The sequence below is a fragment of the Cupressus sempervirens genome, chromosome 5 (assembly GCF_028749045.1).
Source record: "Cupressus sempervirens isolate cs-2001-9-10 chromosome 5, ASM2874904v1, whole genome shotgun sequence".
Taxonomy (NCBI): domain Eukaryota; kingdom Viridiplantae; phylum Streptophyta; class Pinopsida; order Cupressales; family Cupressaceae; genus Cupressus; species Cupressus sempervirens.
In genome coordinates this window covers 443,697,384-443,769,472 of record NC_143122.1, presented here as the reverse complement: position 1 = coordinate 443,769,472, position 72,089 = coordinate 443,697,384, and positions in this window count along the sequence as shown.

The following is a 72,089-nucleotide window of genomic DNA, read 5'->3' as shown; positions in this document are numbered from 1 at the left end:
ATCTTTATAAGGGAGTCCTAATGCCATTGAACAAGAAGTTGGAGAGAAGAAGGAAAAGTAGAGCCTTTTATTGAGGTTGTTGCAGAGCACTGGTGTCAAAGATTTAGTGGAAAGGACAACATTTACACATCTAGTTGACCAGAACAGAACAAGGAACACAATCAGTAGATCAGATCTAGCAGAGATCAGGGATAGATGAGTAGATCAAGAGCTTGAGATCAACATTAGAGATTGCATTAGTTCAAGTGTATTATTCTAATACTCTCTTACAATTGTATTAGGAATTTGGAAATCTTATTGAGCTAGGTAGGTTTAACAGCCTTATGTAAATCCTTTCACAGGGTGGCATTCTAAGTTGAATGTTCTTAAGTCCTCTAACAAGGCACACTCTTAACAGGGTGTAGAAATCCTTTAACAGGGTCACATATTAACAGTGTGTTGTAGCCTTTAACAGGGAAAACCATCAGAAGTGGTTGAAATCAATTGCTACAGTAATTTCGTGGGTATCATCCCCACCCCAGTTTTACCTTCTTATTCCTAGAGGGTTTATGGGTCACCAAAATCTCAAGTGTTATGTGGTGATGCATATTTTTTTTTCATGATTGTTTAATGTTTATATGCATGCACGTTAATTTTAGTTATATGTTATTAAGGGTTTAAAAGTGGTTAAAAGGCCAGTACTTCTAATTCACCCCCCCTCTCAGAAGATCTCTTCCCATTAAGACATTCCAACATATTTATCTCTACATCTTTGTATTTTGTTGCCATGCCCTTGTGATCTCTGCATCTCATTGTCGTGTCCTTGTGATATCTATATATGTATGTATGTATGTATGTATATACATATATAAATATGTATATGTATATATATGTGTTTATATACATACACACACACATATGTGTATCTATGTATGTATGTATGTATATAAATAGAGAGATCTCTATATATATACAAAAATACATACATAGACACACACATATGTGTGTGTATGTATGTATATATAGACATACATATACATAAAGAGAAGCTTATCTAATCACCTATTGGGGGAATATAAAGAGATACATGTTTAGAAGGAGAAGAAAAGAACATTTACATAGGTACCTCTTCTCCCCTTGAAGAAAATCGTAGAGCAATACTACATTTGGGCCCGAATTACACCACAAATTACATTGTTGTTGCAAATTACAAAAAAATAAATTAAAATCACCACAAATTACACCGTTGCTACAAATTATCATCACAATTTGACCCCAAATGTTGTACTACAACGGGCACGAAGATCACAAGGGCACGACACAAAAATGAAATCACAAAGCAAGGGCATGGAGATCACAAGGGCATGACAATGAAATGCAGAGATCACAAGGGTATGACAATGAAATGCAACAATCACAAGGGCATGACAATGAAATTGTAGATCTCCATTGATCTCCACCAAGGGTATGATAATGAAATGTAGAGATCATAATGGCACAAAAATGAAATCCAATGATCAGAAGGGCATGACAATGAAATCTCCACCAACATTCAAAGCTCTCTAGCCTCATTTGGAGCTCTCCACCCTCTTTCGCACACAACTCTCCACAATCAAAACAAATGCAGAATGATTTATGTCATGTTTTTTATTTTTTATTTTTTGTTTATATCTAAAATCAACTTCACACTGTGTTGTAACTCTAGCATAGGTGTTTGATCTGCGATAACTTTCATTTCAACATTTTAGCATTCAAGTTTTCAAGTTTTCTCTTCATTATATGTTTCATTTATCAATGATTTCCTCTAGTTTGATTACAATGCATCTCAACTAGTTTCTCCAATGATGCAATCACCCATCTATCTCTAGATTATGCAAGCACTTGTTATTTTATAGAATCTAGATAGATATTGAGAGTTCCAAAGCCATAAACCTAAAGATCATCATGTGTGCATTCCACTTTAGGGTGAAACTAGATGTCTTGTTCTTGTGCATATATTTCAATCACTTCCTTCAAACTCAACTCAGGTGCACGCATGAAATTATTCAAGTGAATCACACTACCCATGGAAGTTGAGGCTTGTTGTTGAGCATATGCTAGTGCTATTGAAGTGCCTCAAATCAGCATTGCTCCATCACCTTAAGATAGCATACATTCTCTCTAGCCTTAGGTTGTTCCACAGTTGTACCCTCTATAGATTGATTTATCATTTCAAGGGCTACATTTAGCTAACTTCTTATCCCATCATTAGCAAGAATCTTAGGGAAAAATAGTCCTTTCCACCCTAAAAACCACTTTGTTATTTCATTAAAATTAGGACTTGAATAAAGCCAATGATACAAAACCTATTTGCCACTTTGGAAAAAATGATGCCTCCAACATTGCAACCATATGATAAATGGGAATAGCACATGCCCAAGCCATAACCAAATTAAATTGGTCTAGTTGTTGATTAGCTAGATTGATTGCAAATTCTTATAGAACTATCATCAGATTAGGTATGATAAAAAAAACAATTAGCTATTCCCAGCTAGTAGGATCAAATACAATTTTCCAAGGTGATAAAATTGCATATGAAGATGCATCACTTGCATGCTAGGCATGAAGTGTATTCCCTAATTTATAATGAATGGTTGGATATAAAGGCTCCATACATTGGCCCAGCAATGGAAGCCAAGGATGTAACCATGCATGTATTGGCACACCTCCCTATGAGGATCCCAAGTATCTACAGTTGTTGTTAATTTGGGCATCACTATATGATTGAGAATGTTATGAAGTACTAAAGCCGATAGTAGCTTCTCTCATGTCTCCAAAAAATGTAGCATAGGTTTAGGGTACCTTGGATCCTAGGAATTTGTAGCATAGGTTCAAGGTAGTAACTCATTACACTCAACTCTTCACTAAAGTTATTCTCACTGCCATGATGACATTACCTCTAAACCATTCAAAGGATGTTGAAGTGGTTCCCAACCTTGAAACACACTTGGAAGTAATGACAAAGCAAATGCAGATGCAATACATGAAAAATTGCACAACTTGTAGTCTTTATATATATAGATAGATAGATAGATGGAGAGAGAGAGAGAGAGAGAGAGAGAGAGAGAGAGAGAGAGAGAGAGAGAGAGAGAGGTGCTTATTACATATTAACACAATAAGAAAATTGATCCAGTTACATACATATTCCAAAATCCAAATAATAAAACAATAAAACTAACTCAACCCATACTAAGTGACTTGCACAAAAATAATGCAGACCATAAAAATGGGCTGAGTTCGCAAGAAATTTTAGAAAAACATATCATAGTAGATATTTTTAGAAAGAAACAAGTCATAACCTAGTTAAATTGGTTTAGTTGTTGATTAGTTGGATTGATTGCAAATTCATGTAGAACTATCATTAGATTAGGTACAATAAAATGAACAATCAGTTGTTCCCAGCTAGTAGGATCAAATACAATTTTCCAAGGTGGCAAAATTGCATATGCAAATGTATGTATGTATGTATGTGTATATGTATGTATGTATGTATATGTATATATATGTATGTATATATATATATATACATATTTATATGTATATATATGTCTATGTATATATACATACATACACAGACATGTGTGTTTCTATGTATGTATGTATGCATGTATGTATATATATAGAGAGTTTTTGTGGATTATGGAGATAAGTGGAGATCTATGATTTCATTGTCATGCCCTTCTGATCGTTGCATTTCATTATCGTTCCCTTGTGATCTCTACATCTCATTTTCATGCCCTTGTGACCTTTGTATATGTGTGTGTGTGTGTGTGTGTGTGTGTGTGTGTGTGTGTGTGTGTGTGTGTATACACACACACATATGTGAGTATATACATACATACACACATATGTGTGTGTCTATGTATGTATGTAGATAAACAATTTTGATTGAATTCATCTAAGGAGAGTGAATCTACTCATGATGATAATTGCTCCATGTATTGGGTCTTTAGAGGAGAGAGACTTATAGAAGATTAGATGTTTCTAGTTCAAATGTTCCCAATTTTATGTTCACAACTCAAATTCTCTCCCATGGCATGAGCTAAAACCCTCATTACTACATCCAAAATTAAGGAATAAAATACAATTATGTCCCCAATGAAGAATTGAAATGCAATTTTTTTGGATTCCACTTAGCACTATGTTGATAAATTCAAGAAATTATACTACCATACAAATTAACTTACATTGATTTCAAAGCTTAGGCCCTAACAATAGTTGAAAGGTAAATTATTGTCAAAGAATGTGCTAAAAAAAAGCAAGAGTACATATTTAGAATGAATATAGATATTGGAAACAATGAAGAAACATATAATCATCTTATACATAATCATAATTATGTTAGAGATGAACTCAAGAAATTGAGAAATTGAGTAATCCAAATCTGACCCTTCAATTACCACACTATGACCATCATTATCATTTTATCAAACTACATAGCACTTCCAGATATTTCTCCAAATAATAAATTACACTCATACAAAAAGATCATATTGTGAGAGATATTCAAACTTGTGGACTATTTGGAATTAATACTACTTTACCAGTAACTGAGTTGATACAAATAAAACCCAATATCACAATAGATGGAAATGATAGATGGTAATATCTAGAAACAAATTTAGGAAATTCTATTCAATCACTATTCATATCTTTGAAGAAAAATGCAAATAATTGTACACCTAAGTTTTACTAACATAGAATGTGCTCCATGTCCCAAAAATGTAAAGGGCTTTTATAGATGGTGTATAGTTTCTCACTCAAGGGAAAATACTTGCTCCAATGGTAGAAGAAACATATGTAACTAGGGTTTTTTCATGAAAATTTTATGATACACATGAATACCTTTGGCCTATGATCATTAGATATGAATCCATATAAGTTGTTTGCAAAACAACATCGCAATAATTTTATTCAAATCTCATCTCAGGATTTTATCTTCTAAGCCAGTAGGGATTTTGAGTGAGTAGGGATATTCTAATTTTGATAGTGGAGATATAGTTTGTCTTCAAGAATGACATACAATCTAGAAATACATCTTTCTGGCTCCATTATAGTGTCATCTTACTATTAAAGTAGTATTAATTCCAAATAGTCCACAAGTTTGAATATCTCTCACAGTATGAGCTTTATGTATGAGTGTAATTTATTATTTGGATAAATCTCTAGAAGTGCTATGTAATTTGATAAAATGATGATGATGGTCAGAGTGAGGTAATTGAAAGGTTAGATTTAGATTACTCAATTTCTTGAGTTCATCTCTGACATAATTCTAATTATGTATAAGAGGATTATATGTTTCTTCATTTTTGCCCAATATCTATGTTCATTCTAAATATGTACTCTTTCTTGTTTTTAGCACATTCTTTGACAATAATTTACCTTTCGACCGTTGTTAGGGCCTAAGCTTCAGAGTCAATGTAAGCTAATTTGCATGGTAGTAGAATTTCTATAATTTATCAACATAATGCTAAGTGGAATTCAAAAAATTTGTATTTCAATTCTTCATTGGGGATATAAATGTATTTTATTCCTTAGCTTTGGATGTAGTAATGATGGTTTTAGCTCAAGCTATTTGAGAGCATTTGAGTTGTGAGCATAAAATTGGGAACATTTGAACTAGAAACAACAAAAGATTAGATTAGGTTTTTTTCCTTCCAAGAGTGTGAAGGAAAAGAAAAATGAGAAATTAGAGCTTGTGTATATAGATGTATGGGGACCATCTCAAGTATCTTCCCTTGGTTGATCTCATTATTATGTTGCATTTATTGATGATGTGACTAGAAAAGTATGGGTTTATTTCCTTAGACAGAAATATGATGTATTTCATACTTTTAAGAAATGGAAATGCTTGGTTAAAAATGAGACTGGTAAGAAATTAAAATGTCTTAGATCTGATAATGGTGGTGAGTATTGCAGTCATGAACTTTAAAATTATTTCTCTACTAATGGTATTCATAGACATAAATTTTTTCCAAGGACTCCACAAAAAAATGGATTGGTTGAACGCATGAACAACATAATAATGGAACATGCAAGGAGCATGAGGCTAGATGTTGGATTGCCCTTAAACATGTGGGTGGAGGCTATCAATATTGCTATATATTTGATTAATAAAGGTCCCTCTACTACTTTGGGTTGTGATATTCTAGAGGAAACATGGATTGGTAAGAAGATAAGTTATTATTTTCTTAGAACCTTTGGTTATGAATTATTTGCACACATTGATTCTAAAAATAGAACTAAGATGGAAGCTACGTCAAAGAAATGTATGTTTGTTGGACATGGAATTGATGAATTAGGTTGATTTTGAAAATCATAAAATTGTAAGAAGAAGGGATGTCATATTCAATTAGAAGGTGTTGTACAAAGATCTATTGTAGAAGCATGAGAAGAAAGATGATTATTATGTAGTGCTAGATGATACTCCAAAAGATGATGTTCCAAAAACTCCTCATGATATGTAACAATGGCAACAAAAAATACCACACACCCCAATTAATTTTAGATAGTCTTCTCCCTTTTTGTACTCTATTTTACTAATAGATGCTAGTAAACCTGAATGTTATGATGAAGCTATGCAGGTGGATACTAAGATTCAGTGGGAGTCTGCAATGAAAGAAGAAATGAGCTCCTTGTTGAAAAACAAGACTTGGGATTTATATAAGTTACCTATAGGTTGAAAGAAGAGGATGGAGGTAAGAAAATATTTAAAGCCAAGTTAGTTGTAAAAGGATTTGCATAGAAAATGGCCATTGATTTTGATGAGATATTCTGTCCTATTGTCAAAATGACTTCTATTCACATTGTTTTAAGTATTGTGGCTACTAAAGATTTTTATTTGGAGCAACTTGATGTTAAAAATATTAGAATAATAAAGTATTTACTTATTAATTAAATCATATTAATTTAATTATTAAGTCACTTATTATCTCTAGTTTACTTAAGCAAAACTTTGAGCATATAATAATTAATTCTTTTATTAATTATTATCATGCAACCTAGGTTTTATTTGTTAGGGATTTGATCTCCATTTATAAGGATGATCTCTCTTTGTAATTTATTTCATTCTTTTTGATTAAAACAATTTCTCTTTTCTCTCATCAAGAATGTCATATCTATGGATCTGGGAATTCCAAGCTCTATAACTTTTTTCTTCTCTCTTTCTCATACCATGTTGAAACACCGAAGCTTGAAGAGATGATCAATCAAACATGGAAAGCTACATCCAAAGTAGGAATAAAAATAAGAGTATCTATATGGTAAATGATTCACCTCACCCTTGTCTGCATTAGGGGGAGTTCTTCTATTGTTTCTCATGTTTACTTGGTTTGATGGAGTGAGTTATGTATTTAGTAAGTGTTCCTATGTACTAGGCAGATGTAGTGGCTGGGTACCTATGCATTTTGGTGAGATGGATCATTTACCATATAGACACTCTTATTTTTGTTACTACTTTGGATGAAGCCTTCTATGTTTGATTGATCAACTCTTAAGGCTTTGGTGTTTCATGTCATCTGTATCTTCGAGTTCAGCTGTTTGCCTTTGTGTGCCTCCTAATTCGATGCAAATTATAGTCTTCTCTACCTAGTCAGGTTCTATTCTACTGGAGGTTCTTTAGATCAGCAGTCACTTTTGATAGAGCTTTGCAACTTCTAAATGCTTTAGTGATGTTCTTCATGATCATCTTCTTTTCCTATCTTCTGAAACATTCCCTAGTTTGGAGGCTTCTTCAATCTTTTACTAGTTCCTTTTAGCATTTTTTTCCATCTCTTTTGAAGCAAGGTTTTTTCCATGTGGTTTTATCTATTTCTCCTCTTTTCAGAGATTTGGTTGTGCTTGTGTACCTCATCAGGCCTCTTTGCCAGGACCCAAATTTACTTTCAATAGTAGTTTCTATATTTTTAGCTACTTCCTAAGTTTATCTTAAGGGGGGGTGTTAAAGTAATAAAGTATTTAATTATTAATTAAATCATATTGCTTTAATTAGTAAGCCACTTATTATCTCTAATTTACTTAAGCTAAACTTTAGGCATATAATAATTAATTCTTTTATTAATTATTATCACACAACCTAGGTTTTATCTGTTAGGGTTCTGATCTCCTTTTATAAGGATGATCTCTCTTCATAATTTATTTCATTCACTTTTGATTATAGAAATTTATCTTTTTTCTCATCAAATAAATCAAATTTATGGATCTGGGAATTCTAGCCTCTGTAGCTTTTGCTTCTCTCTTTCTATGACAGGTGTTTGCATGCAGGTGATTTTTGGGAGTTGTGGGGTTGATCTTTCACCAAATTCAACAAAAATTACCTTTCTTCATGGTGATTTGGATGAAGAGATATAAAATGGCACAACCAAAGGGATTTGAGGTCAAAGGTAAGGAGAGCTTAGTGTGCAGATTGAATAAAAGTCTATATGGCTTGAAGCAAGCACCTGGGCAATGGTATCTAAAATTTGAAAGTTTTATGCAAGAACATGGATATAGTAGGTGTCATTCAGATCATTGTATTTATTTTAAGAGGTTGGATGATGACAACTACATTATTTTATGTTTATATGTTGATGATATACTTGTAGTTGGGTCCAACATGGATCACATTAAGGGGCTAAAATGACAACTAGCACATTCATTTGTTATGAAGGATTTGGGGGTAGAAAAATAAATCCTTAGTATGAAAATTTGTAGAGATAGGAAGAATATGAAATTGCCTTTATCTTAGGCTAATTATATTATGAAGGTGTTGCAATGTTTCTCTATAAAGAATGCTAAAGCTATTCACATACCTTTACTTGGTCATTTGAAGTTGACTAAAGAGATGTGTCCAATGATACACGAAGAGGAGGATAAGATGTCCAAGGTACCTTATGCCTCCGCTATAGGAAGCTTGATGTATGCTATGGTATGTATGAGGCTAAATATTGCACATGCAGTGGGAGTCATCAATAGGTATATGAGTCATCCAGGGCTTGAGCATTGGAATTTGTTTAAATGAATTCTCAAATATTTGAGAAGAACATCCAATAAGTGTTTACATTTTGGGGGCTCTACTACTGATTTACAGGGCTATGTTGACTTAGATTTGGCAAGGAATATTGATACCAGGAAGAGTACTATAGGTTATGTATGTATGATTCGTGGGGTAGCAGTGAGTTGGGTTTCTAGGTTACATAAGGTGAACAGTTTATCCACTACAAAGACAGAGTATGTTTCTACTACAGAGGCATACAAGGAGATGGTATGGCTTAAGTTCTTCTTGGAATAACTAAGACACCCAAGAATAATTATTTTTTTATAGATAGTCAAAGTGCCATTCAACTTGCAAAGAATTATGCTCTGCATTCAAAGAAAAAACACATACAATTGTAGCACCATTTTATTTGGTCAATTTTGGATGATGGATAGTTAAAGTTGGACAAGATATGTTCAGATGATAATCTAGCAAATATGTTTACAAAGGTAGTGACAAGGGAGAAGATGAACTCCTCTTCAACTTCAATTGGTCTTCTTGATTGAACAGAATAAAATAACATCCGAGTCTAGGGTGGTTTGATGTTCTAGTGGGAGCCTCATGGAATAGCAGATTTTTCTATAAGGTCAGTCTCTAAGTGGGAGATTGTTAGTTTTTGGTGACTAATCAGGGAAGTACTATACATACTCCATAATTCCTTTGCGAGGTTCAAGCTTAGGTTGGGCCCTGAGTGGGGGTTTGAGGGTGGCAGCCCCCAAGAATTTTTTTTGGGGTTATTTTATCAACATTTTTGGGCCAACATGTTGTAACTATTTTTAATCCTAAAGCAAAAAAATACTTGTATAAAAAGGGCTTAGGGTTAGGGATTTTCATAAGGTGTGATGCAATAATTGCTTCTTGTGGTGGTATTGAGATGTAAAGGATTACAGATTATAATCAAGTTGTAATCACTAGATAATAATAATATTGGAGTCACTGTTTGGCGGATGTAGCCCAGGGACTAGGTGAACCATGTTAAATATTGGCGTCTTGTGTTCTCTTATGTGCAATTTATTATTTTATGATATTAGTTATATTTGCATGTAATTGTTATTTCTTTTCATGGTTGATCCTAACAGTCCCTCTCCCAAAACATTTTTAAAAACAAGGGCGAATTGAGGCCATCCAAAAAGTTTCACTTGGGAAATCATAAGTGAATGTGTTTAATTTTTTGTGTGCAAAAAATATTTCTTATTGGCTATTTCATTTTGAAAGGAGATCCAATGGCATAAATCTTGTGGTGATGGGCTTGGGGGTTTGACTTATTTTTGGTAAACTTGGACTGACGTGTCATACCACATATGCAGAAAAAATGCACCAAATCACCATTGTCAAGGGAAAAATTTTCCAAATTATGAATATTTGCCACTAAAGTGATCCTTGGACAAAACAACATCATAAAACCATCACTTCCCAAGCCTATGCTAAACAATTCTATTTGGTTGAACTACTAGGTTTCTCGAAAAACCCATCACAAGATAAAACACAAAACCTCAAAAGGTATTTTAAAAAAATGTAGTTAATTAACCATTTTAGTTTTCATTGTAATTTCATAATAATCAATTCACAATAAAGTTTCAAGTGTTTATTTTTGAAAATATCCCAATTAATAAAGGTTTCCAAATTTAGATCAATCAAAATATTAGTTTCATGTTCATATCTTAATCATCTACAACTTCCCAATAAACTATGTGTTTATTTAAGTCCAATGATAATGCTCATGGAAAAATTATTCGATCTAAACTTTACCTACGATTCCCATATAATAATATTTCTAAAAGTCCAACTATAGAAACTAAATAATCATTACTTTTAATAAATATAATATTATTAAACTTATAACTAAAGTTTAATTCAATTAAACTTAATTTAAAAAAAAAAAAATGAAATTAAACTTATAATGTAAACTTATATATAAATAATTTTAAATAATCTAATTTTAAATTAAAAAAATATATATTTTATAAATTAAAAAATCAATTAAAAAAAATAAAAATTTACCTTTTTGTTTAAAGCCTACAAGCTATTGTTGTCACAACAACTTTGCTAACACATCAGTACAGTACTGGTCATGACAGTACTTGCTACGACAACAATAGAGGTTGTTGTGCAGTACTTAAAAAAGCTTGCCAACAACTCAAGGTCATCGTGAGGGAGAGAAGAATGAGGGGTGGGGATGGTGGCCCCGCCCACCATTAATTTATATACTTAAAAAAAAATGCCCCCTATTCTTAAAAAATTAATTCCATTTTTTGAACGTATTAAATTATCACATAAATGTATATATTACTATGGTAATTTTATATATATATATATATGGTAATTTTTTTTTAATATAGATATGATAAGAAAAATATTGTAACCAGTCAAATATAGAAGAATAATATTTTTTCAATCTCTAAACCCTACCTGTAAATCCAATTTCTAAAATCAAGCTTTTGATTAAGGGTTTTCAAATTCATTTCCACATATTTTTCATCATTGAAGAACGATCACTTTTCCAACAAGAGTTTCAATTCAAGATACATTTTTCATAATTTTTTATTTTAATATAACAAGCACAAAGAAGATTGAGTTTTTTCAAGAGATCTCCTACAATGAATTTCTACCAGATTCCTACCTTGATATGATGCTACCATCTGACAATAGCCTAATGATTGCAAAAATTCATGTCTCCTAGATCTATCAAAAATTTCTCATTCTTCAATCTCAGAAATTGCTCCTCCAAAACCTTTGTGTGTAGAAATGAGCTCCAATCTCTTAATAAAGAGTTTAACTCTAAGTAGGGTTTCCAGTTAACAAACATGCAAAGACCTCTCCTTAAAATAAACTTTAATTATTTTAATATATTTAATTCCCTTGTATATGCTTTTTGCCTTTAATTAGAATAAACTTTATTTAAAGTATTCCCACTTCATTTTTTAATAAGAAAGACATTTTTAGAAAACATATTTATTATTTTTTCTAATAATAATATTTAAAGTCCATTATATAAATGAAACTTCAAAATTTATTATTACTAAATAAAATAAATATAATTGCAAAAAAAATTGTTTTAATTAAATCTTTAAATATATTTCTTCCATTTAATTAATTTCTCAATTAATTAAATATAATTAAATTAATTTCTCAATTAATTAAATATAATTAAATTAATTTTTCTTTATAAAAAAAATTTGTTTAATTAAATCATTTAATAATCTCTTTGGTTGATTTAATTATATCTGAAAATCATAGTGGACCCTCAAACTCAATAAAAAAACTTGTTTAAAAGACAAAGTGCAAATCAAACTCAAAGGTTAAAAATCTTGAATTCATGTCACTTTGACAAATTCAGAAAGGTAAATAAATTAGATACTTGTCCTATACTTTTGGACAATTGGCTCAGGTTTAGGATTCAAACTTGAAAACTATCTCCCCTCTTTTACCATTGAGATATTGCAATAGGGCACGCTCATCCTCACAATTTAAAAAAGTCAATGCTTGATACTTGCAATCTGCATAAAAGTTGAACATGTACATATACATATATATATATATATATATATATGTATGTATGTATGTATGTATGTATGTATGTATGTATGTATGTATGTATGTATGTATTATACATACATACATATATGTATTATATGTATTATACATATGTATTATACATACATACATATATGTATTATATGTATTATACATATGTATTATACATACATACATATGTATGTATAATACATATATGTATGTATACATACATACATACATACATACATATGTATGTATAATACATACATATATGTATACATACATACATACACACACACACACACACACACACACACACACACACACACACACACACACACATATATATATATATGTATACATATATTGTAGGAGTTGAGAATTTGACTCCGATAATGCGCTAAAATCACTTGCAGTGCAAATAACTTGCTAAAGAGAAATTCAGAGAGCAAAGAGCTTGAAGCGAAAATCACACAAGAATGATTCACAATAGGAAATTAGAATTGCTATGTGAAAAATAGAATAATTTTACAATGAGTGAGAGACCGCTTATAAAGGCCTCATGGAAGCTTGTAGAACAAGTTGGAAGGAGGTAGAAGATAAGGATGACAATTCAACACATATCCACAAAAAGGTGGAACATGCTAGAATGAAACAAACTCCCGTGTTGTCAACAACTAACCTCAGCATGCATTAAATACAAAGTATTAAATAAATGCATGAACCTAAGTAAGCTTAAGTAAATAGAATAAATAATTAACAATTAATTAATTATTTACTCTAACACCCCCCCTTAAGTGCAACTTAGGGGAATGCCTTAAGCTCACAAACAAAGGAAAAAATGCAAAATGGATCCTGGCAACTAGGCCATTTTAGGTACCCAAGTACAATGCAACTAAATGCAACCTCTATAAAATGGAGAAAGAGGGACAACCCTATGGGAAAAACCCTCCTCCAAAAAGAGGTAAAAATAACATGCTGAAAAAAAACATGAAGTGAAGGAAGGAAGGCCTCAACCAATCCCCCCAAGGACAACTTCCGTAACCCCAAGCATTGACCATAGCTGAAGAAAGCATGGCGATGCAAAAGGCTTAGTGAAGATGTCTACAACCTGACCGATGGTAGGAATGTACTCCAATGCAATAACACCATCCTGGATCAACTGACGGATGAAATACATATGCAACTCAATGTGCTTGGTATGCTGATGTTCCACTGGGTTGCGAGAAATGTGGATGGCACTCTGATTATCTCACCACAAAATAGTAGGGCGATCAAGAGGAAATCCAAACTCAGTCATCAACTGACAAAGCCATAAAGCCTCCTAACTAGCAAGAACTGCGGCCCTGTACTCAGCCTCTGTAGATGAAAGTGCTCAAGCATGTTACTTCTTACACGACCATGTGATGGGACCAGAGCCAAGGCAAAACACAAAGCTAGAAGTAGACTTCCGATTATCAACATCACCAGCCCAGCTTGAGTTAGTGTAGCCAACAATGTGTGGAGTCCCCATAGTGTAGTGAATGCCATACATAAGGGTGCCCTGAATGTAGCGCAGAATATGCCTAGCAGCTTGCCAATGACTCTCATGAGGGTCCTGAGAAAATTGAGAGACTAGGCCAACCACAAAAGAAAGATCAGGGCGAGTGTGTGTCAGGTACAAAAGGCTGCCAACCAACTATCGATACAAAGTAGCATCCACTGTAGGTGAAGAGTAGGAGGTAGACAAAGTGACACCCGATTGAAATGGTGTAGGAGCAGCCTTACAATCAAGCATGTGAAAGCAACGAAGCATGTCAAGAGAATACTTCTGCTGATACACAAAAATGCCAGTAGGATACTAATGAATTTGAAGACCAAGAAAGTAGTGCAACAAACCAAGATCAGTCATCTCAAACTGGTCCATCAGGGCACGCTTAACATCCTGGAGCATGGATGATGAACTACCTGTAAGGATAAGATCATCAACATACAAAACAAGAATCAGAATCTCATCACCAAGATGCTGAATGTATACTGTGGGATCAAAATGGCAGCGAGTGAAGCCGGTAGACAGCAAAATGAGTCCATCTTCTCATACCAAACCCTAGGGGCTTTTTTGAGACCATACAATGAACGTCGAAGCTTGCAAACCAAGGTGGGATCCTACACAAAACCTGGAGGCTGCTCCATATAAATCTCCTCTGTGATATCACCATGCAGGAAGGCACTCATCACATCCATCTGATAAACTGACCATCCCTGTGAAGCTGCGAGGGATAAGACAAGGCGAATAGAATTCATCTTGGTGATAGGGGCAAATGTCTCAGAGTAACCAACACCCTCGACTTGCAAAAAACCCTTCGCAACAAGATGAGCCTTATGCTTATCAATGGAACCATCAGCAACGTACTTAGTGTGATAAATCCACTTACAATGCACTAGCTTTCTCCCCTTAGGAAGAGAACAAAGATCCCATGTGTGGTTCTTCATCAAAGAAGAATATTCCTCTTCCATTGCACTGTCCCATTCTGAATGTCCTGTCGCCTCCGCAAAAGTCTGAGGATCAGTACTAACAACATGACTGAGTAGACTAGAGCCTGCAGTGTGAGAACGAGTGTGACGAGATGTGGATGGGTCACTAGCTAGAGATCCTACAGCATCAACAGTAGCTCGAGCCCATTTAGGCATCTGGGGAGGATCCTGTGGTGGAGGTATATCGGGATCACCATGATCATCATCCTCATCATCTATGAAACAAATTAGAGATGAAGAGGGACTAGTGGGAGTTGGAGGAGGCGCTGGAGGTGAGGAATAAAATACAGGAGGGCTCTCATCAAACTGGACATCTCGTTGAAATAGGACCTCTCTGGAATCATGATCAAATAACCTGTAAGCCTTAACATCCTCACAGTAGCCAACAAAAATCAATGGCCGTCTCTTCGGTTCCATTGCTTTCCTCTGAGCAGTAGGTACAAATGCATACGTTGTACTCCCAAAAACTCTAAATGATGACACATCAGGCTTGACACGGGACCAAGCCTCCTTAGGAGTCACATGTCGAAGTGCCCTGTGAGGCATCTGATTCTGAATGTAGTTGGCACAATTGACTGCCTCTGCCCAAAAACATGAATCCATGGACCTAGACTAGATCATACAATTTTCCATCTCTCGAAGGGTTCTATTCTTCCTCTCGGCCACACCATTCTGCTGAGGAGTGTAGGGCACTAAAAGTTGATGTTGAAGACCATGCTCAGAACAGAAATCTCTAAAAGCCTAGTTCATATACTCCCCCCATTATCTGTGTGTATGCACCAAATAGAAAGTCCAGACTGCTTCTCTACAAATACCTTAAAAACTTGAAATGAGTCGAAGGCATCAGACTTGTACTTAAGAAAGTACACCCATGTGCATCTGGAGAAGTCATCAATGAATGTAAGCACATATCTAGCACCTGAAAAAGAAGTAGGAAATGAAATGAGGTCACTATGAATCAACTCCAAAGGTGCTAAAGCACAAGTGGCTCGTCCATGTGGAAAGGAATCCCTATGTTGCTTGCCAAGTGCACATCCCTGACAAACACCATCTGGACAGGAAATCTGGGGAAGCTCAAGAACAAGTGCCTGTGTGCTCATTTGTTGTAGATATCTGTAATTGACATGCCCAAAACATTCATGCCAAAGTTTGCTTACTAAATTTGCATGTGCAACTAAACATGAACCTGTGTCATCAGAAGACTCAAATCCATCAAATCTGTAGAGGCGTGATGCAGAGTCAACACTCCCAGTGGCCACAATCATCTCTGGATCATGCAAGTCCCGACTAACCACATCATGTGGTGAGAACTCGACTATCTTCCCAGAGCCAGAGTGGCAAATCTGATAGACAGATAGAAGGTTCATCAAAATATCAGGAACACAAAGTACATCCTGTAGAGAACCCCCGACCAAAGCAACAGTGCTAGAACCCAAAACTAAAAGTTGTGAAGAGTTCCCAACTGCAATCTATGTGGTGGCACAAGGAGCAAGTGAAGTAAGCAACTTAGGAGTGTTTGTTAAGTGGCGAGAAGCCCTGAAATCAAGAATCCATAAAGGGACTGAAGGTGTAGCTTGTGCAGAAAGAGCATGACCTTTCCCTACAGATGGAGATGAAGACTGAGGTGCAGAAATGTTATGCTCCTTCATGGCTTCCTCTAAAGCCTCTAATCATTTCCAACACCTAGAAACCAAATGTCCATCTTTCCCACAAAAGCTGCAGTTCTCACTCGATTTCTTCTTGGTCTTGGAGGTAGACTCACCCGACTTTGAAGAATCTTTACCCTTGGGAGGGTTTGCTGGAGGATTAGCTGGAGGATCAGATTTGGATGTGTCTTTCTTTGATTTTCCTTTCTTCTTGGATTTCCCCTTAGAATTTTGAGCAACCAATGCTTGGTTGGAAGAGCCAGAGCCATCCACCTGCTGGATCTTTGCCTGTTCCCTAGTCAACCTGTCACAAAATGTCTCAAATGTAGGTATCCTATGTCGGTCTCCAAGGGCATCCATGGTGGAGTAGAAAGTAGAAGAAAAGACCTGATACTGCCCCTTCAGCTTTGAGAGTATCAAAAATATGCACTCATTATCCGTTTTGTTCTTCCCACATCCTTGTAAAATTGCATGTAGGGATTTGAACTTCATCAGAAAGTCCTCAATGGTGGTAAAGTTGTTTGGTGACAAAGAAGTCGATTCTGCATCCAATTGAAGTGCTCAGAACTCATTCACCTGTCCAAAAAAAGTCTAAAATCTTTGCCAATAAGCCCGTGGAGTAGTCAAACCATCCAGGTGAAACAACAGACTTTCTGAAATGTTGAGTGCAATAAGCCCCATGGCTTCATCCATCTTGTTCCTATGCTGTAGAACCTCATAAGGTCATGTGAGATTAGGCTGATTCTCATCTAGACAAGACCATAGACCTCTTGACATGAGAAGCCTAGTCATTTGTTCCTTCCAAGTGTGGTACTTGTGTGGTGTGAGACGGGATATAGATGGATCCGCCATTGAGAGAAAGAAGAAGACAGAAGTAGAAGGGTCTTAACTGAAGTAAATTATAGAAAAGAAAGACACCCCCCCACAAACGTACAAGAATATCTCCCAAATACCACAAAAATAACTAAGGAAAGCAAAAAACTAGAAAAGAACCTGGATTTGTTGATGCAGAATAGGAGGAAACATAAGCCTCTACTTTGATGCCAAAAATGGAAACTCAAATGAACTTAGAATCTGAAAAAACCAGAACCAATGTCTTCATCTTTGAGTCAGCTTTTCGATGCTTTTTTTAGATCAGAAAAAGATCTCCGTATGCTCAAGTTATAGCCAAAAAACCAACTATTGCTCCAAAAATGCACTTGCTGGAAAATTACAAACACTGGCTTAAATTTGACAATCGTATACCCGTCACCGAAAAAAATATGTCACCGAAAAGATGATGTCAGCGATCGAGAAGTGACGCAAGCAAGGCCATGAAATGACGTCAGTGCACTTGCCAGGAATGACGACGTACATGGTCGAGAAGATGATGTCAGCCTTTCGGAGAATGACATCAGCTGTTAGAAAGCTAACGTCAGCAAGTCAAAAATGCCGCAGAGCAGTGGTGGAGCAATAACTGTCAGTGGCGATGGCGCTCGGGAGGAAAACTCGACGGTGCTACTACGCTGCACGGCGGGCAGTTGGCGGCGGCGGCGGAAGGCTCCGCTACGGTGGCGAGCTGTTGGCGGCGTAGGCGGACTTCGCTGCGATAGCGGCGGGCGAGCTAAATACACAGGCCGAGAGCAAGTGGATGGTGGTGGCGGGGTGGCCATTAGGTGGAGCTTTGGCGCTGTTATGGCGGTCGCCTTTTTAAAAATTGTTTTGGCCTTTTTCGTCCGTATAGTCCGTACGACAATGACCTGGAGGCTTCAAAAAATCTCCAAAAATGCCCTGTGTCCAAAATAAAAAAGTTTTACATGAATTTTGACTGTAAATGGTCTTTTGGATCCAATGGTGGTGTCCGTTTGGGCTGAAAATGCTCCAAAAAATTGCTCTACCCCTGATTTGAAGAAAAATTGCACAAACAAACTACGGTTTGTGACTTCAAATCACGGCTTCAAAAATCCTTCGAACAAGAAGCAGCAGGGAGGCTCTGATACCATGTAGGAGTTGAGAATCTAACTCCGATAATGCGCTAAGATCACCTGCAGTGCAAATAACTTGCTGAAGAGAAACCTAGGGAGCAAAGAGCTTGAAGCAAAAACCACACAAGAATGATTCACAATAGGAAATTAGAATTGCTATGTGAAAAATGGAATGATTTTACAATGAGTGAGTGACTGCTTATAAAGGCCTCATGGAAGCTTGTAGAACAAGCTGGAAGGAGGTAGAAGATAAGGATGACAACTCAGCACATATCCACAAAAAGGTGGAACATGCTAGAAGGGAACAAACTCTCGTGTTGTCAACAACTAACCTCAACATGCATTAAATACAAAGTATTAAATAAATGCATGAACCTAAATAAGCTTAAGTAAATAGAATAAATAATTAACAATTAATTAATTATTTACTCTAACATATATATGTATATATACATACACATATATGTATATATGTATGTATATATACATACATATATATGTATATATGTATGTATATATACATACATACATGTATATATATACACACATAGATATATGTACATATGTACATACATACATGTATGTATGCATGTATGTATGCACATGTGTACATACATGCATGCATGCATGTATACATATGCATGCATGCATGTACGTACACATGTCATACATACATGCATACATACATGTATATACATACATGTATATATGTACATACATACATGCATGCATGTATGTATGTACATACATACATATATACATACATGTATGTATGTACATATGTACATACATACATACATATATATAGGCAATGTCAGGGAGTGATACATCGTGTAAATCTCAACTAGTAGGTGACTACAACTCCCTTCTTCAACCACATTAGATACGTCAAATATAAAGTAAAACATACATGCACACCATACACATGCAAGTACGAGGCAAGTAACCATAAAACCACTTATAAATCATCCATATAATTGTCATTATGAAAGAAACTAAAATAACTGTATGAAGTATGCAAAATATCATCATCAAAAGAATAACCATGAACACATCAAATATTTGAGTATAATGTATCTCATTAAATATATAATCCCAATATGTAATTAGTATCAACTAAATCAGGTAACCAAGTACCACTAAATCACATCACATATCCATGAAAGATGACCTAAAAGAATTTGACAATATAACATAAAAGAAAACTAGGGGTAGGCACTACATCCTCCCTCCTAGACTTAGGTTGTCATGCCCAAAAATTACGGCAAACCACACCAACAATTTTTTTTAAAGGTAAAAACAACTATGTTAAACACATACTAACATGAAATACAATGCAAACATTTGACGACAAGATAAAGTGAGTTCAAGTCACAAGGTTTAGGTAACAATTTAATTCTAATTTCATTTCATAATGATGTAGAGTCGCTACCTAACAAACTATCTTGGTTTTAAAAAGAACATAAATCAATGTGCTACAGGAGCCCCTACTTTGGGTTGATTAAGTTTATTGATTAAACCATAGTTAAAGTATGACATCATGCTTGAGAAGCATTTAGGGTTTCTAAGACCTTAATTTGAATTTGAGTTAGATAGGTTTAGGTTCAGTAAGGTTGAATTCACATGTTTCACTTTTTGACATGAGGGCGGAAATACACCCTAAATTGACACATTCGAGTTGTAATCCTAATTAATCATTAAGTCAACCTTAGCTATATTACATTTCACATCATTATATTTGATCAATTATATAAGTTACATTACATTTGATTTGATACTATATACCTAATTCATTATACTAGTTCAATCTCCTAGGTGTACAAATCTACACGTGTAGGTTAACCTATCAATACCTTAATACTTGATCCCGATTATCAACATAACCCATTTGAACTAATTAAAAAAATTGGATATTTATCATAAATCTAATTACAACATACAATTGATCATCTAACTTAATCCAACTTATCTTAGCAAGTTATCTAATTGACTTTTATCTATAACACTTTTTAACATTAACAACCTCTAATAATCAAGTTACTAACTTAATCCGTACATAATTAATTATTATCATTTTTGATAAATGCCATCCTAAAATCATTAAAATATCAAGTCATCAATTAATAATTCAACATTATAGAAACTTGAAACCACAAATGCATTTATATAAGTATTTAAAATCCAAAACAACTACTAACCATTAAATTCCTAACTAAACCATTTTCTTTTCTACCCACTCTTATCTACTAGGATAATTCTATCCAATAATTATTATTATTATCCCCTAACATAAAATTTTAAATCCCTAAATATAATTATAAATCACACCTCACCCTAAACCTATTCCATTATATCTCATAGATATACCTTTCACTTACTAAATACTAACCAACCATTATTTCAAATAAAGCTTACTATTCATGATTTCCTAAATTAAGGCCATATACTAATCTTAATTATAACTACTAACTAGCTCCTAAAACACCTATGACATGCTATATAAAAATTTAATACTTATAAAAATTCTGAATATAAATTCCATTTTAACTCCTACCCTAAACCCAAATCTAAACACAAATAGTACTTAAAAAAAATATCTCTAACTACCCAAACCCCCACCACTTGACAAGTGGTCCCTAGCCCCTAAACACACTTCCCCATGATATTGCATGTCACCCAAGAGGCTTGGATGCTTCCCAAGCTGCAAGCTCATCCTTGGTATATGTTGGGTGCATAGGGGATAGTGATGGGTGATGTTGACAACTCACCCAATCACCAAACATAGTAAGGAAGTAAAGTGTGGATTAAAGCATAGACCCATAAAAATTACATCAAATATCAACTAAAAAAAGAGGCAACATGAGCTTCCCAAGCTGTTATGCATGGCAGAGAGGGGTGGAGTGTGGTGTGAAAAGGGAGTGGGTGTAGTTGAGTGTATAAGGACTTAAATAGGTAATTAATGTTTGCATTGCAATTTTCACTTCAAACCTCTAGGATGTTTGCTCAACCTAGATGGAGAAGGGTATGAGGTGGGGGTGGGGACGATAGTATGTTCCATCCCCTCCATCACCTCCTTCATTAATAGTTAAAAAATAAATAATAAAATTGAATCTTCTCTCCCCCTTACAAAAGTGATGACGGGAAAGATTATTTGAATGCTTTTTAATTTAAAAGGACCTTTTTAGATGGCAATCTTATATTAATATTTACACCCAATAGGTTTTAATACTCAAAAAAAATAAAATATTGGAGGCATATTCTTTACACTTTTGTGGGGAGAATTTTCATTTCCTCATACATATTTTTTCCTCTCACTTTCGTGTTTGCCCATGGGGTTTAATTATATGGGTATTTTGTATTTTCTCATAGGTTGAGGGGGATGATTTAATGTAGTTTTACATATGTTTCAATTAGGACTATAGTCTATTGTTTAACCATTGGAATTGATAGGTAAGATTAAAGTGTATTATAAATGAATGTATGAATATGATCATTGAATCTTTAACAAGAACTTTTAGGAAAAACTATTCAAACTAAATTTAGATTTCCTCATGTAATGCCATGATCCTATTAATGTCAATCCCTATTTACTTTCATCATTGGAATTCAAGGTTTCAAGAGATAATTTATGGAACAAATAACTATTGCTAACTATGCTAACACAATGCATTTAGAGATAATAATTGAATTGAAATCAATGGAAACATTGTCACATAATATACATCATCTCATACAATAAAACTCCATTCCTATTATAAATTATGAAATTTAAAACATTTCATCTATTTCATAGATCTTTATCAAGTTAAAACACCATCTTCAATACAAGAATGCAATATACAATAGAAGGTATTACAATGGAGAAGTCTCCGACACATATGACTCAAGAAAACCATCAATACTCCAAATCCAAGTTGGCTCCACCATAAGAGCCTATCCAAATCTGAAATTACATATAAATCAACCATGGAGAGCTCACCTCCCATCCTAGGTCTCAAGGAGACCACCCACCAAGTTTGGAGAAACCATAATCAACCAGGTGACAATCAAGTCCAATCCACAATAGCACAACACAAAAATAACACTCATCCAGGGATTACATAATGGGATTCACCTTGAACCCATGAAAAAGGGATGAAGGTGGACTACCATGTATTAGATTTACAAATGTAAAACATAGAAGATCATTCCTCTTTCAAGGCTAGAATTCACATACAATTTCCATGCTTTCTTTTCCTTATCTCCCTCAAAAAAAGATCAATAAAATTGGAATGCAACGGCCCATACACCTTGAATTTCTTACCTCTTCTCACCATGAGAAGAGACTCTACACTTCCATGGATTCCACCTAACCCTTTCCCCAATACTTGGCCACTTCTTCCATATTCAAGGGTGAGTAATGCCATTACACCCTTCAAAAATTCCCTTATTCAAAATCAAAAGATGAAAACATTAAGAATGAAATCAAAACTAAAATATCATCCCCTTACATTATAGAAATGCAAAATATATGAGGCACATATGCCAAAGAATACAACCACATATTAATTTATTTGCAACAAGAACACAATTTCCATGGCAATGGAGGTGACCAACCTTCACAAGTGTTATGGTAAAATGGTGTTTGAGAAGATCCCAATCCCTTTTTCTTCCTTCAATCCAAAGCCCTAATGTCTCTAAAAATAGAGAGTGGGTCAACACCCTCTAACTCCTCAAAGGGCCTCCAAAATCCACCCACCAACTAGCATTAAATTTAGAATTGACCCTAAGTCCTTTTCTTTCACTTTTCCCCTACCATAAATATAAGATTGGAAAGGAGTGTGGGTTTGGGGAAAGGTCAAGGTTTCACTCAATTTTCGCAACATGTGGAGAATGGGATATTAAAAGGGTCACCAAGGCCACTAGGGGGTTCTAGTAGTGTTAGAAATGTCCCTAACCCATACTCCCAACACTTAGGCACATAGATTTCACTAAAATTGGCCCCTGGGACCACTTTTTGGCCTCTAGAATTGATTAGAAAAATTTGAATCCAAAGAACTCAATTGGTGGGACTTTTTAAGTATCTCAAATCAAAGGGGGTTTAATTAGGTTCCTAATAAGTCAATTAGGTTTAGGATTTCATTTTCAACCTTAGTAGATATTTCATTTACATATACACATGAAAAGTGTCAAGTGACACTATAAAATCACATTACACAACATCTAACATGCCACTAATTACATAATGGAATCACCTAATACATACATACATATTACGATCACAAATTAAATCACTTCACAATAAGGTTTGAATCTCTTCATTAGATTCAACCTTGGTTTTACAGTTTGCATATAGGGTTGATTATTGTTTCTCCAATAGATTTCCATAGTAAGTTTCTTGCATGCTCAATTTGAATATTAGTAGTTCGATAAAATCATATGTATATATATAAACCAAATTACATAATCAATTGACTGAACATTCTGCATTCTCATTTTAATAAACTTTTTCCATTTCTATGCATTGATTAAATATAACTAATTTGCATAATTAAATTAACCATTTAACATCTATAATCTCATTCCAATAAACTTATCATCTCTAAATAATATGCGTATAAAATACTTATGTAATTCAAACACTGTGATGTTGTCCATTAGTTTCAATCTTCAAATTTTAAAACATAATTCATCAATTATTCTAAATCTAATTCCAATCAATTTAATAGCATCAAAATGAACTATTTGAATGCATATAACATAATCATATAGGTACATAATAACATCATCATCATAAGGTAATACACCACATAACATTGTTAGTACAAATCAATGTTTAAACAGTCACACAATTTAGCAAGTCTCGAATCATAGGGTATCAAAACATGAATGTATCAACTGATATCCATTTCCATTAGAAAACCTAAATCATAAGACCTTAATTCATATCCATCATGATAATCATCAAAGTCCACAACTTCTATCACCTAGTTATGCAGATGTGTCCTAGAGAACACATGCATTGCTTTTTATTTAAACCATCATTTCTAGCAACCAAATAAATCATCTCAAATAGAAATATAACCTCTTCTACATAATACCCTTACAACCTTAACCCATCGTAATGTACTTTTAATATTTAAAACTAAGCTACTTAAGGGCATTTCTAGTGAGTTGATAATCTTTGTATTTGAATTTATAATGATTCATAAGAGGGTAAGTATCAAGTTATATTATTGCAATAATCATCAAATCATTATATGTAAGATAGCCATAATTATCATAATTTCATCTACATGGTTTCTAGTAAGAACAACAACATTTTCCCCCACCATTTTCCTTGTCAAGTTCATAAATCTATTCAAATATACTATAACGTATTTAACAAAAAAATTGATATTTAAATAACTATATATGAGGAGGGGTCTTACATAGGCTTACTCTTGGAAGCCTATAAACAAGGACGAATATGGAAACTAGTAATCTAGATGCATCCTCTCATCTAGTTGATGAGTCATCTGTAGAGTCCTATTAAACCCTTACCTGTTCTATGGCTTGACCCTTGAGGGTCAAATATCACTTATGAAGAATGAACATTGGCTCTAAAGTTAGCTGCTCATCCTCTACCTATAACACATTCCAATCATGAACATGTATCACATCAAGAATATACTGTCTAAGAACATAAACATGGAAAACATGATGTACACAAGATAACCTTGGAGGCAATGCAAGATGGTAGGCAACTAGACCCATCCTCTTAAGAATCTCAAATGACTCCACAAACTAAGGTGCTAGCTTCAAACCCTTTCCATATTAGATTGGACTCTTTCGTATTCATGCTCTCAAGAATACCTTCTCTCTAATTGAAAAATTCTTATCCATCCTATGAGTATCTATATACTTCTTCTGTCTATCTTGTGTTGTAGATAAATGCTCATAGATGCATACTACCTGTTGCTCCATATCTCTAAGCATCTCAAGAACGAATAGGATATGATCCTCTAAACTATCCCAACTCAACGATGTATGACACAAATGATCATATAAGGCCTGAAAAGGTGCCATCCCAATTGAACTATGAAAACAATTATTATATGCAAACTCTACTAGATATGGATAATGCTCCAAATGAGTCCATTGGTCCATAACATATATCCTCAACATATCCTCCTAAACTTGATTCACTCTCTATGTCTGACCATATGTCTTAGGGTGATATGCTCAGTAGAAGTTCAACTATGCTCCAAGATCATGCTATAAGGACATCCAAAATGCGGATGTGAATACATGATTCCTATTTGAAATGGTCTTTTAGGGAATACCATACAATCTCATAATGTCATGCATAAAGACATTGGTTATTTCAGTCACAGTATAGAATGACCTCATCGATGAGAAGTGTACCACCTTAGTCAACCAATCAATGGTGACCATGACCATGATAGCATCATGTTGATGAGAAATCAAGGGCAATCCCACAATGAAGTCTATAGAGATAATATCCCACTTGTATGAATGAATAAGATTAGGTTGTAGAAGCCCTATATGATACTGGTGCTTTGCCTTAACTCTCTAACACTCAAGACACCTAGCCACAAAATCAACAATATCATGCTTCATTCTTGCCCAATAGTATAATTATTATAAGTTTGCATACATCTTCTTAACACCTAGATGTATCAAGTAAGGTGCATGATGGGCCAAAAATAGGATCAATGTATGAAGCTTGTCCAATAGTGGTACATAAATCCTCCCTATACAATGTAATAGGCCATCTAACTCTAGGACATAGCCTAAAAATCTGCCTTCTAAAGGTCTGCCTGAATCTATATCAAGGCTCACTTCCTAATACCAAGTATTTGTAGGAAGTTCCTAAAGTATATGACTCCTCAAATCCACACTAAGAGTCAATGCTAATGTCTCATGTCTCCTGCAACTCAAAGCATTGGCTACCACATTATCCTTCCCCTAATTATACTTCACGTCAAAGTCATACTCATATAAAAATTCCATCTAATGCCTCTTCCCAGCATTTAGATTAGATCGCATGAAAATATACTACAAATTGTGATGGTTGCTATGAATCTCAAAACTATGCCCCAACAAGAAGTATCTCCATCTCACTAGAGCATGAAAAAATGTAGCTAGCTCAAGATCATGTGTGGGATAGTTCAACTCACGATCCTTGAGCTTGTGAGACTCATAGATAATGAAACATCTATCTTGCATTAGGATTGCTCTAGTCCCTTCTAGGGAAACATCAATGCACATAATAAAATCACCTACTAGATCAGGTATTGTTAGAATCAGTGCACTAGTCAAAAGCTCCTTGAGCTTCTTTAATGCTTCCTTACTCTTCTCTATCCAAATTAACTTCTTCCCCTTTCTTTGGAGGAAAGTAATGGGGTATGCAACTCTAGATAAGTTCTAAATAAATATGCGCCAATATCTAACCAAATGCATGAAGCTACAAATCTCAGATATAGTAGTGGGTGTAGGCCAATCTACCATCACTTGGATCTTTACAAGATCCACTAAGGTACCATCTCTTAAAATGGCATTCCCTAAGTATGTGCCTTAGACTGAAAGAAGTCACACTTCACTAAATTGGCATATAGTTGGTTGTCTCTAAGGTATTAAATGACTAACTGTAGGTGTTCCTCATGATCTGGAATATATCAATATTCTATCCAAGAACAAAAGTACAAAATGGTCTAGGTAAGAATGGAATATTCCATTCATAAAGCACATGAATCGTGATGAAGTATTTGTCAAACCAAATGGAATACTATATTAAACTCATAGCATCCATAACAAGTGTAGAAAGTTGTCTTATGTATGTTAGCATCATGAATGCTTAGTTGATGGTACCCTAACTTCAAATCTATCTTAGGGAACATTTTGCCTCCCTTGATCTTGTCAAACAAGTCATCAATCCTCAATAAAGGGTACTTATTCTTAATCAAGACCTTGTTTGATCCATCCTTCTTCACAATGATCACAAGTGTTCCCCATGGAGAAACACTCAGTCTAATACAACCTTTAGAAAAAAGGTCCTCTAGTTGCAAATGCAATTCACTCAACTCTTGAGTGGTAATCTGGTAAGGATCACTAGATATGGGCTCTGCTCTTAGGATAAGGTCAATACAAAAGTCAGTGTCCCTCTTAGATGGCATAGTGGCATCTCATTGGGAAAAAAATCAATATGCTTTTGTAAGATAGGATGATTTGGGATTTTTTGTTCTAGGTCTTCCTCCTCAAGTTCAGTCATAGTAATGGCAAACACCTAAAAACCCTTTCAAATGCTTTGCTTTAGTTGCATAGCAAAGATCATATGGAGAGATATGAGCGTCTAGATGCCTACAATCTTGGAGTCCTTACCCTAGTCATCCTTGCATTGAATAGTCTTCTCCTACAATCAATGTTATCTCTATGTAAGTCTAACCAATCTATTCCCAACACCATATCATACAAACCAAGGGGAATGACTCAAAGGTTTTCTAAAGTAATGAATCCTCCTAGGTCCAACTCGCACTACTAAACTAGAGACTTTGTGGCTATCCTAGCTCCTAAAGCTAGTTCCACCTGCCAACCTATGTCTTGCTTAACTACCTCAAGCTTGCACTTGACTATGATAGAGGGTGATATGAAGGAGTATATAATACCTAAATCAAATAAAATTGAAAGTGGTGTACCTCTAATCACTCATGTAGTCTCAACTATAGTACCCTGGTGATCTTCTTAACAGTGATCTACCACTGCAAAAACTATATGTGATCTCCCAATATCACCAACTATAGGCTCAGATGTTGTTGGCCTCTATCCCAAATACTAAGAAGTACATTGTGGGCAGTTGGCTACAATATGCACAAACTATCCACATGAGAAACACCCTCTACTTCTACCAAAACCTGTCCCTGCAAGAGGTGCACTAGACTGTTGATGCATGTCCCTTCTAGAAAAGGAGTGGTTACTCTAAGTAGGATGACTATACTGATTGCACCTATTGCATTGAGAGTTCCAAAAATTCTGAGAGTTGGAACCACTATCATCACTTTGTGCTAGAGGATACGATCCCTTTTGTTGTTGTTGTTGACCCTGATTGCCTTTGGAGGATAGAGGTTTCCTATTACTACCTGTGCTATAGATTTGTGTGCTCTTGGACCCTGATGGTGCATGCCCACTCGCAGGTGCACTCACAAAACCACCATGCCTTGAAGTGAGATTTTTCTCAACAAGTATGGCCTAACAAACCACTTCCTTAGGGGTCTTCGGTTGGAATACCTTCACACCCCTAATGAAATAGTTATTCAATCCATGCATAAAGTGTTGTACCATAAGTGATGAACTATCACTAATCCCTGCGTAGGGCATGAGCTCAAAGAATTTTGCTCATACTCTACCACGGTCAAGATAAAATGTCTTAGATTATGAAACTCATGTGCTCTTTGTTGGCTCCACTCCTTAGGTAAGAAACACTCACATAAGTGCTCTAGAAATAAATCCCATGTGACATTATTCATATCTAGACCTAGCTTCTTCTCTGTAATCTTCCACCAAGTTTCTGCAAAGATCTCCAAGTGGGTAATGACATACCTTGATTTGACATTTGTGTCAAATTTTTGCATTGGAAAATATCTATCTAGTTCAATCAACCAATTCTCTACATCGTACCTAGTACCATCTCCTATAGAACCCTTAAGCTTGACTTATAGGAGGTCCTTCATATGATTGGCTTTGATAGCCTATAGCCTGTCTCCTATATGACCTCTCCTAGGAATCTTGGATCTCTATCTCTCATCATTCCCTAGATGATGTGACTCTCCTCACTCAAGCCTCTCCTGGGTAGGTAGGTGCTCTAAAATAATCTTCAATAGTTGCCTAGTACCAAGTTCCTCAGAGTCTGCATGCTACTCTCCACTGTTCTCTTCCTAAATAGGACTCTCATGACCAATCACATGCTAGATGATATCTCTACCTTGCCAATGATCTCTACCTCATCCTGAGCTACAACCCCTCATAGTTGATCTAGTCTCAGTCACCATCCTCCTAAAACACCCAAGAAAGAACACAAAAATCCCAACACAATCAACAAAGGCATAATACCTTAAAGCATAATCATAAGAAAATGTATTTGATAACCAAATTAGGAATGCTTCTAGTTTTCCTTTTTCTATGTTTAATTACTTGGGTCTAGAGTTCAAGTTGTTTCAAGTTGTAATAGATAACTATAGCTATTTAAGATTGTTTTAAATTGAATAGTTGTCATCTAGTGATTTTCCATTAAACCTAGCTCCCAATGTAGAAACTCAGCCTTTGATACTAGACGTAGCGCTCTGTCAGGGAACCCAAGAGAAATTAACCTATAATTTCACTAAGTTTGCTAAAAAAAAATTAAAGATTAAAAAAAAAGGAGATAACATAGAGGAAGCAATAACTCATATACATACATAAGAAATACAATAAAAATTACATCTCTCAAGGGTTCTATAATGTTGAATCAATCACATAAGTTTTATTAAGATTAAATCTGATAAGTAAACAAAGTCTATGTCATAGAATAACTATAGGTACACAATCACATGAAAGAAAATACAAGTATATAAGATGCCACATGACATAACTAGAATGCATACTAATCCTCTACACAAATCACTAGAAATGAAATGCTAAAAAAATATACATCATGATAAGATACAACATCCATAAGATCTAAAATAATCAAAGTATGTAATATACCAGAATATGACCATAAAACATAATAACATGACAAGAAGAATAGAACTACCACAAAAAGTACATCTAACATCGACATCCAACTATCGAAGCTCAATGGTATAAGAAACACTACAACCCAACCTCATAGAACCTAAATGGCTCACTCCCACCATGCTGAGGAGATAATCTGAAGTCCCAAATGGATAACAATCCAAAAGTCATAACATGAATCTAGGTCAAGGAATCTTGTTAGCAATTTATCTCAAAGGTACCAAGTACACAAGTAACATCTAATCCTAGAGGAAAAAAAGACATATAGGAAACCTAATATGCATGTGCACGAGTGTCATCACATGAGTCATCTCTAAGGTTATCCTCGTAGTCTCTCTAGACTTTGGTCCCCTAGTGACTCTATGCGGCTTCAGTATCCTTTCTTATAGATAAGGCATACTACCAAGGCAAGGTCACAACCAAACATCCTCTCTACTCTCATCCTAACCTATATTAACAATTGAGGCATGGGTGAGGTAATACATCGACTCTTGTTAATTCATTTTCACCCCATTAATGAAATGTTATCACTTATTAATACAACTTACAATGGGTTGCCCAGGAAGCCTCTTTAGGGCTCCAGCCTTCATTATAAGCCACTTTCCAACATGTATATAGACAACCTACCCTAAGCTCATAAAATAATCTCTCATAAAATCAAAGTATTCACCTCACTCCTATACAAGCAACTAGAAAGCACCAATAAATAAATCATAATATATGAGCTTACAAAATAGAACTCGATCTCAACATAGAGACACATGAATATAGCACATTGGTTGAGAATGAAATAATCATGACAAAACAACATCACATACCATCATAAAACCATCACCTCCCAAGGCTCTGTTAAATAATCATATATGGCCAAACTACCAAGTTTCCCCAAAAACCCACCACAAGATAAAACACAAAACCTCAATAGGTATTTAAAGCAGGTGTAGTTAATCAGCCATTTTAGTTTTCATTATAATTTCATAAGAATCGATTTACAATAAATTTTCAAGTTTTCATTTAAAAAAATTTCCTAGTTGATAAAGGTTTCCAAGTTTAGATCGGTCAAAATATAAGTTTCATGTTTATATCTCAATCATCTATGCCTTCCCAATAAACTACAAGTTTATTAAAGTTGTTAGTGTAAATAATTAATTATTATTACACTTTACTTAAGTTTATTAAGGTTACATGTATTATTTTATTATTTATCATATAGACACCTAGAAGTATGCATAGTTAGATGAGTTATCTTGTTGACAACATAGGTGTTTGCATATTCGTCTAAGTTGTCATGTAGACAACATAGTTGTTCACACTCTAATTAAGCACATGGTCTCTACAACATCTCTTTATGAGATACACTTCGGTATTCTTATCCTCTCATCATCGCACTAACTTATGTGCTCAATGGAGGATAATCCACTCTTGGTGGACATGTCCTTAGTTGTGAGGCTTATCACTTTGCTAACTCCTAGTTAGTCTAGAGGCCTTTATATATAGGCACTTCTAGTATGTATACTCAATATTCTTATCCTCTCATCATCGCACTAACTTATGTGCTCAATGGAGGATAATCCACTCTTGGTGGACTTGTGCTTAGTTGTGAGGCTTATCACTTTGCTAACTCCTAGTCTGTTTAGAGGACTTTATATATAGGCACTTCTAGTGTGTATGTATACACATATGATATTCTCATTATTATTATTCTAATCATCCATTATTGGTCTATATTGTGCTATTGTTTGAGCTTCTTGATCTTGGTGTTATTTTTCCCTAAGAAAAATTCTTACATGGTATCGGAGCTAAGGGAGCTTCTCTTCACATAGCAATTGGAGACCATTTTTGCTTCACCTCTTAGAGGACCACGATTCAAATCTAGAGTATCTACAGTTATTGGGAGTGTTTAGAGCCAAAGAGAACCTCACCATTACATTGGGAGGATCAATTCAATGAATTTTGACTATAAATTTGCCTACCCTAGGCCATCATCAGTGAGGTTATCACCATCAAAGCTTATGACAATTTGGAAAGAACCACAGAAGGAACTATTTTGCTGCCAATCAAGGTTGGGCCAGTCATCCAAGAAACACTCTGCCATGTTATTGATCTAAACCTACCATTGAACATCCTCCTCAGTTGCCCATGGATTCATGCCATGAAATCCATTCCATCCACTTACCATCAGTGCATCAAATTTTCACATCAGGGCACTGAGGTAACCATCCATGCCAATCCAGAACCCTTTGCTTACTGCAATGCAGTTGAAGCTTCATATACAAACCATTGCCCTGGAATTGATATCGGCACAGCCATCACCAGCTCATCCCACACTTGTAATGACCTAGAAACCATCCTCACCTCCACCCTATCTACTGTGAAGATTAATAACAAAGGCTATGGAGAGTATAGTCTGTCAGATACATTTGCTGTCGGGGCACTCCCACTTGATCCACATGCCCATGGATGACCAACATATCAAAAAGCTAAGGAGATTCCACCTCCTCGATACAAAAAATTTGGCCCAACAACCTTTGTATCCTCAACAATCCCTCTTCATGAGGAGCTCACTCTAGATATCAAACAATTGGTTACATAAGGATGCACCTCCAAGAAATCAAGCACGCCTTGATCACTTCAGCCAGAAGTATCTCCAAGAACATAAGCTCATCACTAACAAATGGAACTATCAAGGTGGTGGTCTAGGACTAGAAGAAAGAGGCATGCAGTGCCCCATTGACGCACACAAGTGGGAATTGAAGTCAGGTCTTGGCTTTGGCATACCCACAGCTGGGGGCACCAATACGGACGGTCATGCTTTTTCGAACATTCACCACGACCTTGTTGAAATCAAAGACATTCCTGAGGAAGTTGAAAAGAGAGCCTACAATGATATCCCAGACCAAATCTTCCTCGGAGACTCTGTTCTACAAGAACTATCCATCCATTTCATTGACCTACCACTCGCCCATCCACAACTCATAGATTGGGACCAACCAAGCGTCATACACATTGATGAGTTCACATCAGAGGAAGTGCTTTTGAGATTCATGGGAGTTGAAACACCTCACAAGAAAACAAAGCCAGATTCTACCTTTATCTATAAGCTAGATCCCAAGGGGTATTTTGGAGAAAATCCCCAACCTAGTTTCGATACACCCAAAACTAGAACTAAGGTGAATCCGAGACTAGCTAAGGCAGAAAAGAGAGCCCCTCAATAAGAAAATCCAGAGTCACAAGTAGAACATGAGGATTTAGCATTGCCTCCTCAAGATAATTGACCAGAGGTGTCTTCTATTCTAATTGAGGATACTAGAGAAGTCAACATCGGTTCTTTAGAGATCCCCAGACTTGTTCACATTGCTACATCCCTATCACAAGACCAAGTTGACCTCCTCTTTGAGGTCTTAAGAGAGAACATTGGCTGATTTGCATGGTCATATTAGGACATGCCAGGACTGGATCCAAAGCTTGTAGTTCATCATCTTGCAGTTGATCCAAAGATCAAGCCTGTCAGACAAAAGCTTAGAAAAATGCACCCGAAGGTGGCATTACTGGTCAAAGCTGAATTAGAAAGAATGTTAGCTACTAAGGTTATCTGACCTATCGACTACTCAGAGTGGATCTCCAACATGGTCCCCATCACTAAACCTTCTAGTGACATCAGAATTTGCACTAATTTCAGAGATCTTAACAAAGCTTGTCCAAAAGATGATTTTCCCTTGCCCAACATAGATATGATTGTAGATCTTACAGCTGGACATGAAATTTTGTCCCTCATGGATGGATTTTTTAGGTACAATCAAATCAAGATTGCAAAAGAGGATTAGCATAAGATAGCATTCACTATCCCTTGGAGAACCTTTTGTTACAACATGATGCCTTTTGGCCTAAAGAATGCTAGGGCTACCTATCAAAGAGCTATGACAACCATTTTCCATGATCTTATCCATAGCATTTTGGAGGATTACATGGATGATATTTTGGTTAAATCTCACACCTTCATGGATCATCTTGCTGACCTGGAGAAAGTCTTCGATAGGTTAGCCAAATATCATCTAATGCTAAATCCCAAGAAGTGTGTCTTTGGGGTCACATCTGGCAAGCTTCTAGGCTTTATAGTTTCTAAACAAGGTATAGAGATCGACCCCAAGAAGGTCAAGGATATCTTAGACATGCCTCCTCCCCAGACACTGCGATAGCTTCGCACTCTTTAGGGAAAGCTTCAATAGTTCGACGCTTCATCTCCCAGCTTGTAGATAAGTGTACATCATTTGCACATTTACTGAAGAAGGATGAGAACTTCAAGTGGAATCCTTTATGTCAGGGCAGCTTCGATCAGTTCAAGCAGTATCTCACCAATCCCCCTATCTTGGTTCCACCAATTCTTGGTCATCCCCTGATTTTGTACATATCAGCAACGCCTACTGCTCTAGGGGCACTTCTAGCACAGATCAATGACTATGGCAGAGAAAGAGCCATCTACTACATCAGTAGAACCCTAGTTGGTTATGAACTCAATTATACTCCTATGGAAAAAGCTTGTTTGGCAGTTGTCTTCTCAAATCAAAAGCTCCGCCACTACATGCTAAGTCATACCATCCAACTAGTCTCCAAGATCGACCCTCTCAAGTATATGCTCTCCAGAACAACACTTACAAGCCGTTTGGCCAAATGGGTTATGCTCCTTACCAAAGTTGACATCCAATATGTGGATAGAAAGGCAATCAAAGGGCAAGCTATAACAGATCACCTAGCTGATGCACCTCTAGTAGATACATATCCTTTGATCACAGAATTTCCAGATGAGCATATCTGTCTAATTGAAGAACAACCCCTATGAAAATTTTATTTTGATGGCTCATACACATCTCATGGATTAGGGGCAGGAATATTGTTGGTCATACCTCAAGGAGATTACATTCCAAAAGCCTTCAAGCTACAATTCCCTAGCACCAACAATATAGTTGAATATGAGGCTCTCATAGCAGGATTAAAGGTAGTTGTAGAATGGAACATCACTGAGTTACAAATCTTTGATGATTCTCAGCTCATCATCAAGCAAGCCCTAAATGAATATCAAACCAAAGATGAAAAGCTATTACCCTACAAAGAGCTAGTTGATCAGCTAACCCAGCATTTTACAAAGTTTCAGTTTACACAAGTGCCTTGAATATAGAACAAAGTAGCGGATGCCATGGCTACTATCGGCTCGCTCTTGAAAATTCCCCAAGCAACTACACAGTATGAATTTTTAGTCAAGCAACTACTCACACTCGCCTATGTGAATGAGGATTCAAACCATGTTTGTATCTTGGTTGGTCCCCAATCCCCTTGGTACCATGAGATTTATGTTTAGCTTAACGATGGTATCATATCCCCTCACCTCACACGTACCCAACGCCAAAACCTCATCCAAAAATCATCCCGCTATGTTATCATAGCCAATACCCTATATCGTCAGGGTTATCACGATACTCTCTCTCGATGTTTAGATGAAAATGAGGCCATGATGGCGTTAAAAGAAGTACACTCTAGACTTTGCGGTGCCCACACAAGTGGTATTGTCCTAGCGTAGAAAATCCTTAGAGTAAGCTACTATTGGCCTACCATCGAAGAAGACTCCTGTAACTTTTTCAGAAAATGTCTCCCATGTCAGTAGCACACAAATCTTGTGCACACTCCAGCACAGGATCTACAGCCTATTGCACCACCTTGGCCTTTCACTTGTTGGGGCCTTGATCTAGTTGGAACTATCACACCCCTCTCATCTGATGGACATAAATGGATAATAACAGCTATAGACTATTTCACTAAATGGGTGGAAGTAGTCCCCCTAGTCTCAGCTACAGGAGTTTAGGTCTCCAAGTTCATCTTGTACCACATTGTTTGTCGCTTCGACATCCCATCCACCATCTTCACCGACCACAGAGGTAACTTTGAAAATCTCAACATGGAAGAATTATGCACTTCCCTCTACATCCATCACCGCTTTTCTAGCCCATATTTCCCACAAGGTAACGGCCAGGCAGAGGCAACTAACAAAACCCTCCTCAAAATCCTAAAGAAAGTTGTCAATGATTTCGACCACGATTGGCACCTACAAATAAATTCAGCCCTATGGGCTTATCGAACTTCCTTCCGTACATCCACAAGCACAACTCCATACTCTCTAGTCTATGGTGCCGAAGCGGTACTACCCATTGAGGTTGAACTTCCCCCCTTGCACATATCTTCGCAGGGGCAAATATTAGATGAAGAATATAGAGTAGCTCAGCTCACCCAGCTAGATCTCTTAGACAAGAAGCGACAAAAAGCCTATGATCATCTCACAATCTATCAAACTCATCTCAAAAGAAATTTCAACACGAAGGTGCTCCCATGACACTTTCAGCTAGGTGACATGGTCCTCAAGGAAAATATGAAAGTCCAAGCCGATCGAGAAAAGAAAGGCAAGTTTGAACCTACCTGGCTTGGTCCTTATGTTGTCACAGCATCCTTTGGCTCCAGAACCTATCAGTTATCTACACCAGAAGGAGAACTCTTGAATGGTCCTAATAACATCATTCATCTCAAGAAGTTCTATGCTTGAAAATCCTTAGTATACCCAGCTTTTGAAAAATACAAAAAAATAGTAAAGAGAAATCAACGTCCAATGGTGAAAACTTGGCAATTCAAGCACCTTGGATAGGTACCTTGGTGAAAACCTGGTAATTCAGGCACCTTTTGTACTAAGACTAATCCATTATCTATCACTATCCTATCCCTCATCCATTCACCCACCATCCCATAAAACACCTGCTTGTTCCCTTGGTGTTCCAACCAAATATCCAAAATCTGATGAAGCTTGTAAATATCTCCTGTACATCTTGTAAATCTTGTACCCCAACTTGTAAATCTTGTATCATCCCTTGTATCATAGCTTGTATATCCAAATCTTGTCCAAAGCTTGTACCATATTCTAGCTTGTAAATATCCTAGCTTGTATCCTATGACATGCACACAAAGAATCCCATTTTTCTTAAGCTTTTTGCAAACCATCTACCTATCCACCTATCACCTATTACAGACATCCCACCCTTCACAAACATTTCCATCTCACAAAAAACCAAAACATGAACAACCTTGTACATTTGTAACATATCTTGGTCTGTCAGCTTGTACATCCTCTTTAGCTTAGTACCATTGTATCTATCCAGCTTTCGTGTTAGTTCCTTCTTGATCAGAATCTTGCACACATCGCACAAATCTTAGTTAGCTATTCCAATGCATCCTTTAGCTAGATCTCCTATCACCAAAGTGTTATCCTTCTTAGTTCAACTTGCCAGATGCATCACTCATCTAGATCCATCAGCTTAGGTGCTCTTCGATAGATCCTTGTAGGATATAGCTTTCCTCATGTTTGTGAAGGATTTGATCAATACAAATCCACAAAGCCTTCAAATACCTGCATGCAAAAACTTATCACAGAAGAAAAAGACAAGAGAAGGCAAAGGGTTTTGCTCTGAAAAATGTGCTAATGTATTTTCAGCAATGAAAGAGATGATGAAATACAAAGGAGATCAATCCTTATAAAAGGAGATCAAAACCCTAAAAAGGGTAACCTAAAAGGAAAAGCTATTTAATAATTAATAATTAATTATTAAATAGAGATGCAAAAGGTGCATAAAGTAAAATCTTAAGAAGGGAGTAAAGCAAATTTAATAAATGAAATTAAATCAACGCTTTACTCTACCACCCCCCCTTAACATGAGCAACAATGCAGCTACAAACAATGCAAAAAAAGCAAGAAAACTACAATGCAAAGCCTAAAGCAAACTTGGGTCCCAACAACAAGGCCTGATGAGGTACCCAATAACAACTAAATCTCTATGAAATAGAGAAATAGAGAAAATCCAGTGGGAAAAACTCTACTCCAAAAAGAGATAGTAGTAAAAAGAAGGAAGGAAGGACTCATCACTGAGACCTCCCAAGGACAACTTCCTTCACCCCAAGCATAGAACACAACTTTAAATACCGCGGGGATGCAAAAGGTTTAGTGAAGATGTCTGCAACCTGCTTAGCAGTAGGAATGTACTCCAAGCTCAAAGCACCATCCTTAATGAGATGCCTAATGAAGTGCATGTGAAGCTCAATGTGCTTGGTCCGCTGATGCTCAACAGGTTGCGTGAAATGTGTATAGCACTCTGACTATCACACCATAGAAAGGTGGGACTATCAGGAGGAGATCCAAACTCTGTCATCAACTGTCGAAGCCACAAAACCTCCTGACTAGCTAATACAACTGCCCTGTATTCTGCCTCTGTAGATGATAATGCGTGAGCATGCTAATTTTTGCAAGACCATGTGATAGGACCAAAACCAAGACAAAAAACAAAACCAGAAGTAGACTTGCGATCATCAATATCACCAACCCAGTCTGAATCTGTGAAACCAACAATGTGAGGATCCCCTGATGTGTAGTGAATGCCATAACATGTTGTACCACTAATATACCTTAAGATACATTTGGATGCTTGCCAATGACTCTAATGAGGATTATGAGAGAATCGAGAGACAAGTCCAACCGTAAAGGAAATATCAGGACGTGTGTGTGTCAAGTACAACAAACTACCCACAAGCTGTCTATATAGAGTGGAATCCACTGTAGGAGTAGAGCAAGTGGTAGATAAAACAACACCTGACTGAAAAGGTGTGGGGGCAGGCTTGCAATCAAGCATGCCGAATCTTTGAAGCATATCATGAGCATACTTCTGCTAGAGTATGGCTATCCCATCTGAAGACTGAACAACCTGTAGGCCCAAAAAATAGTGCAGAAGGCCAAGATCTGTCATCTCAAACTGCTCTCTCAATGCTTGTTGAACACCCTGTATCATGGAGAGTGAGCTTCCTGTGATGATGAGGTCATCAACATAAAGCACAAGTATCAATAAGTCAGTCCCATGATGCTGAATGTAAACTGTAGGATCAGAATGACATCTTGTGAAGTGGGAAGCAAGCAAGAAGGAATCCATCTTCTCATACCAAGCCCTAGGGGCTTGTTTGAGACCATATAAAGACCTCTGAAGCCGACATACCAATGAAGAGTCCTACACAAAACCATGCGGCTGCTCCATATAGATCTCCTCATGTAGGTCTCCATGCAAAAAGGCACTCTTCACATCCATCTGAAAAACTGTCCATTTCTGTGAAGCTGCTAGAGAGAGTACAAGGCGAATAGAGTTCATCTTGGCAATAGGGGCAAAGGTTTCAGAGTAATCAATACCCTCAACCTGTGTGAAACCCTTTGCAACAAGACATGCCTTGTACCTATCAATAGAACCATCTGCAGCATACTTGGTACGGTACACCCAATGGCACCGAACCAACTTTCTTCCTTTCGGAAGAGGAGACAGATCCCATGTGTGGTTCTTCATCAAAGAAGAATACTCCTTAGCCATTGCCCTATCCCACTTTGAGTGTCCTGTCACCTGTGAAAAATTCTGAGGATCATTAGAAATGGCATGACTCAAAAGGCCACTACCTGTAGTCTGAGAACGAGTACGACGAACATCTGTAGGATCACCTGCCAGAGGTCCTGTTGCATCAACAGTATCACGAGCCCACTTGGGCACTCGTGGAACATCTAGTGGAGGAGGCAAAGGGGGATCAATCTCAAGATCTTCCTCAGAGGAGGCATAATCTTGTAGAGGAGTAGATGAAGTACTGGGTAGTGCAGAAGTAGCTGAAGATGGAGGATCCATAGAAGGATAACGCTCATCAAACTGAACATCTCGCCGAAACAAGACATCTCTGGAATCAGGATCAAACAACCTGTACGCTTTCACATCCTCATAGTAGCCAACAAAAATGAGTGGTTGACTCTTCTTCTCCATGGCTTTCCGCTGAGCATCTGGAATAAATGCCCAAGCCTCACTACGAAAAATGCGGAAAGTAGAAACATCAGGCTTGACATGAGTCCAAGCCTCTTCAGGAGTCATGTGTCGCAATGCCTTATGAGGCATCTGATTCTAAATATAGTTGGCACAATTGATAGCCTCAGCCCAAAATGAAGAACTCATAGCACGAGACTGTATCATACAATTGGCCATCTCCCGTAATGTCCTATTTTTTCTCTCAGCAACCCCATTCTGCTGAGGTGTATGGGGAATAGAGAACTGATGCTGTAAACCATGCTCAGTGCAAAAATCTCTGAAAAACTGATTCACATATTCCCCCCCATTGTCAGTGTGGATACGCCTGATGAAAAGACCAGACTGCTTCTCCACAAAGGTCTTAAAGATTCGAAATGAATCAAAGACATCAGACTTGTACTTCAAAAAGTACACCCATGTGCGTCTGGAGAAGTCATCAATGAAGGTGAGCACATATTGAGCACCTGAAAAAGATGGAGTGGGAAATGACATAAGATCACTATGTATCAACTCCAATGGTGCCTTAGCACGTGTGGATCGACCTACTGGAAAAGGATCTCTGTGATGTTTGCCAAGTGCACAACCGGGACACACACCGTCAGTACAAGAGATCTGAGGTAATCCAATCACTAGCTCCTTTGTACTCATCTGCTGTAAGTATCTGTAGTTGACATGGCCAAAAAGCTCATGCCAAAGTTTGCTCACTGTGTCTGCATGAGAAATGAGAGAAACACCTGTAGAATTGGAGCTCTCAAAGCCATCGAACTGATATAAGTGAGACTGAAGATCAACACTCGCTGTAGCAATAACAAAATCAGGATCATGGAGGTCTCGAATAACCACATCATGTGGTGAGAACTCAACTGTCTTTCCAGAGCCTGAATGACAAATCTGAAAGACAGACAAGAGGTTCGTAGAAATGGCTGGAACCAAGAGAACATCTTGTAGTGAACCACCCTCTAAAGAGATAGTTCCTGAACCTGTGACTGAAAGCTGAGAAGAATCACCAACTGCAATCTGTGTAGTAACACTCTGAGCAAGTGAGGTAACCAAATCAGGTGAGTGTGTCATGTGATGGGAAGCTTCGAAATCAAGAATCCAAGGAGCTGGAGAAGACAATGCACGTGCAGAAAGAGCATGTCCTTTCCCTGTAGGTGGAGGTGGAGGCTTTGGAGAAGCAATACTAGACTGTTGCATAGCCTCTTCTAATGCCTCAAGATGTTTCCAACACCTGGAAACTGGATGTCCATCCTTGCCACAAAAACTGCAAGGTTCACCTGTATACTTCTTAGTCTTGGAGGAAGACTCACCAGACTTAGAAGTATTACCCTTCTGAGAGGGTTTTCGAGCATCTGATTTGGGAGGAGGCTTGGAGGAACTCTCGCTGCCTGCTGAATCTATCTTATACTTCGGTTTCGGCTTCGGCTTTCTTGTAGATGTTTGAGCTACCAATGCCTTTGTCTTAGAACTAGTCATAGTATCCAACTGTGTGAGTTTTGACTGCTCTCTAGTCAAGTGATCACAAAAGACCTGAAAAGAAGGCATAACAAATCGATTCCCCAAAGCATCTTTGGTGGAATAGAATGTGGAAGCAAATATCTGAAAATTCCCTCGAAGCTTGGAGAGAATCAAATAGATGCACTCAGTATCAGTCTTCGTCTTTCCACAACTCTGCAACAAGGATCTCTGTTGAGTAAACTTCATCAAGAAGTCATCAATAGTAGGAAAGGAATCCAGTGCAAGTGTTGTAAGCTCTGTCTCTATCTGAAGTGCTCTGAACTCATTCACTGTACCAAACAAGCCTTCAAGCTTGGTCCACATAGCCAAAGGAGTATTACACCCATCCAAATGAAACTGTAAACTATCTGATACCTGTAATGCAATCAATCCGATTGCCTCATCCATTTTGTTTCGATGCTGCATGATCTCAAAAGGCCTCTGAAGAATAGGCTGAACAACATCTAAACATGACCACAACCCTTTTGACCGGAGAAGCCGAGTCATTGAGGTCTTCCAGGTGTGATAATTATGAGGGGTTAGAAGTTCTAGAGAAGAAGAGGTCTCGGCCATTGTTTTAGAAAGGGTTTTTTTTTTGCGTTTTCTGATATATTAAAATAATAACAAAAAATAATATAAAAAATGCCCCCCCACAATGCAATAAATCGAACCCCTTACTTACAAATAGATTGCGTAAATGAGATAAGAGAAAAAAAATTCAAATACAAATAAAAAAATACCTGGTACCAAATACTGGTGAAAAGACTGAGAATCTAGAAAGGGCTCAAAAAAATCTTTCCGGTGCTTTTTTCGGATCGAAAAACGGAGCTATAACGAAGAAGTTATGCCCCTCGGAAGATAGAAGTCATCGACGAACTTCAAACGCTAAAACAAATATCAATCTGGAAAAAAAATCCAAAAATTTCTTCTCCATCATCTCCATCTTAGAATCAGCTTTCCGACGCTTTTTTCGAAATTGAAAAAGACCCCCGTATGCGAGAGTTATCGCAAAAAAACTAATAGGGGCCCCATAAGCTTGAAAAATATTTATTTTTTTAAAAAAAAATAATTAAAAAAAATCACCGAGCGGCGTGCTGGCTGAGCCGCCGGCGGTGGTGGCTGTCCGGAGCGGAGGAGGGCGGCGGAGGAGAAGCGCCACCTGATCGGAGGTGGGGCGGCGCTTTGGTTGAGCCACCGGTGTTGGTGGCGACCGGAGCCCAGACGGTGGCGGCCGTCAGAAGGAAAAAACCGGCGCCCGAAAAAAATACCGCTGGTATCGTCGCCCTGCTGGTAAACAGATGCCCCCATCGGCAAACGGGTCCGCGGGCCGGAAAATGGCCTGCGGCCATTTTTTTTATTTTTATTTTTTAAAAAAAATGCCTCGATCTACGTGCAAAAGGCTGTACGGCCCTGCTGGGCAAAAAATTTTTGCCTCTCGGAGCAACGTTGTCCAAATTGGACAAACTTTATATGGAAACAGGGGTTTTGACACCTTCTGGATCCATCCGTGACGTCCGTTTGGCCTCAACCTGCTTCAAAAATCAGTGACCCCCCTGTTTTCTCAAAAAATACCCAAAAAATTCCAGATCTGTTTTGTCAAACCCTCATTCTCCTTTTTCTCCAAATAACGAATAAGCTGCAGCAGATCTGGCTCTGATACCATGAAGGATTTGATCAATACAAATCCACAAAGCCTTCGAATACCTGCATGCAAAAACCTATCACAGAAGAAAAAGACAAGAGAAGGCAAAGGGTTTTGCTCTGAAAAATGTGCTAATGTATTTTCAGCAATGAAAGAGATGATGAAATACAAAGGAGATCAGTCCTTATAAAAGGAGATCAAAACCCTAAAAAGGGTAACCTAAAAGGAAAAGCTATTTAATAATTAATAATTAATTATTAAATAGAGATGCAAAAGGTGCATAAAGTAAAATCTTAAGAAGGGAGTAAAGCAAATTTAATAAATGAAATTAAATCAACGCTTTACTCTAACAGTTTGATCTTGGTCCGTTAGTACCTCGTCTCACCCGTCTCATTGGCAAACAATTCTCTTTTGAATTTTCACTTTCTTTTGATTTGGAATCTTTCCTTTTGGGTCTTGAAGTATCTTTTCTAAACAATCTTTTTGTTCCCTCCTCAAGGTTGCCACGATCTTCCATATCATGGTATACTGCAAATGGGGCAATCTGGGCGTAAGGTCTTGATCAAGTCTTTTTTTTCTTTTTCTTTTTTGCTTGTGGGTTACCCAGTGTCGGTTCTACTTTGATTCTTTCGAGATTCATGTGTGATGTTGGGGCAATCCTTGCGTGTTTGTTTTGAGTCAGTTCGTTAGTCCTCTAGACAGTTGGTGAAAAGGCCTTGATGTTCTTGGTAACCTTGGCAATTAACCAACAGTCCTATAGCAAATCTAGTGCTCAACTACATGGTGATACTTCTCTTTGAAGTATCTCCCCGCTCAAGAAGCTTCAATGGATTCCCTTCATCTCCATTATCCCCCATCCATATCCAGGATCTGTCTCTCCTACCCCAACTTATGCATCAGTATCTCTTTGAAATCTTCATTTTTAGCCTTAGGGATCCACAATCCTAGTCTTAGGGATCCACCAATCCAATCAATCCACCAAGCCTCATCTTTCAAGATCCACAATCCTAGTCCTAGGGATCTCCAAAACCCATCTTTCGCCAATCTAACTCTTTGAAATCCTGTTGCATCAGCTTTATCATCCCATCATCCATCTCCCTATCCTGGATTCCTTTTTATAGCGCTCCGCTCCTTCATCCTCCACCTTCCCTGAAGTCTTAAGCTTGCTTCCTCTTGTGCCTCTGACCTCCCTTTATCATTCTCTTGTAGTGAGAGTTTGAGCTAATTCAGCCGCTTCTTGTTGCCAATCTGAGTCTCCTTGCTCATCCCATCCCAGATTCTTGTACTTTTCAAGAAGCTATTGAACCTCGCTTTCTCTCCCCACCGCCTTCTTGAGGGGGCATCTCGTAATCCATTCTCTCCTCTTCTGCTCTAGCCTTGGGCATCTTATTTTCTTATCTTTGATGCAATGCCACTTGCAGCATCACATCAAAGAGGGGCAAAATGTAGACACCTAAAAATTCTTTAGAAAATAAAGTATTTTTATTTTCTGAAAAAGTCCCTGATGACATCATCATTAATTAATTAATTAATTAATTTTTATGCCATTAAATCCCCTTGTCTTAATTAAAAATATTTAATTAAGAAATCCCTCCCAAAAATGTTTAAATCTTATTTAAACATTATTTCCTTATTTATTAATTATTTAATTAAAAAATTGACCAAAAATCCCAAAATAAATATTTAATTTATTTTTTGCCCAAAACTTGGCCAATTTGCTTAAGACCACTAACCTCTTCCAAAATCTTCCAATCCTTCTTTAATTTCGATTAAAGGCTAATCCCATCATTTCCTACCCCTAATCCCAACTCAAAATATTTAACCAAGGTTAAATATTAATTCTCATATTTATTAAAAATGTTTTAATAAATATCTCCTCAAACCAAACCTATGAGATAATTAAACTTTATTTATCCTAACCCTAAGCCTATCCCTAAACCCTCTTTTTAGCCTAATCCACCCCATCCGCCCATACTAACCAAGCTTAGCCACTAACTCACCTACCCTCATTGAATGCCATCCACTTGCATATCTATAACAAGCTTAGTCTAATCCTAAATCACCTCTAATCCCCCCCCAACCTTGTCACATTCCCTAAGAAAGCTTAAGACTTTCCTAAGCCAAGCAAAGTCAACAATCTCAACTCCCTCCAAAATATCCTAACCACCCAACCATGAATGATCTTACAAGGCCATAAAGACCCTTACAAGCCCATTCATTGCTCTTACAAGCCATTATGAAGGGTCTTTATGAAGATATTATCCCTTGAGCATCCTTTGTTGACTCATCCTTGCCCTTTCCTCCATCCACTCACCCTGTGACATGTGTCACTCCCTGATTGGCTGTAAGGAAGCACAATCCATTTGCTCTCCTCTCATGCAATCCTAGCCCTCCTTAACCATTTCCCCATCCTTGCATCTTAGCCCTCAACCCCTCAAGCCCTTAGCCTATAAATTGAATCCCCTCCCAAGCCATTTCATCACAATCCTTGAGTTAAAATTATAATGCTAGTTTGAGAAGCCAAAGCCCTTAAGAATACCCTTATAATGCCAAATTGAGAGCTCACAAAGCTACCAATTTGCCATTTCCCATCTCCATCGAAGCATAGTTTGAGAACCTTGAGCACACATCCTAAATCCATATCCAAATTAGACTCATCCCCAAATCAAGAGAATAATCTCATTGAGAGAGCCCCTTAATGGCTCACATTCTCATTTGAGTTTGTTTCCTCTTTGTCTCTCTTAAAGGTTATATTAGTCTTGTTAGTTAATGCTTTGTTTCTTTAAATAGATTAGTGTTTCTTGCTAACATATTGGTATATACACTTTGATTGAGTGAAAAGGGGGGGTGTGTCTTGTGTTCTTGTGGCTCCTTGATATTGTGTTCTTTCTTTTGCATTATGGGTTCTTTTTCTAAGTTAATACCACATAATTATGCTACTTGGAAAGAAAAGACAAAGGAACCATTGGTTGAAAAAGGTTTACTATGATATGTAATTGGTGCAACAAAGAAACCTAATGATGATGTTGATGAGTCTCGTAAAGAAGACTGGGCATCAAAACAAGAAATGGCCCTAGGAACCTTATTAAAGAATATCTCAGATCTTATCAAATATCACATTAGGAACCTTAACAATCCAATAGAAGTTTGGGATAAACTTGAAGCATTGCATGGGATAGTAGATGAAGATATGGGCTACACCATTGAGGACAATCTTCTCAAATTTGATCGTAGGAATTTTGACACCATTAAAGACTATCTTACCCAAGTAGACATGTATAGAGCACAACTTAAAGATTGTGGTAAACCCATCAAGGATGGAAAGTTGATCAAACATGTGATGACTCATCTTCCTCCTAAATATGCAACTTTTGTTTCCAATTACAATACTCACAAATTAACAATGGGTAGTGCCTTCACTAAGCCTTCATTTGAGTTATTTTTAGGAATGTTGGTCTTAGAACATGAAAATTTAGTGAGTATGGGAATTCTCTAGTCTTCCAAGACCAAAGCCTTGGTAGCTAATCAAGGGAATCAAGGCAGTAAAAATTCCAACAAGAAGCAAAAGCAGTGGAAGGCTAAGCCACAAGATGACACACAACAATCTTCCTCTATGCAACAATATTCCTCAACACAACAATCTTCTTCACAACAAGGCAAGTTGTTTTCCAAAAAAATTAAGAAGGGGAACAACTTCAACAAATGGGAGAAGAAAACTTGTGCCTATTGTAAGAAGAATGGTCATGATGAACATGAGTGTAAGGATAAGTAGGTTGATGAGTTGCTAAACTTAATGAGGAAACATAAAATTGATGTACCAAATGCCTACAAGGATAAGGGATCTTCAACCACTTCAAAAGATAAGGGACAAGCTTTGGTAGCAAGTACAAACAATTTTGAGGAATAGGTTCTTGATTTAGGAGTTGCACATCATATGGTTGCTTCAAGGGAGCATTTTTCCTCTTTGAAACTGTCAAATGTACCTTACATCTATGTGGGAAATGACACACAAGTGGAAGTTGAAGGAAAAGGGAATGTTGAGTTGGACAATGGAGTTTTCAAGGATGTTCTTCATGTTCCCAACCTTAGCTCCAACCCTCTTTCAATCTACCAAATAACTCACTATGGATGTGGCAAAAAAGTGGAGTTCCTTCCTAATTTAGTTGTGATGCAAAATCTAAAGGATGATTCTATGGTGGAAATTGGAAAGGTTAATCATGAGACAAGACTTTATTATTTTTCTCATTTTGTGCCTAAGTCCACTTCCCTTGCCTTGTTGATCCAGTCAAATTCACAAAGTAAACTATGGCATGAGATGTTTGGACATCTCAATTACTGCTACCTTCAGCGACTTAGCAACAAGGATATGGTCATAGGTCTACCTCAAGTCAAGTATTCATAGGGTGTATGTGTAGGTTGTGAAGCAGGCAAGCATCCTGAAGAGAAATTTGACAAGGGGAAGTCTTGGAGAGCTACTGTTATTCTTGAATTGGTTCATAGTGATGTAGCTGGTCCATTTCTAGTACCATCATTTGGAAAGGCTTGCTATGTTCTCACCTTAATTGATGACTTTTCATGCTACACTTGGGTCTTCTTTCTTGATCATAAGAGTGAAGTGTTTGATAAGTTTATCACCTTCAAAGCTCAAATTGAGAAGCAATCAGGGAAAGCCATCAATATTCTATGAATAGATAATGGAAGGGAATATGTGAACTCGAGGCTTATAGAATTTTGTACTCATGAGGGTATTGATCTTCAACATTTAGTTGCATACACTCCACAAAAAAATGGTGTTGTTGAATGGAAGAATAGAACCCTTAAGGAGATGACCACTTTTATGCTATAACATAAGTCTCTAGATCAATTTTTTTGGGCAAAAGCCATGTGTTGTGCCAATTACATCCAAAATAGAGGTCCCCATAAAGCCTTAGATGGGATTACACCTTTTTAGGATTGGTGTGAAAGAAAACCAAGTGCAAAACACTTTAAAGTTTTTGGTTGTTTAGCATGGGCAAGGATACCTCCACAAAGATGAAAGGCATTGGAACCTCAAAGAAAACCTTGTATATTTGTTGGATATCCTGACCACATTAAGGCATACAAACTCATGGATCCAGAGACACATGAAATATTCTTTGAGAGCCGGAGTGTTCACTTTGAAGAAACTTGTCCAAGTTTGGCTCCTTCAACTCCTTCTTCCTCCTTCATGAAAAGTGATGATAGTGATGATAGAGACTTGGAAGATGATATTCCTTCAACTTTGACTAGCAGGATGCCACCTTCAGGTCTACAAATAGTTGAGGATATTCCTTCTTCTTCTTCCACTAGACCTCGTTGGGCACAACAAAAGCTTGATTCAACAGGTTCATTAGTGGCGAATCCTTTAGATACTAGGATGACAAGGTCACAACACAAATCATTTCCACATGCTTATATCGACATTCCTTCTAATCGACAGTCATTTAAGGAGGCATCAAGGATTCTTGAATTGGACAAGGCTATGGAGGAAGAATATACGTCTTTAATGAAAAATAACACGTGGGACTTAGTTCCTCTTCCTAAGGGAAGAAATTTGGCTTGGTGTAAGTGGATCTATTGGACCAAATTTGTAGTGGATAGAAGTGTGGATAAGTATAAGGCTAGACTTGTTGCCAAAGGTTTTTCATAGGTTCTTGACATTGACTATACTGAGACCTTTGCATCAGTAGCTAAGATGAACTCTATTCATTTGAGACTAGCTATTGTTGCAACTCATGGTTGTGTTGTACATCAAATGAATGTGAAGAGTGCATTCTTGAATGGTGATCTTCTAGAAGAGATTTATATGGAGTAGCCACAGGGATTCATATAGGATTCTACTTTGGTTTATAGATTGAAGAAGTCTATCTATAGCCTTAAGTAGGCTCCTCGAGCTTGGTATGCCAAGATGGATTCCTTCCTACTCTTAGCAGGATTCACTAGGTGTCATTTAGATTCAAATGTCTACATTCTTCAGAGGGATGACTCACACTTGATACTCGTGCTTTATGTAGATGACTTGATCATTACATGAAGTACTTCATCCATCATTGCCAATGTCAAGACTTCTTTGCAGTATAGATTTGCTATGATAGACTTGGGTTTACTTCATTATTTCCTTGGTATTGAGATCACACAGTCTTTAGATGGGATCACACTTTCTCAACCCAAGTATGCTCTTGATCTATTTGCTTGATTTTGCATGAGTGACTGCAAACTTGCACCTACTCCCTTTCTTTTAGGTGTTAAGTTAGAGGCCAAGTGTTCCTCTAATTTTTGATGCTATATTGTATAGACATTTGGTTGGGAGTCTCATCTACTTGACACATACACACCCTGACATAGCTTTTGTAGTTGGCATGGTTTCTCACTTCATGCAAGAGCCACATGAGCTTCATTGGAAGGCTGCCAAATGCATCTTGCACTACATATAGGGTACACATACACATGGGATACACTATGCAACAAGTACTAGATTACAATTAGTTTTTTATATAGACTCAGACTATGTAGGGGATCTTGATTCTCACAAGTATACTTTAGGTTACATATTTCACCTTTGTTCCAACCCCATTTGTTGGAAGAGTAAGAAGTAAAATACTATTGCTCTTTCTTCAACTAAGGTTGAGTATTGAGGAGCCGTCACTATGGCTATAGAAGCTATTTGGTTACAACATATTCTGAAGGAGTTTGGATTTGCAATACCTAAACTCATAGTCATTCATTATGATAATCGGAGTGCTATTGAGATATCAAAATATCTAGTTCAACATCAATAGACCAAACACATTGAGGTTCATATGCACTACATCAGAGAGCTGATACATGAGCAGGTCATTGCATTATAGTATTGTCCTATAGCAGAGCAAGTTATAGATATCTTCACCAAACCCTTCACTAAGGTCAAGTATCTTCATTTGTGAGATCTCTTGGGGGTGCGAGATATTTTAGAAAGGTGAGTCCCTTAACCTCTCTCTTCTTTCTTATGGGAGGGATTTTTTCCTTAAATAAGGTCTTCTTATCTCTCATCTTCTTTATTGTACTTATCTCTCTTTTTGGGGGAGGGTTTTTCCCATGCAGTTTTCCCTCTTTCTCCATTTTTAGAGAGATTGTATTATGTTGCATAGCATTGTATGTAGAGCATTGCATTTGTACATGGGTACCTGACATAGCCTAGTAGCCAAGACCTATCATGCATTTTCATCATAGCTTTTGTGAGCTTAAGTGCATTCCCCTAAGTTGTACTTAAGGAGGGGTGTTAGTGTAAATAATTAATTATTATTACACTTAAGATTACTTAAGTTAAATGCATTATTTTATAATTTATCATATAGACACCTAGAAGTATGCATAGTTAGATGAGTTGTCTTGTTGACAACACATGAGTTTGCATATTCATTTGAGTTATCATGTAGAAAACAAAGTTGTTCACACTCTAACTAAGCACATGGTGTCTGCAACATCTATTTATGACATACACATTGGTATTCTTATCCTCTCACCATCACACTAACTTTTGTGCTCAATGGAGGATAATCCACTCTTGGTGGACATGTGCTTAGTTGTGAGGCTTATCACTTTGCTAACTCCTAGTCAGTCTAGAGGCCTTTATATACATGCACTTCTAGTGTCTATGTACACACATATGCTATTCTAATTATTGTTATTCTAATCATTCATTATTGGTCCATGTTGTGCTAGTGTTTGAGCTTCTTGATCTCAGTGTTATTTTGCCCTAAGGCAAATTCTTACAAAAGTCCAATGATAATCCTCATGGAAAAATTATCCCATCTAAACTTTATCTATGGTTCCCATTTAATAATATTTTTAAAAGTCCAACTATGGAAATTAAATAATCATTAATTTTAATAAATATTAAATTTCATTTTAAAAAATCAATTTAATATTATTAAACTTATAACTAAAGCTTAATTCAATTTAAATTGAATTTAATTTAAAAAATAAATTAAACTTAAAATGCAAACTTATATATATATTGAAAAAACTTTTCCCTTTTATGTTTAAAGCCTGTAGCCTATTTAATTAAAAATATATTTAATAAATTAAAAATAATAATTAAAAAAACTTTTCCCTTTTATGTTTAAAGCCCGTAGCCTATTGCTATTGTGAAAACTCTGTTGATGCAACAGAGTACTTCCCATGACAATAGAGACTATCATGCAATGCTTAAAAAAGCCCATCGATAGCTCAAGGTCATCATGAGGGAGAGAAGAATGGGGGGTGAGGGTGGTGGCCCCTACCCACCATTAATTTATATACTTTTTAAATATAAAAAATGCCCTCCCCTATTTAAAAAAATAAATAAATTATTTTCTAAACATATTAATTATGATAGCAATATATTTATTATTGTGGTAATATATATATATATATATATATATATATATATATATATATATATATATATATATATATATATATATATATATGCTAATTTTTTCTATGTAGATCTGATAGGGAAGACATTTGTAACCAGTCAAACATAGAACAATAACCTTTTCTAAATCTCCAAACCCTACCTAGAAATCTAATTTCTAAAATCAAGCTTTTGATTAAGGGTTTTCAAATTCATTTTTATAGATGTTTAGGGTTTCAATTCAAGATACATTTTCATAAACAAAAATTGATATAATAGACACAAGGAAGATAGAGTTTTTTCAAGAGATTTACTACAATGAATTTCTACCAGATTCCTACCTCGATTTGATGCTACCATCTGACAATAGCCCAACGATTGCAAAAATTCTCGTCTCTTAGATCTTTAAGAAATTTCCCATCCTTCAATCTCTGAAATTGCTCCTCCAAAACCTATGTGTGTAGAAATGAGCTTCAATCTCTTAATAAAGAGTCTACTCTACCTAAGGTTTTTGGTTTATGAACATGCAAATGCCTCTCCTTAAAATAAACTTTTATTATTTTAATTTTAATTCCATTGTGCACGCTTTTTGCCTTTAATTAGAGTAAACTTTATTTAAATTATTCTCACTTTATTTTTTAATAAGAAAGACATTTTTAGAAAACATATTTATTAATATAACTAATAATAATATTTAAAGTCCATTATTTAAATGTAACTTCTAAATTTATTATTATTAAATTAAATAAATATAATTGTTCCAAATTTAGTCTTTTAATTAAATATTTAAATTTATTTCTTCCATTTAATTAATTTCTCAATTAGTTAAATATAATAAAATTGATTTTTCTTTATAATTTTTTTTGTTTAGTTAAATCATTTAATAATCTCTTTGGTTGATTTAATGATATCCAAAAATCATAACATAACTACAAACTCAACAAGAGAACTCATCTAAAAGACAAAGTACAAATCAAACTCAAAGGTTAAAAATATGAAATTTACGTCACTTTGAAGAATTTGGAAAGGTAAATATATCAAATACTTGTCCTATATTTAGGACAATTGGCTTAGGATTATGATTTCAACTTGAGAACTATCTCCCCTCTTTTACCATTGAGATACTGTAATAGGGCACGTTCATCCTAGCAATTTGGGGAAGTTGATGTTTGGTACCTACAATTTGCACAAAAGATGAACATGTACATATGCATATATATCTAAACTAAATAGGCAATGGTGGGGAGTGGTACATCATGTAGATCCCAACTAGTAGATGACTATGACTCCCTCCCTCAAGCACAATAGATACCTCAAACATAAATTAAAACATACATGTACACCATATAAATGCAAGTATGGGGTAAGTAACCATAAAACCACATATAAATCATCCATATAATTGTCATTATGAATGCAACTGAAATCACTATATGAGGTATGCAATACATCATCATTAAAAGAATAACCATGAATGCATCAAATATCTGAGAATAACATATCTCATCAAATATATAATCCAAATATGTAACTAGTATCAACCAAATTAGGTAACTAAGTGCCACTAAATCACATCACATAACCATGAAAGCCAACCTAAAAGAGTTTGACAATATAACATAAAAGAAAACTAGGGGTAGGCATTGCATAGGAGACTTAAGTATCATTTTGACCTAGAAAATTTGAATCAATATTGTTTCCTCCTTAATTACCAAAATTAAAAATGAATTGAAATAGAGGATAACTGATTGAAGACATGAAATTGTTGTGACACAAGTTAGAGGGGAAAATCAGAGATTAAGTTTTTGGAGTAGACTATGATAATAAATATGTAGATGAAATTTGATGTTGCAATTGAAATATGAAAATCAACATTCAGTTTACTAGAATTTATCTTCACTTCCAACAAAATCATGTTCATAAAATTACCATTGGATAATTGTAATTGATTGCTGTTGAATAAAGCATGCTTTGCATGTATAAATTTTGCATAAGGTCTTTGGAGAGCTTTTCTAAGTTTATAGAGTTTCCAAAAGATCCTAAAACTAGGCTAAGATCACAGATTATCTCATCCATTACATGATCGAATTCAATCCCTTGATTTACAATTACCATTCTGTTGAATGTATTTTCTTATTTTTATTTTTGAATTTTTAATATTTTGACTCCTTTAAGTTGTATTCATTTTAGCCTGAATTCTTAGTTTGGATTTTTTATTTTATTAAGATTGGTCAAAAGTGAATGTTGGTAATGGTTAAAAACATTTTGTTTGCATCTCTTACAATTAAATATTTGACCCCAATTGTTCTCAAATTTTGAATTGTCTTGAAATTAAAGGGACATTCATCCATAAACTTGCACCAAAAAAATAGAGTGGGATCTACATATATAACCCATTTTAGTGTCTAAGAGAAATTAGCTTATATCTTCTTTTTCTTTGGTATTCTAAATACTTTTAAGAGATTTTTGAAAGTGGAAGAACAACACTAACAATTTTCTTTAATATGAGAACACTTTACCAAATAGAGGATTCAATCCAAAAAAAGATTTGTAAACTAGGTATCATTGGAATGACAAAATTGGAAGACTCTTTTAGGTTATGTTTGATATGTTGTATAGATTTCAATATTTCAGGTCTCTCTATGAGTTTCTATATTGACCATCATTAGGGAAAAGATTAAAGACAAAGACCATGAATTTGATAATGTAAATTGAGATGCATTTGAAAGTGAATTTGTAGGTGGAGAGAAATGTAGTGCCTACCCCTAGTTTACTTTTCAGTTATTATTTCCAAACTCTTTTAGGCCAGCTTGATGATTATGTTTGATGATTAGTGGTGTTCGATTTCTAGATTGTTGGATATTATTTCATACTCAGTTGATTATATGATGAGTTAGTTTTATACTAGTTATTTCATGTACGCATGATTATTCTTTCGATGATGATGCCAGTATATAGTGTTTTCAGTTATTTCATGATGATAGTTAGATGAATTATTTATATGTGTTTTCTATGGATACTTACTCTATACTTGCATGTGTATGGTGTACCTGTATGTTTCACTTTATGTATGATATTTCTAATATGGTTGAGGGAAGAAGTAGTCACTTGTTAGTCAAGATCTACACGATGTACTAGTTCCCACCATTTTCTGTTTAGTTTAGAATATATGTGTATGTACATGCATGGATTTTATGTAGATTGTAAGTACCATGTATCAACTTCCCTGAATTTGAGTGTACCCTATCGTAATATCTCAATGGTAAAAGAGAACAAATTCTTGAGTCCAAATCCTAACCTTAAACCATTTTTCCTAGAAAGTAGGGCAAATATCTGAGTTGGTTACCTTCTAAATTTGTCAAATGACCTAAATTCACAATTATAACCCTCGAGTTTGATCTCGTTTTCTGTACTTTATTATGGGTTTTCATATTTAGTCTTGTGGGTCTATGATTATGTTCTATTATTAAATTAAATTAATAAAGTATTTAATGATTTAATTTAATAGAAATTTTATTAAGAAGATTCAATATTTAATTATATTTAATTAATTGAGAAATTAATTAAATAAAAGAATTAAATTTAATGATGTAGTTAAAATTCTAATTTTGGCGTAACCATATTAATTTAATTTAATTAAAAAAATTAGGAGTTTCATTTTAAAAATAAACTCTAAATATTATTATTAGTTAAATTAATAAATATTTTATTAAAATCTCTCAAGAGTTAATTAAAGAGAAGAAAAAATAATTTAATAAAGATATTTAAATTAATTGCAAAAAGGTTGTGCATGAAAATTAAAATATAATAAAATAATAAAAGATAAAGGGCTTTCACATGATTGCACAATCAAAGCCCTAAATTGGGGAAAAACTCTTTATTAGAGATTTAGAGTTCATTTCTCGAGAACCAAGTTTTGAAGGATAAATTTCTAAGAGAAACTTGTGGATTATTTGCACAGTAGTTTTCCATTCTTCGAATTCCTATCTTCTTCATGTTTGGATAAATCTATTTTCATAATTTTTAAATTTTTTTTGAAACCCTTGTGTTGAAATTTACTGTTCTCTCTTCTTGAATACATCTATGAACAAATTAATTAAATTGAAACCCTTGTAAATTTTAATTGTTCTTCATTTTGAGATTATCTATATATGAGAATTGAGAATTGAGAAACTCTCATTCTGTTAATTTAATAGAATGGTATTTTAATCAGGTAGGGTCTAGAAGAGAAATTGATTTATAAAATGCAAAAAAAATTGATTGTTTATTTGAGTTTTCCCTATCAGATCTAATTCACAATTTTATAAAAATATAATAAAATAAAATAATATAAAATAAAATTTAAAGAGGTTATTTGCGATTTTGTTTGTTTATTTTATAAAGACAAAATTATATATATATATATATATATATATATATATATATATATATATATATATATATATATATATATATATATATATATATATATATATATATATATATATTTGTGGGTGGGACCACTAACCCCCCACCCACTTTCCTCCTTTCCACGTCTGCGACAGGTTTTTGCTGCGTATGCAACAATACTCTATTGTAACTGCAGCAGAGTATTGCGACAGTCTTTTCCAGGCCGAAAAGCAGTTTTTTAATATATTAAATTTTATTAAGAATTTTATAATTAATAATATATATATTAATATAGTTTTAAATTTTTATGTTAATTAATGTAATTAATAATGTTTTAAATTTGATTTAATTAATTAAATTAATATTAGATATTATTTAATGAATTTAAGTAAATTTTTATTAAATCATTATTTAATGACTATGGTTTTAATGATCATTATTTAATTACGGGTTTGGGAAATGATTTTATGTTTTAGACCAGCAAGACTTATATTTGAATTATTTATTTTAAATTTAATGTTGATTTAATTAAATAATCATTAATTTTTTAAAATAGGTTCATTCATATGAGAAATTGTAAACATTTTCATGATGAAAATCAATGACAAAAATGTAACATACTATTAAACCAAAACTATATGTTTTCAAAACCAAACAAAACTATGAGATTGCATTGTTAGTTGGATGTTTTCTTGTGTTTTGAGTTTGGGGTTAACTCAGAGTGTTGACTAGTTTTGGGATGTCTACCAGAGACTGAGAGATATTATTTTTGGTGATGTCATGATTTTGTATATGTGTACTTGATTTTGGATTAGTCCTATTAAGATGATTGTATTGGTGAAATCTATGATTTTTGATTAGTGATATTTCAGTGCCTTCTAGCTGCTTGTTTAAGAACTGATGTGTGATTTACAGTCGTATAAGACCACCTTATTTTACTAAGCTTAGGGTAGGTTATCTATATGTCATGTTTGGAAGTGGCTTGCAATGGAGGTAGGAGCCCTAAAGAGGCTACTTGGGTAACCCATTGTAGGTTATGTTAATAAGTGATATCATTTTATTAAATGAGAGTAAAATGAATTAATAAGACTTGTTGTTTTTCCTCACCCATGCCTCAAGTGCTAGTACAGGCTAGGATGGGAGTAGAGAGGATGCTTGGTTGCGACCTTGCTTCATTAGTATGCTTTGTCAGTACGAAAGGATACTAGTGCTGCATAGAGTCACTAGGGGGCCAGAGTCCAGTGAGGCTTTCAAGGTAACCTTAGAGTTGACTCATCTGATGACACTTTCCCACTTACATAGTGTATTTCCTACGTGTCATTGTTTCCTTTGGGTTTAGATATCATTTGTTTCTTGGTACCTTTGAGATAGATTCCTTTCAAGTTCTCCTTGACCTAGATGTTGGATTTGATTGTTATTATTGTTATCGTGTTTGGGACTTGAGACTATCTCCTCAATGCAATGGGAGTGGACCTTTTTTGGGTTACCATGAGGTCAGGTGGTAGTGCTTTTTACTTTTACCATTGAGATTTGATAGTTTGATGTCATGGTTGGAATTCCTTGTTCTGTATTACCTTTCATTATGTTCTTGTGTGCTATGATGGATGGTTATACTCTATTGTATTATATTTGATTGCATAGATCTTAAAAGATGATGCAATCTATTTTTGATATATATTATTTTAGCCTTTCATGCCCTGTGACTTGTATAGTGGATGATTGTGCATTCTAATTATTGCCAAGTGGCATTTGAGATAATTGTATATTATTTAAATAGATTCGTACTTATAGTTGTTCTTTGACATGGAATTGTTATATATTGGTTTTAGTATTAATTAAACTTAAATATGGTTCAATGTCATGGGACCCTTAAGAAATGTAATATGTTTTATGGTATGTGTTTATGTGTATGTTATTGCTTCCATTGTATTATATCTGTTGTTGTTAAGTTATTATCTTTAAAAAAAATGCTTGGAAAACTTAGTGAAACTTTAGGTTAATTTCTTTGGGTTCTCTAGTAGGGTGTTATAAGAAATAGCAAAAATGTCATGTACCTATAGCAATGTCCAACCATGTAGAAAAATTTGGATCCACCATATTGATCACAAGCAAATTCCCATTAAGTAACTAAAATTGATTTAAATTTTGGGGAAACAATAAGCATAAAGCAATTACTAGGAAAAAACCCACCATGAGGTGCATATCTAGGAGATCTAAGAAGACATGTCTAAAAACTTCATTGCACACAAATTAGGTATTGTGAATGTACATAGAGCCAAAAATAGAAGGGCTCAAGTTGGGATTATTCATAATCAAATGTCAAATGGAGTGAATAAATTGATATTGATATGTTCAAGGGAAAATAAGCAATGCAGATTGGGAGATTTTTCAAGGTTATGTAAGAGCAAGGTGAGTAGACATCCATACCCAGATGTTATTAAGAACTTCTAATAGGTTAAGGAAAATATTTCTTTCTCCATCAATGCCCAAGCCTAAGAATAATTTATAGCCTATAATATCAAGTTATTATGTTTAGCCTTTGTACAAAGTGGACAAGCATCTAATTTGGTGTCACAATGTTTATAAATGTAGAGGCAACAACAAGGTAGTAGTAGCATTCTTACTTAGATTTACTCTTCCAAAGCTTGCAACTCGTCTACATCTATAGCTCTATGTTTTCTACATAAGTACTACTACTGTTGTTGTCATTTGTGCTATGAATTATCTAACATGAGGAAATGGATATGTCAACTACCGCATTGAAGGCCTCCTTTTCGTTGTCCCTAATGCCTTCTTTGCTTACTTCCTCAATTTGCAATTGGAGGGCAATAACCACTTTTCTTGGAAACATTTGGCACTCATGCTCGAGATTCAATGGGGAGACCTTTGATTTTTTTTCCAACTCCATATTCTTGTGATTCATGTGAAGAAGATCCAAGCCCTTCTCCTATAACTTTCATGATATTGTTAATGCAACAGAGTATAGTAATACCATATGATTTTCTATCTTTTCTAGTAGACATTGCTGTGAGAAATATAACTTCACAACTTAATAATTTTGCTCTGAAACCATGTTGATGCCGAGTGATAGGAAGGGGGTGCTGAGTGAACTTGGTATGATAAGGAGACAAGTGAAGTTTTCTTGATAGTAGTGGATGCCAAGTGACTCAGAAATAATGGGACTCGAGTGACTTGGTCACCAAAGAAAGATGGAGCTTGACAAACTCAACACACAACCAACACTATGACCAAGTGAACTTGGTCGATGAAGGAATTGAGTGAGATTGGTAAAAATCTTCTTTGATTCAATCAAAACAACAAAAAATATGTTGACCAAGTGAGCACAAGGATAGCTTGGTTAGCAAAGGAACCAAGAGAGTTAATCAAAGACTTATTGTCTGGTCTTTTCCACCATTAAAACACAGAGGCAATAATAGAGAAAAATCACAAATACTAAACCCAATATGAAATCAATAGAAATGAGATCACCAACTATCCAAACCATCTGGAGATTGATTAATATGCCTTCTTGCTTTCTTTTTATTCATAAACTGATTCAACTAAATACAAATTTGGGAGCATAGGGCTTCAATCTGAACCAAAATATTTTAACCTTACAACTAATGTTCAAAATATAAACTTGTAGCACTTCAAGGCTACATACAATAATTCCTAGAGCAATCACTACTTTTCAGGACAATAAAAAATGAACTTATAAAGAACAAGAGTTGATCGTGTGCTATTGGAACTTGATCCTCTCTACTTTTTCTCTTTGAACTATCTACTCTTATATTCTTTTCTACTCCTTCTCTATCAAATTTTTGATTGATCAAATGAAAAGGACTTCATTCCTCTTGTCTTCTCTCCAAATTTTTTCCCTCTCATTTCAAATTTCAAACTCACCTACTGAGTTTTAATGTGTCAAGTAGGTAGGTGGGTGTTTGGTTAAGGGTGAAACTGTCTGTTTTGAACACTCCCCCTTTGTCCCAAACCAAACAAATTAGGATCACTCCTAATCCAAATCAACTATGCCAAGACTTCTTCTTAGGCACACATAAGTTTCTATGCCTAATGGCTTAGTAAAAATGTATGCTAGCTACTGCTTAGACTTACAAAAATCCATTCTGATGTCTCCATTCTCCACCAACTCTTTGATGAAGTGATATCTAATTTCTATGTGCTTGCTGCTCTCATGGAAGACTTAATTCTTTGACAATGCAATTGAGAATATGTTGTCACAAAATATTGTGGTTCCATCCTCTTGCTTTTCATTCAAATTTGTCAAGATTCTCCTTAACCAAATAGCTTGACATGTTGCTGCATTCATTTCTATGTATTCAACCTCTACTATAGATCAAGAAACAATAGGTTGCTTCTTGGATGCCCATGAAATTGCACCTAAGCCCGTATAAAACATGTATCTAAAAGTGCTCTTCCTATCATCTAGACTTCCAGCCCAATCACTATCATTATACCCAACCCACTTAAAATCATTATCATCAGTATACAAAATGCCAAATTCCTTGGTACCATTCACATAACTTAGGATCCTCTTTCTTGCTTGCTAATGGGAATCCTTTGACATTTTCATAAATCTAGAAATCAAACTTACTACATGCATCATGTCAGGCTAAGTTCCTATCAAATACATCAAATTTCCAACCACACTTTTACATAATGTTGGATTCACACTTTTGCTACAATTATTGGTGTAGGGGTTGCCTTTTTATTCTGCATTTTGAATCTCTCCAAGATTTGTTTTGCATATTTTTCTTGAGAGATGAAGATACCATCATGCATTTTTTTTACTTCTATGCCTAGAAAATACTTCAAGAGACCTAAGTCTGTCATTTCAAATTGATTCTTCATGACCTCTTTGAACTCACCAATTAGGAAATTATCATTTCTAGTGAAGATTAAGTCATCTACATACAAGACAAACCTTACCATTTTTGACCTTGATATAAAGAGTGGGCTCACCATCACTTTTGCTAAAGCCATTTCTCATCAAGTATGAGTCAATTCTATTGTACCAGGCCCATGGAGCTTGCTTGGCCCCATATAGAGCTCTCTTCAACTTATACACCTTGTGTTCCTCACCTACAACTTCATAACTAGGTGGTTTCTCCACATACACTTCTTCTTTCAATACACCATTCAAAAAGGTAGACTTCACATCCACTTGGTATACCTTTCATTTGTGTTGGGCTACAATTGCTATGATAGCATGCAATATTTCCATTCTAGCAACAGGGGCATATGTCTCATCATAATCTCTACCATACTATTGTTTGTACTCCTTGACTACTAAATGTGCCTTATGCCCATCTATTTTTCCTTCAGCATTGCACTTGTTCTTGTTGACCCATTTAACTCCAATTACTTGTTTCTTGGGAGATAGAGTAGTTAACTCCCACATTCCATTTCTTTTAATGACATATATTTCCTCATCATGGCGTTACACCATTTTTCTCTTTCATAGCTTCCTCAAAATAAATTGGATCACTATGAGAAAATAATGCAAAATTAACACTCTAATCATAATCTTCTTCCTACCTTTCATCTTGGTATATCTCCCTTAGACTCATAGTCTTTCTGGAAATAGGGAGACAAGAGTGGGATTTAATTTTTTTAGTATTGCTACTACTACTATTTTGCATGCCAACTCAGGACTGTCTAGAGCTGCTAGGAATGGAATCTCTGCATATTTGAGGTTGCTTATCTTTTTTTCCTTTGTCTGCAGTTATCTATGTTTTCTGCACTATCATCTTGTTAATCACCAAATTCTACTTCTTCATCAGCACTCAACACTTTTTTTGAAGTGCTTGAAGATTCATCCACTGAGCCATCCCATGACTGATTTCCAAGAAACTTCACATCTCTTGAAATGATGATCTTCTTGGTGATTGGACCATAAATCTATAGGCCTTTGATTCTGAGCTATAATTAGTGAAGATGCACTTCACACCTTTCTCATCCAACTTTTACCTTTTTTCCTTTGGCACATGTGCATATACTACACACCCAAACACTCTCAAGTGCTCAACTATCCATCTATGTCTTGACTGTGCCTCAAGAGGAATCTTGTCAAAGATTTCCATTGTAGAACACCTATTTTCAAATATATTGTTGTTTCTATAGCTTCTCCCCAATATTCAGATGGGATTCCTTTTTCTTTCATCATGCTCCTTTCCATTTCAACAATGCTCCCATTCTTTCTCTCAGCCACTCCATTTTATTGTGGAGTATAACTAGTTCTTAGCTCCTTTTTATATCATTTTTCTTGTAAAAATTTACAAACATATTGGAGGTATACTCCCCTACTCTATCTGACCTAAGAACTTTCACATAGTGTCCACATTCTTTTTAAGGTAGGGCTTTAAATTTAACAAATTTATCAAATGCTTCAGATTTTTTTTTCAAAAAATACACCCATGTCCTATGACTGAAATCACCTATGAATGTCATAAAATAAGTACTCCCCCTAATAGAAGTGGTTTGCATAAGGCCTACTAAATTAGAATGCACCAATTCTAATGGTGCCCTTTCCCTTCTAGAATTACTAGAATTAAAGGGAAGCCTATGTTGCTTACCCAAAATACAAGCCTCACACTTGTCACATGAATTTACAATACTTGGTAAACCTTCTACCATTCTTTCCTTGGACAATAAATTTAAGCTAGCAAAGACAAGATGTCCACACCTGAGATGCCATAGCCTAGAGGGGTCTTCAATCCCACTTCTAAGAGCTAATTGCTAATATATTGATGTACATGCTTGCTTGAAAGGTGCAAAAGTGATTTGAGAAGAGAAACATGTCTCTATCTTCAATGGAAACATTTGGTTCTTTGTCATTTGGACAGCTACAAGTATCTTCTTACTCCCATCCTTCTCATGAATGACAGGCTTGTCATTTTCCATCAACACTTTGTAACCATTTTGAATGAGCTATCCAACACTCATTAAATTGTGCTTCATACCAGGGGAAAAATATACATTTTGTATCTCCTTCTCACCTTGCTTGGTGTGGACCATGATTGATCCTTTTCCCACTATGGGAATGGTTCCATTATTTCCCATCTTAATTTCAGACTTGAAATTTCTATCAATGAAAGAAAATAAACTTTCATTACCACTCATGTGGTTGTTGCAACCGTTGTCCAAGTACATACCTCAAGGTTTCCTTGTTCACCAATGTTACACATGATGAAGGTTGTGGAATTGTTTGCATTCCCCATATTCACATTAGCCACATTTTCACTTTGCTTTGACTAACCACCCTGCTAATTCTTCCAACATTCACTAGCATAATGCCCAAACTTATGACAGTCATAGCATTCTACATTTCTCTTGTTGGAGTTATAATTCTTCTTACCTCCTCTAGAGTTGTTTTGAGATATGCTTACTCCCTCTTGATTGCTTACTCATCCTAAGATTTCTACACCAACATTCCTTTGACCATTCCTTCCACAACCTCTACTTCTTGATCCTCTACTAGATCAATTTCTTCCTCTCCCCCTACCTCTTGAATTTTCTTAAGCCTTGAAAGCTTGCTCTTGGGAAGATGTAGTTGACCTGTTAATTGGGTACGCATAGGTTTGAAGAGTTCCCATCAACTCATGCATGGTCAAAGTGGTGAGGTCCTTTGCTTCCTTAATGGTCATCACAAAGTTGTCATATTTTTGAGGTAAACTCCTCAATATCTTCTCCACTATCATTTGTTCTTCATACTCTTCTCCATTTTATTTGAGCTAGTTTATCAAAGTAGAGATTCTTGAGTTGAATTTTGCAATAGGTTCATTATCCTTCATTTGAAGGTTCTCAAACTTCCTTTTGATAATTTGTAGCTTCACTACTCTGACCTTATCAGTCTCCTTGAAGTTTGTCTCAAGGATATCCCATGTTTCCTTTGAGTAATTTGTTGCTACAATCTTGGGGAAAATAGTTTCTATCATTGTTGCCTCAATCAAACTTAATGCTTTTGCATCCTTTCTTCTTGACTTCTTCAACTGAGTCTTCTGAGGGTTGGTGAGGGCAACATACTATATTGGATCAGTTACATCATTAAACCCATACACTATGAACTCCCATAAATCATTAGCAACCATTATGGTTCTCATTTTCTTTGCCCATGTATCATAATTATGTCCATTAAAGGACAATGGTTGTTTCCATATCTTCCTTGCATCTCCTGCCATGCCAAATACCTAGAAAAAAAAGTCTAAACTCATGAGGATGTGGGGCCTCAAAGGCCTGATACCATGTGAGAAATATAACTTCACAACTTTTAAAAGATCCTCATTAACCATGTTGATGTCGAGTGATAGGCAATGGGTGCCAAGTGAACTTGACATGATAAGGAGCCAAGTGGAGTTTTCTTGACAGTAGTGGATGTCAAGTGACTTAGCAATAATGGGACTCAAGTGACTTGGTCACCAAAGCAAGATGGAGCTTGGCAGACTCAACACATGGCCAACACTATGACTGAGTGAACTCAGTCAACAAAGAGATTGAGTGAGATTGTTAAAAATTTGCTTTGACCTAGCAAGAAAACAAAATATATGTTGACTAAGTGAGCACAAGGAGAGCTCAGTTAACAAAGGAATTGAGCGAGTTGATCATAGACTTACTATCTAGTCATTACCACCATTCAAACACAGAGGCAATAATAGAGAAAAATTACAAATACTAAACCCAATATGAAATTGATAGAAATGAGATCACCAACTATCCAAACATTTGGAGATTGATTAATGTACCTTCTTGCTTTCTTTCTATTCATAAATTGATTCAACTAAATGAAAATCTGGGAGCATATGGCTTCAACCATAACCAAAATATTTTAACCTTACAACTGCTATTTGAAATATAAACTTGCAGTACTTCAAGGTTGCATACAATAATGCTTGGAGCAATCATTGCTTCTCAGAATGATATAAAATGAACTTACAGAGAACAAGAGTTGATCCTGTGCTACTATAACTTGATCCTCTCTGCTTCTGCTCTCTGAACTTTGTTCTTTGATATACTTTTCTCCTCCTTTATCTAATTTTTTGATTGATCGAATGAAAAGGGCTTCATTCCTTTTATCTTCTCTCAAAAAACTTTTCCCTCTCGTTTCAAATTTCAAACTCACCTACTGATTTTTAATATGTCGGGTGGGTAGGTGGGCATTTGGCTCAAGGGGCAACTATTTGTTTTCAACAGTTGTTGCATCCTTCCTTCCTAAGGAATTATAGAGAACATAGGATTAACTTTTTTGTCAGTTAAAGAAGTTTAAGAATTTATTAGAGTTATGGTAGAATACTGTTCATTTATTTTAATCAAATTGTAGTGATCTAATGTTCTTAAGATTTTATTTTGCCTACATGAGTCTTATAAACTACCCACTTGCATCATTCTAACATTGAATCTCAATAGCAAGATTCTTGCTTGCTAGTGCCATGAGCTATTTTATTTTGGCAAAAAGGGTCTAAATATTTTCCCAATTCTAATAAATATAAAAAAAGATTGGTAATTTCAATCAATACAAATATGAATCTTGATAGGACCTTTGAGATCTTTGGGGTAATATAGTCTTATAAGACAATAACTGGTGATTCATGAGAATGTGAAAAACCACATCAAGATAATCTTCCAAAGCTATGGGCGTATCTTGGTTTACCACAAATTATTTCATTGAAATATTCAATGAATTGATGTTAGTTTCATCTTTATCAAATCTTAGTTCCAATTAATCCAAAAAATATAATACTCACAATATGCATATATAAATTTAAACAAGAATAAATGATCTGTACAAATTTCACGTTTCATTCTAAAAATCAAACCCTAAAAAATAGTACCAAAGTCAAAATTTCATCTCTAAATCTTGTTCTAGAACAAGTGCATTATCAATTACTTAGAAGAAAGAATGCATGAAAGAAAAAAAATGAACCTCTAGGACAAAGCCATAATGAATTGGAGAGCTTGATGAGCTCCTACGAGGATGGGTGAGGTGATGGTCTTTGAAACAAAGTTCTAAATGAACATAAGAATGAAGTGAAGACAAAGATAACCCAAATCACGGGGTGGAAGATACATATCTAACTTTGGACACACTACTTGATGATGTGCATGCAAGGCACACATACTAAGATAAGGGTTTTTGAATAAAACATGTGAGTGTTCATTGCTACCACTTACGATTTTGTTGTTCTCTCAATTTTTCCTCAAATTTTAAGAGAAAGAAAATAAAAAGATTGCAAAGTAAAATAGCCAAGCCAATGATAAAAAAAAAAAAATTGTAACTGAAAAATTATTTTAATCAAAAGTAATTTAGCCACAATGGTATATAACAAATGTTTTATTCTTTTCACACTTTCCCAAATATGAACTGTTAGGAAAAGAGACTCTAAAAATCTTGTCTCAACTTATAAATAGGTGGACTAATAATTTTTGCATCTTTCTCCAACACAATTACACAACCAAAATTACTCGAATAACTACCAATGACGTAAAAATTAGGTCTCATATACTATTCTTAATATCATATCATAAATTGATTTAAACACATATGATGAATATATAAAGAGACTTAAAACCCCAAAAGCATTCAAATTACTATAATTCAGTGAATCTTTTAAACAATAATGTTTAAATGAACAATTTGGTAGCAACTTCTTTTCACCTCTGTAGATAAGTTTGTTCAATACATTTTCATCAAGTTGGGTGCTGGAAAGCTCAATTTTGTTGGAAAAGTTCCCTAAATGTCTTAAAATGCATCATTTGAACTGAATTTATCAAACAAATTCAAAAGAGGAGCTAATGCGTATGAATTCACATAACTTGATTGAAAGCCTGAGCGATGTTGGATTGCCCAATCCCAACAGAAAATTATCAGCCTACCAAAAGAAATACAAATGAAAGCTAAATTATTTCCTATAATACCAAATTTTTTAGCTCTACTAACTAAAATGAAAAACACAACTTTATTTTTGGCCAATATGAGGAGTTTTTATTTAGCAATCCTTTTGTACTTTCTTGACTATCAATTCTCATTAAAAAATAATGGAAAATTTATTAGACACACTTGTAAAATACTACAATAAAAAAAGATTAAAAAGGAAGTTGAATGCTTGTTGATATTAAGGAAGTTGAAAGCCTTTTTTATGCAAATTCAAAATTTGCAAAGATAAATCAAACATAACTATTGACATCAACAAAGAAACAAATACTACTAATTTTCAATGTAGTATCTTTGATTTTATACATCAAATGATGTAGACCTAGGTAGGAGAAACTAAGGCATTACAATGTTTGCAAGCATTATAGAAAACTACAGCAAACATTCAATAGCTTAAAATAAATAGAACAATAGTTTTGTTTGCCTAAGATTAAAAAAATAGAAATTATTAGAAACTAGAATGCATTTATTATTTCCCTTGGATTCAATTGTCTATTGTAGAATAGGAAAACATATTTATAAAATAGATGGCACTAACAATTATGAATTGTTATACTAAACTGTCGAAAGAAAAAACTAATAGCAAACCTAATCTAATATTAAAGAAAACCTAATCTAATATTTAGTACTCAAAAACCATAAAGATTAATGATTAACATCCCCCGTTAATCTGACGTGGTTAAACCAATAATTCCTCTAAACTTCTCAAACTTTTCTCTGCCTAATGCCTTGGTAAAAATATCTACAATGCGACAATATTTGAGGTGAATATTGCCATCTTTTACATGATGCCAAATCAAATGAAACTTTGTGTTGTTACATTTTGTGTGATCATGAAATACTTGATTTTTAGCCATTTTGATAGCAGATTGGTTATCAATTTTCAAGAATCCTTTGAAGCCATAAGATTTCCCAAGTAGCTTTAAAGGATGTGATATATTCAGCTTCAAAAGAATAGATAGCTGAGACCGATTAATTTCTTAGATTTCCAAGAGATTATGGGAAACCCAAGATGCATTAAATAGGTTGTTGTAGATGTTTAATTTGTTGAGTCACCTGCATAATCTGAATCACAATAGCCAAGAAAAGAAAACTCTTTTGTCTTAGATTATTTCAGCCCATAGTGTTGAGTACCTTGTACATATTGAATAATTATTTTAGCATCCAACCAATGAGTTTGTCTAGGTTGTTGCATAAATCTTGAGATAAATCCAATACAAAAAGAAATATTTGGACAAGTAGTTGTAGCATAGATTAAACTGCCAACAAGTTTCCTATATGTAGTTGCATTAACCAATGTTGAGGAGTCATCAAATGTGAGTTTTATATTTTCCTCCATAGGAGTACTAAGAGGCTTGTAATCAGCCATGCCAAACTTATGCAGAAAAGATCACCAATATATTTTTGCTGGGTAATAAAAATAGAATGAGGTTTTCCAATGATTTCAATACCTAGATGGTAATGAAATTACCCAAATCAGTCATATCAAACCCTTCTTCAATTTTCTTTCACATCTTGAATATTATTCTTGAATCGCTTGCAGTGATAAATAATTCATCCACATAAAAAACAAGATAGATAATAATGTTATCAAACTTTCTAACAAAAAATGTTGCACCGTCAAATTCAAAATGGTTGAAATTCAACTTTAAGAGATGCTCTATAAGTTCTTCATACTAGGCATGAGGTGCTTGCTTCAAACCATATAGAGATTTGACAAGCTTGCATACCTGATGTTCCTTTCCATTGATTGCATATCCTTCAGGTTGAGTCATATAGACTATTTCTTTAAGATTACCATTTAAGTTTGTGGGTTTGATGTTTATTTCATGAATTTTCCACCCATTTTGAGCTACAAGACTTAACAAAGCATGAATGGTGGTCCATTTTGGTGTATGTGAAAATGTTTCATCAAAATATATTCCCTCCTTTTGAGCATATCCTTTAGCAAAAAGTCAAGCTTTGTGTTTTGCAAATGTGTCATCTGCTTTATATTTATTTCTAAAAATCCACTTATGATAAATAGGCTTACAACCAATTGGTGGATCAATCAACTCCCATGTGTCATTTTTTATAAGTGCATCATACTCATTCTACATAGCTTTCCTCCAAACTCCAATATTTTTAGCTTCATTATAGGAACTTGGTTCATAGGCACTTGTGAAATTTAGTTCATCAATAGGTTCTAGGCTATCTACAACATTAGATTGAGCATGTATCCTTTCCTTGTAAGAACTATATGTACCTATTTTATCTATTTCATCAGGTCTTAAATCTTTCAAAGTTTGTTGGACTTGTTTCACCTTTCTTATGAGAAGATTTTGGTTGCACAAAAGATGTTTAAGTAGTGACCAATGGTTCTACAATTTCATGCTCATCATTTGAGGGATTTTCTTCTTGCTCATTCATAGATGGATTAGTTTGACTAAAGATAGTTTGAGGAAAAGATTCCACAAGTGAATCCATTAGAGGTGAGTCTAAATAGGTTGGGTTGCCCTTAGAAAGTGTATCATTTAGCTGACATTCAATATTTTCAGCACTCTTAGAAGTTTCACAAAATACAACATCACATGTAATGATGAAATTCTTATTAGCTTCATCATACAACCTATATGCTTTAGAGGATTCAAAATATCCAACAAAAATATATTTAAAACTATGTTGATGCAACTACCTTCTTTTTCGTTAGGAATTAAAGCATAGCAAGTGGACCCAAAAATTTTAAGATTTTGAATAGAAGGAGGATAACCAAACCATAATTCATATGGAATTTCTTGCTAAAGTGTAGATGATGGATATCTATTACAAAGATAGATTGCAATTCTTGCTGCTTCAACCCAAAAATGCAATTTGATTCCTTTAAAATACAACATTCCACTAACCATATTCATGATGGTTCTATTCATTCGTTCAACAACTCCATTTTGTTGAGGAGTACCTGGTATAGTTAGATGATGTTTAATCCCATGTTGACATAGATAATCTTTAAAAACTAGAGAAGTAAATTCTCCACCATTGTCCATTCAAAGAGTACCAATTTAGATTGAACTTGATTTAATTTTCAATCATAACACAAAATGTTTTAAAAGTTTCAAAAACCTCTGATTTTTGCTGCAATAAATAAATCTATGTCATGCGACTATAATCATCAATGAACAATATAAAAAATTGAGATCCTCCCACATAAGCTACTAGTAAAGGCCCACACAAATAAGAATGAATAAGCTACAAATTTCTTTGTGCTCTCCAAATGGATGAAGGGAAAGAACTTCTATGTTGCTAGGCAAGAACACATGCTTCACATTTTTTATTTGATTTAGGCAAAGCATGCAAATCATCAATGCCATTCTTTTTCATAATATGAATTTTGTCATAAAAAATATGTCCAAATCTTGCATGCCATAACATAGTAGAAAATATACAATCTTCCTCAATAAGATATGCAATTTTTTTAGAAAGAGTACAAGTTTCATTTAATTTTATTAACCTTCTAGGTAAGTGCACCAAGTTGTGGTGCCAAAAAGATGACACCTTTTTTTTTTTCTAGTTATACAAAGTGGATATACACTATAGTGCATACGCATTATAGCATGTATGTGCTTTGTAAAACAAAACAATTTTATAAATGAGCTGCAAACCCATAGCCCATTTCATTTTAACTTCATTTTGCAAGATTTCCTCCTCATAGTGTGTATGTGAGTTGAAGGAATTAAAGATTTTTGCCACCCGCCTCCTCAAAATGCCTCCTCGTCATTGAAGTTCAAGATTGAGATCATGCCATATGTTTTCTACCCTTGCTTTTGCATTGTTTTATATGTTTTTGCATTTTTTTGTAGGTCATTTTCAATTTTTCTTTAAATTTGATTATTTATTTAGATTGCAATTGGTTTCTTATCAGGAAATGTGAATAATGAAATGGAAAATCCCCAACAAGATCAAAACCAAAACCCTCCACAAGATCCAAACAAAAACCCTCCACAAGATGAGAGTCAAAACCCTCCACAACAAGAACAAGAAATTCTACAATCTGTACCTATTGGAAGACCTCCTCCTAACACACAAGACAACATAATAAATGAAATAGAAAGAGGAAAAAATGAATTAGAAGCACTCATTGGTAGGTTGAAATCTTGTGGACAAACCAATCCAATGAGAGCACAATTAGCATCCTCCCTCGAGTCCATTATGACCCATGTAGCTTTTGTTAGTGGTCAGTTGGATATTTGGCATGTTAAGAGGGAAGAACAAAAAAAATATAATGCAAAAAAATTATCATATCAAGATGTAAAAAAAAAGAAATACCAAAAGGTAGCATTTGTGCATTGTTTAGAAAGCCTGGTGAACAAAATACTGCTAGAGAGACAACTGAATGGTTCTCCATCCATTGGTGCTACACGATGGTATTAGAAATAATTTTTGGGATAGATGGTGGACGGTCTTTGATGCCCCTCCTTGCAATAATCATGAGGTCCCAATGTATTTCTTAAGGAAATTGTATTATGAATTTGTCCTTGGGGAGATCCCCAATTATTTTTATATATTAGAATCTCAGGGTAGAGGTGGGGGGTCATCATTTGAGATGTCAGGGGCACGTTGTGACCCTAATGTAGTTAGGGCACCTATTGTCAAGCCATAGGGTGAGCATGTGATTATTCTTTTAGTTGTGAAGGAACATGTAGAGACCAACACTCTAGGGACTATTAATGCTTTGATGTAGACCCTCATTCATTTCACGAGTCCATTAGTTGAGGAGGAGCCTTCTATGCATCACGGTCACATGTGCACAACATGCAGATCCTTATGCACATTTGGCAGTCATGATGGAGATAGTATGGATGATGGGCTAGTCACTGAGCAGTTCTTGAATGAGACATTTGGCATTCACACACAG